Source organism: Hippocampus zosterae, chromosome 7 (assembly GCF_025434085.1).
Source record: "Hippocampus zosterae strain Florida chromosome 7, ASM2543408v3, whole genome shotgun sequence".
In the NCBI taxonomy this organism is placed as follows: Eukaryota; Metazoa; Chordata; class Actinopteri; order Syngnathiformes; family Syngnathidae; genus Hippocampus; species Hippocampus zosterae.
Window position 1 is genome coordinate 21233386 of NC_067457.1, and position 70901 is coordinate 21304286.

Here is a 70901-nt window from a genome sequence, read left to right on the forward strand (position 1 = left end):
CAAAGAGACATCTCATCAATCAGAGAAAAATGGGCGCGCGGCCGGCTGTCAAGATCCGCCTTCTCACGAGAGCACCTTCTACTGCAACTATTTATTCCAGGAAAGTCTTTGCTCGTCTAAAAAGCACAACAGGTGAGTTGTAATTCATTGCTAAATCTAATTACGCCATACTGTGTGTGTGTGTGTGTGTGTGTGTGTGTGTGTGTGTGTGTGTGTGTGTGTGTGTGTGTGGCTCTGGGATTTTCAAACTGAATAAAACGCGGGTATTTTATGCTCCTCCCTTTAATATACAGTACTCCCTTTTACTTGATGATGCAGAATTCCAAATAATGTGACACTTTAACCCTTTGAGGGACAGCGGTTAAACTGCAGTGGACAGCTTATTATGTTATTATCAGGTTACAGGTTATCATTATTGGCCCATGAAAGGGTTCAACTCCACAGGTCTCACACAACTATGCAGAATTAGAGAGTCCAGAGATACTCAACAGACACAAAGTTAGGTACACCGACGCAATTTAATGAGATGCAATCCAACATGATTGACATTATTTTAATATCTAATTCATCGATTAATCAAAATAATCACCAGATTAATCGATTATTATAATCAGTGTTCGGCGCGGCCCTACTTACAAGTGAAAATCATGTGTGTCGCTATAATTTTCCACAATATCTGCTGCTCCCAAAAAAATATGGTCCATCCATATATTTTCCGTATCGCTTACCCCAGCGGTGTTAAACAATTTTTTGTCGCGGGCCACATTGTAGTTACGGTTTCCCCCTGGAGGGCCGTTATGAATTTTGGGAAACCATACAAATGTTTAATTCCCTCCACATATTACATACACAGTGCACAATTAATTGATCAATAGCTATTTTTACAATCAGAAGTCAATAATAATGACTGTTATTGCAGATTACATATGATAATTTGAAATTTTGGTTCAGACTTCAGCAAGCATCATGGAACTTGACATGCTTCATTTGCTTTCACGGGCCACATAAAAGGGCGTGTCGGGCCAGATCTGGCCCCCGGGCCTTGACTTTGACACCAGTGGCTTACCCTGTTCGGGAGCTGGAGTCTCTCCCCGCTGAATAGGCAAAAGGCAGATGACACACAGACTTAAACGATAATTTGAATATTTGTTATTTTTGTTTTCAATCCACGTAGTGCCTCGCGTAAAACAGATCAATTCGGGTCTGGTACTCCGAGCAACATGATGTTGAAAATATGTGACATGCTACTTGAGATCAGGTGGCAGGTCCAGTTCGGAAGAACCTCCACAGAATCAATTATATAGCTGCATCATGCACCAAAACGTCAATAATACGAAACGGGATTCCAGCCGAAATGCTTCCTGTGTTCAAACAGAAGCTACAATAGTAAACCCGTATCCACCCCTTCATTTGAGTATCTTGGGAGTCCATAACAGCAGTTACCTGCATGAATGCAAATCAAGAGAGCACGGTGTTGTACTTGAGTTGAGGTAGAAGCGGACATAATACTGGGCGGGTGCGTTGCTGTATTTCTGTCGCAAACAATACGTTGTTTTGATGACTGAGGTTTTGGTTGATACACTTTGCAGTTCAATCTTATGATGCCCATTGCTGTGTGCCGACAATGGATACGCGCGTGGGAAAGGGATGGGAATGATTTTCGACCAGACAAGACAACCAACCAGACTAACGCTGTAAAACTTGTCACGAAGAATCATTTTAAAAGGGACACAATTTAGATCGATCCACACGGCACAACATCCAAACATCAACACATTGACAACAGACGTCTCACACACAAAAACACACACGCACACACGAGATCCCACTTCCTCCAACACGCACGGATCTTACCGGGGAGCCAACCGAGCTCTAGTTCGTCATTTTCCTTTTTACGCCACGTCCGAACATTTGACAACGAATTCAACAAACGAACGCGGGTCCTTTCGTCGCGATATGAATGGAGAAGATGAGCTTGAAATGATCCATTTTCCACATCCACTACGGTAGCCTTTGGAGACCCGCCCCCGGGCGTCCGTGATTGGTCCAGACGCTCCTCCGACGTCTTGACTGTACAGTCAAGAAGAAAAAAAACATTTGCATACACCGCGACCCGGTACTGTGGGTTCTCTGACCCAATTACGCACGAGAAGCGAAGTGTTAAAGAGGAGCCGGTTAATAAAGAATAATGCCTATTGCAGGGATGGACGATTTAAATTTTGGAATGGGCCACAATTCTGATCAAATTGCTATTTTAAAATGTACAATTAAAACAACATTTAGTGCAAGAACTCAGTTTGTACATGCCCCCCCAATCCCCACAAAAATCAATTTACTGTCCTCAGAATTTCATTGTTACCGTCTATCCTGCATATCATTGCATATCAATATTAGGCATATTCTCGCGCAGTAAAGCGCAGCGTAAGACCTAGTGCAAAGTTTTGTTGATGCTTGACGCGTCCGCGAGGTTCGGATGGATCCACCAGGAGAAAGAGCCACCAAGTTTAAGTGCAATTAAAACACATCGACTATCCCAGTGATGACTTGTGAGGGCAATTTCAATATCCAATGTGTAGAATTGTAGTGCCATTTAGCGGTGGACTCAGAGAATGCAACGACCTAAACCCGAAGGAGGCTGTTGTATGTAAAACAGTAGTGTACAGTTAAATATCGTCAACGTCCTAAATAATGGTTCGAGTTACCCCCCCCCCACCCCCACTCGCAAACACACACACAACACTGCGACCTAAGTACGTCGTAAGGTTCTACAAAGCTACACTTGAATCAAGATGCATGTTTCCCTTTTTTGTTGTTGTTGTTTTGTAACAATAAATGTTAAATGTCAAAATTCATGGCTAATCGCGCGTTTCCATTTACAGTCGACTTCAATCTTGAGAACGACCATCACTGAGGTGGGTTGGGTTGCTCAAGCTGTGTCGAAAGCCGAATTTCCAATATTTGTGAACTTCGCAGCAGGCTCCTCCCAAACCATATAGAAAAGCTGACATATATTTTTCTGGGGTCTTTCGTTACGTTGCTCTTAAGATTGCAGTACGACTACGAAGACCAACAGCCCAAAATCGGCGTAACACCGCAGGGTTCCTTTTTTTCTGAATCACACTTCCAACGACTCAGCGCTTGCGAAATAAATATTCTTGCGTACATACCGGGTAAGTGTATAATGCACGTGTTAATTTACAATAGAAATTCTCTACGATCTACGCTCCTTTTAGAAGGCCGGCTCTTTTGGATCGGCTCCCTAAAAAAGATCTGGCTCTTTCGGCTCCCAAATGGCTCCTCAGTTTTTTTTGTTGCTTAAATTAATTTAATACCAAAAATAACGTAATATTATGTGTAAAATGAAGTACTAATGCAAAAAATAGACATTATATCAAATATTTATTATTTATATTCTTCTGAACATACTCAACATGGAGTGCTACAAAAATAAAAACAAAGTACAAAGACCCATCTCAAAACAAGGTCGTCAAAAAGTTCCAATCTCTGAATGTGTATATTTATAAGCTTTTAACTATTTACAGTAAAATATAGGTAAGCTTTGGATACCACACAACAAATTATAAATTAAAATTTGTAAAACAAAAAGAAACAAAGCAGCATCCAGGTAAAGGTTTTAGCTTGTCTTTAGCGAAGATTGGCATGAAGAAAAACCAAGTGCCTCAGCTTTGAGGGGTTGATCCTGTTTCTCCTCTCTGTTAATATTTGCCCTGTTTTGGAGAAGATTCTCTCTGAGGGGACAGATGTTGCGACAACACACAGCCAACACAAAATGGCTGAAAATCCCTTGCAATCTTTACCCAGTTCCTTATCAACTGTGTTCTGTTTTGCTGGTTTTATAGCTTTTTGCATAAAGTGGCTCATAGAGCTCTGGGTTGTACATCTAGGCAGTTGTGACATTGCAGCAGCAGCAACAGTTGCAGACACACTAGCACCTTCATTAATAGCTGGTTCCCTTACTTGTCTTTTCTCTTCAAATTGTACTGATGGGTGGACATTTCTGATGTGCCTGTGCAGGTTATTTGTGGAGCCTGATCTATGGGATATTTTAACCTTGCACAGTCTACACGCTGCCTTTGAACTATCAATTAAATTGAAATGAGTCCATATTTCACTGCGTTTCCTATCCATTTTCTCACCTTTCCACTTTCCACGGTGTTATTTTATTTTTTTCACTAACTAGCTCTCTTGTCTCCTCTGTCTTGTTCGCGTGCTGCTCAGTGTGCTGCTGTGTGTGTCTCTTCTCTAACACCTCCCCCTTCTCTAAACTGCAGCGTGTGTGTGTGTGTGTGTAACCCTCCCCTTCCGGCTCCCAATGAGGAGCCGGCTCCCAATGAGGAGCCGGCTCCCAATGAGGTGGGAGCCGGCTCCCATCGTTCACTTCGAAAAGAGCCGGCTCGTTCGCGAACGACACATGACTAGAGTGTAAGGAGACTTGTTATCATCTGCTCTTTGTCACGCAGATAGAATCCAACATGAGCGACATGCTGAAAATTCAGGCTGATCAGGTCGTTGACCTCAAAGAATGGGAGCAACGCTGGGAGGAAAACCAAATTAGCTTTCATAAGCCACAAGTACACGAGTAAGACTACAAATTACCTATATAAAGTGTCCTTGGGTGTCTTGAAAGGCGCTTATAAATAAAATGTATTATTATTATCATTATTATATACTTCATCTCTGGAACGACTGTTTATAGGAATGAACCAGACAAACATTACTCTTTTTTTCTCCATCACTTAATTGGAATTGCTTAATGATTGGGTAAAATATACATACCGGTATATATTGTTTTGGTTCCTTCTTGCAGGATGCTGGAAAGTCATATTGACAAAGTTTTGGCTGGGCGAACAGGAGTTCGCTTCTTCTTTCCTCTGTGTGGGAAAGCTGTGGATATGAAGTGGTAAATAAAATTAATTTTGTCTTTGAAAAGCAAGTGTTCAGTCATGAGTTAACTAACCGCGGGTTGCGAGCGCTCTTGCTTTTTTTGTCTACTTTTTTTCAAGGAACTAAGCATTAACATGTGAAACTATTTGCAGAAGTACAATTTTGGACCAGCTCATAAATAACATTTCATCACCGTGATCTATAATATATTGTTTTTCTTTGTGTATCCCAGGCTAGCAGACATGGGGCATTCAGTGGTAGGAGTGGAAATCGCAGAAAAAGCCATTCAACAATTCTTTATGGAGAACAACATGACATACAGTGAGGAAGCTGTCCCTGCTATGCCTGGAGTAAAGGTTTTCAGGGTAAGTCAATTTTAGGTGTCTGAATGGAAATTAAATCACACAGCATTTTAATGTCCTGACTTATAGAAGCACTGGCCATTTTCTGAGCGTCCTTGGGGTGGGGGGCACTGTATACCACGTGATTAGATTTACACAGTTCCATAGTGGTGAGCACATCAGCATGAGAAGTCACGTCATCCTCATTCCAAATGCACCACGTGCACATAAAACACATCACCGGTAGGGTGTTACATGTGATAACTGTATAGTCCTTGTATTCTAATCACTCACATTTTTATGCCACAGAACTCCGAGAAAAACATCTCCGTGTATAACTGCGATCTGTACAGCGTGTCTAGGTAAGTACAGTGTTTACAAAATGTTGATTTGTATGTTTTGTTCATGCCCCTGTTTGTCACAGTTCAGTTGTAGGTCAGTTCGGGGCTATTTGGGACAGAGGATCTCTCGTGGCCATCAACCCAAGAGACAGAGAAAAGTAAGGTCTCAAACTCAGAATAAAGGATTGATTTCAAGGCTTTGTACGGGATGGCGATCAATGTATCGCTCATTTTACGCTTAGTGCAAAACTATTAATATTAGCTTATTATTAGCAACGCAACCAACATGTTCTCTCATAAGCTGTTCATCAGTACCAAAAAAAAAGTGCTTTTGACGTAAAGTCATGATGTTGAAGTCATTCTGTCACCATTCCACAGATATGCGTCTCTCATTATGTCTTTGATGGCCCAGGACTGCAAATACCTTTTGTCCACATTGATGTACAATCCTGAACTTTATAAAGGTAACATTTCATTATTAAAAGTTGAATTACTGCCATCCTTATTTTTAGTTCATAAAATAAAATTTAAAAAATTATCTATTATAGTGAAACAAAGATTTCACTTTCGTAAGAGTTTGTATTTGTAAAACTGAGTAAATATTCCCAACAAATTTTCAGGCCCTCCTTTTGTTGTACCTGGTGAGCAAGTACTTGGACTTTTCGGTGAGTATGAATCAACTTTTGATCATTGAATATATGTGTTCAGCATAAATATGTGTCCTGACCGTACTAAATGATTTTGTTTTTCTCTCCAGGAAAACAGTGCAATGTAGAGCTTCTCCTATCACAGAACGCCCTTGAAAACATACACGTGGCTTTGGGCTTGGACTACCGTCTTGAGCAACTTTATCTCATCACTCCAAAGATTAGTTAAAGATGGATGAATTAGCAATGATTAAAAAAAATCAATGAATGCATTGATTGATAAAATACTTGATCAGTATTGTATTATTTTTCATGGAAATCAAGTATCTTATTTCAGCATACAATATGGCATGTTAACACTGTACACATCAAGTTAAATACATTGATATGTGAATAAAGTCTATCTCATCTATATCTTGTGTATGTAACATGCTCATTTGCCACATGATAGACCCCCCACCCCCACTTCTCAACAAATGAGACCCAATACAAGCCTTATGATGTTAATAAAACTATCCTTTCATTCACCAGAAGTATCAAGGACCGAGCGTTAACATATAACAATGGAACAAAAATGTTAAATTGTCCTCGCATCAAAAAAGAACGCAAATTCTCTGATTGGTTGTTGCCTATTTACAGTGTTTATTTATACGAGTGAAGGCGATGTTTCAAAAAAAATCAACAATACATCGCATAAAGTCAATCGCTTGGACTGTTGAATTATTAAAGGTCAAGTCATAATTTCGGCATACGTACAGTAGTTTCCTGGTTTTGTTGATGCTTGACACGTCCGCGAGGTTCGGATGGATCCACCAGGAGAAAGAGCCACCAAGTTTAAGTGCAATTAAAACACATCGACTATCCCATTGATGACTTGTGAGGGCAATTTCAATATCCAATGTGTAGAATTTTAGTGCCATTTAGCGGTGGACTCAGAGAATGCAAGGACCTAAACCCGAAGGAGGCTGTTGTATGTAAAACAGTAGTGTACAGTTAAATATCGTCAACGTCCTAAATAATGGTTCGAGTTACCCCCCACCCCCCACCCCCCCTCGCAAACACACACACACAAATAACACTGCGACCTAAGTACGTCGTAAGGTTCTACAAAGCTACACTTGAATCAAGATGCATGTTTCCCTTTTTTGTTGTTGTTGTTTTGTAACAATAAATGTTAAATGTCAAAATTCATGGCTAATCGCGCGTTTCCATTTACAGTCGACTTCAATCTTGAGAACGACCATCACTGAGGTGGGTTGGGTTGCTCAAGCTGTGTCGAAAGCCGAATTTCCAATATTTGTGAACTTCGCAGCAGGCTCCTCCCAAACCATATAGAAAAGCTGACATATATTTTTCTGGGGTCTTTCGTTACGTTGCTCTTAAGATTGCAGTACGACTACGAAGACCAACAGCCCAAAATCGGCGTAACACCGCAGGGTTCCTTTTTTTCTGAATCACACTTCAGACGACTCAGCGCTTGCGAAATAAATATTCTTGCGTACATACCGGGTAAGTGTATAATGCACGTGTTAATTTACAATAGAAATTCTCTACGATCTACGCTCCTTTTAGAAGGCCGGCTCTTTTGGATCGGCTCCCTAAAAAAGATCTGGCTCTTTCGGCTCCCAAATGGCTCCTCAGTTTTTTTTTGTTGCTTAAATTAATTTAATACCAAAAATAACGTAATATTATGTGTAAAATGAAGTACTAATGCAAAAAATAGACATTATATCAAATATTTATTATTTATATTCTTCTGAACATACTCAACATGGAGTGCTACAAAAATAAAAACAAAGTACAAAGACCCATCTCAAAACAAGGTCGTCAAAAAGTTCCAATCTCTGAATGTGTATATTTATAAGCTTTTAACTATTTACAGTAAAATATAGGTAAGCTTTGGATACCACACAACAAATTATAAATTAAAATTTGTAAAACAAAAAGAAACAAAGCAGCATCCAGGTAAAGGTTTTAGCTTGTCTTTAGCGAAGATTGGCATGAAGAAAAACCAAGTGCCTCAGCTTTGAGGAGTTGATCCTGTTTCTCCTCTCTGTTAATATTTGCCCTGTTTTGGAGAAGATTCTCTCTGAGGGGACAGATGTTGCGACAACACACAGCCAACACAAAATGGCTGAAAATCCCTTGCAATCTTTACCCAGTTCCTTATCAATTGTGTTCTGTTTTGCTGGTTTTATAGCTTTTTGCATAAAGTGGCTCATAGAGCTCTGGGTTGTACATCTAGGCAGTTGTGACATTGCAGCAGCAGCAACAGTTGCAGACACACTAGCACCTTCATTAATAGCTGGTTCCCTTACTTGTCTTTTCTCTTCAAATTGTACTGATGGGTGGACATTTCTGATGTGCCTGTGCAGGTTATTTGTGGAGCCTGATCTATGGGATATTTTAACCTTGCACAGTCTACACGCTGCCTTTGAACTATCAATTAAATTGAAATGAGTCCATATTTCACTGCGTTTCCTATCCATTTTCTCACCTTTCCACTTTCCACCGTGTTATTTTTTTTTTTCACTAACTAGCTCTCTCGTCTCCTCTGTCTTGTTCGCGTGCTGCTCAGTGTGCTGCTGTGTGTGTCTCTTCTCTAACACCTCCCCCTTCTCTAAACTGCAGCGCGCGCGTGTGTGTGTGTGTGTAACCCTCCCCATCCGGCTCCCAATGAGGAGCCGGCTCCCAATGAGGTGGGAGCAGGCTCTCATCGTTAAACTTCAAAGGGCCGGCTCGTTCGCGAACGACACATGACTAGAGTGTAAGGAGACTTGTTATCATCTGCTCTTTGTCACGCAGATAGAATCCAACATGAGCGACATGCTGAAAATTCAGGCTGATCAGGTCGTTGACCTCAAAGAATGGGAGCAACGCTGGGAGGAAAACCAAATTAGCTTTCATAAGCCACAAGTACACGAGTAAGACTACAAATTACCTATATAAAGTGTCCTTGGGTGTCTTGAAAGGCGCTTATAAATAAAATGTATTATTATTATCATTATTATATACTTCATCTCTGGAACGACTGTTTATAGGAATGAACCAGACAAACATTACTCTTTTTTTCTCCATCACTTAATTGGAATTGCTTAATGATTGGGTAAAATATACATACTGGTATATATTGTTTTGGTTCCTTCTTGCAGGATGCTGGAAAGTCATATTGACAAAGTTTTGGCTGGGCGAACAGGAGTTCGCTTCTTCTTTCCTCTGTGTGGGAAAGCTGTGGATATGAAGTGGTAAATAAAATTAATTTTGTCTTTGAAAAGCAAGTGTTCAGTCATGAGTTAACTAACCGCGGGTTGCGAGCGCTCTTGCTTTTTTTGTGTACTTTTTTTCAAGGAACTAAGCATAAACATGTGAAACTATTTGCAGAAGTCCAATTTTGGACCAACTCATAAATAAAATTTCATCGCCGTGATCTACAATATATTGTTTTTCTTTGTGTATCCCAGGCTAGCAGACATGGGGCATTCAGTGGTAGGAGTGGAAATCGCAGAAAAAGCCATTCAACAATTCTTTATGGAGAACAACATGACATACAGTGAGGAAGCTGTCCCTGCTATGCCTGGAGTAAAGGTTTTCAGGGTAAGTCAATTTTAGGTGTCTGAATGGAAATTAAATCACACAGCATTTTAATGTCCTGACTTATAGAAGCACTGGCCATTTTCTGAGCGTCCTTGGGGTGGGGGGCACTGTATACCACGTGATTAGATTTACACAGTTCCATAGTGGTGAGCACATCAGCATGAGAAGTCACGTCATCCTCATTCCAAATGCACCACGTGCACATAAAACACATCACCGGTAGGGTGTTACATGTGATAACTGTATAGTCCTTGTATTCTAATCACTCACATTTTTATGCCACAGAACTCCGAGAAAAACATCTCCGTGTATAACTGCGATCTGTACAGCGTGTCTAGGTAAGTACAGTGTTTACAAAATGTTGATTTGTATGTTTTGTTCATGCCCCTGTTTGTCACAGTTCAGTTGTAGGTCAGTTCGGGGCTATTTGGGACAGAGGATCTCTCGTGGCCATCAACCCAAGAGACAGAGAAAAGTAAGGTCTCAAACTCAGAATAAAGGATTGATTTCAAGGCTTTGTACGGGATGGCGATCAATGTATCGCTCATTTTACGCTTAGTGCAAAACTATTAATATTAGCTTATTATTAGCAACGCAACCAACATGTTCTCTCATAAGCTGTTCATCAGTACCAAAAAAAAAGTGCTTTTGACATAAAGTCATGATGTTGAAGTCATTCTGTCACCATTCCACAGATATGCGTCTCTCATTATGTCTTTGATGGCCCAGGACTGCAAATACCTTTTGTCCACATTGATGTACAATCCTGAACTTTATAAAGGTAACATTTCATTATTAAAAGTTGAATTACTGCCATCCTTATTTTTAGTTCATAAAATAAAATTTAAAAAATTATCTATTATAGTGAAACAAAGATTTCACTTTCGTAAGAGTTTGTATTTGTAAAACTGAGTAAATATTCCCAACAAATTTTCAGGCCCTCCTTTTGTTGTACCTGGTGAGCAAGTACTTGGACTTTTCGGTAAGTATGAATCAACTTTTGATCATTGAATATATGTGTTCAGCATAAATATGTGTCCTGACCGTACTAAATGATTGTTTTTCTCTCCAGGAAAACAGTGCAATGTAGAGCTTCTCCTATCACAGAACGCCCTTGAAAACATACACGTGGCTTTGGGCTTGGACTACCGTCTTGAGCAACTTTATCTCATCACTCCAAAGATTAGTTAAAGATGGATGAATTAGCAATGATTAAAAAAAATCCATGAATGCATTGATTGATAAAATACTTGATCAGTATTGTATTATTTTTCATGGAAATCAAGTATCTTATTTCAGCATACAACATGGCATGTTAACACTGTACACATCAAGTTAAATACGTTGATATGTGAATAAAGTCTATCTCATCTATATCTTGTGTATGTAACATGCTCATTTGCCACATGATAGACCCCCCACCCCCACTTCTCAACAAATGAGACCCAATACAAGCCTTATGATGTTAATAAAACTATCCTTTCATTCACCAGAAGTATCAAGGACCGAGCGTTAACATATAACAATGGAACAAAAATGTTAAATTGTCCTCGCATCAAAAAAGAACGCAAATTCTCTGATTGGTTGTTGCCTATTTACAGTGTTTATTTATACGAGTGAAGGCGATGTTTCAAAAAAAATCAACAATACATCGCATAAAGTCAATCGCTTGGACTGTTGAATTATTAAAGGTCAAGTCATAATTTCGGCATACGTACAGTAGTTTCCTGGTTTTGTTGATGCTTGACACGTCCGCGAGGTTCGGATGGATCCACCAGGAGAAAGAGCCACCAAGTTTAAGTGCAATTAAAACACATCGACTATCCCATTGATGACTTGTGAGGGCAATTTCAATATCCAATGTGTAGAATTTTAGTGCCATTTAGCGGTGGACTCAGAGAATGCAAGGACCTAAACCCGAAGGAGGCTGTTGTATGTAAAACAGTATTGTACAGTTAAATATCGTCAACGTCCTAAATAATGGTTCGAGTTACCCCCCCTCGCAAACACACACACACAAATAACACTGCGACCTAAGTACGTCGTAAGGTTCTACAAAGCTACACTGGAATCAAGATGCATGTTTCCCTTTTTTGTTGTTGTTGTTTTGTAACAATAAATGTTAAATGTCAAAATTCATGGCTAATCGCGCGTTTCCATTTACAGTCGACTTCAATCTTGAGAACGACCATCACTGAGGTGGGTTGGGTTGCTCAAGCTGTGTCGAAAGCCGAATTTCCAATATTTGTGAACTTCGCAGCAGGCTCCTCCCAAACCAGAAGGAAAAGCTGAAATAATTTTTTTCTGGGGTCTTTCGTTACGTTGCTCTTATGATTACAGTACGACTACGAAAATGACCAACAGCCCAAAATCGGCGTAACACCGCAGGGTTCCTTTTTTTTCTGAATCACACTTCCAACGACTCAGCGCTTGCGAAATAAATATTCTTGCGTACTTACCGGGTAAGTGTATAATGCACGTGTTAATGTACAATAGAAATTCTCTACGATCAAGAAAACATCACACACACACATTGTTGGGCTCTGGTCTCCTTGAAATTCATCAATCACAAGCAAAGTTAACAATTGATAGTAACCGTGTCTGGTTTCAGTTTTCCCACCAACACGCACTAGCTGTACAAGGCAATGTTAATGTTTAATATTGCGTTGCAATGTATTTACTTGACTACTGTCTGCAGCCTCGGTTAAACTATCTGAATATGCAATCCAACAATTAAAAATAAAGTTGTCAACATTCTGCCAATAAAATCGATAATCCTCAGTTATGGACCACCTTTTTTTAATACAGTTCTTGTATTCTCTATCAGATAGTGCAGAGTAACTAACGTGGACCGTGAGTGTAAGGACACCTGTTATCTATCATCTGCTCTTTGTCACGCAGATAGAATCCAACATGAGCGACATGCTGAAAACTCAGGATGATCAAGTCGTTGACCTCAAAGAATGGGAGCAACGCTGGGAGGAAAACAGAATTGGCTTTCATAAGCCACAAGTACACGAGTAAGACTACAAATTACCTACAGTATATACTTCATCTGTGGAATGACTGTTTATAGGAATGAACCAGACAAACATTACTCCTTTTTTTACTCCATCACATAATTTGAATTGCTTAATGATTGTTTTATATTTATATATATATAGCTGAGTATGAATCATATATATATATATATATATATATATATATATATATATATATATATATATATATATATATATATATATATATAATATTATATATATATATATATATATATATATATATATATATACACACACACACTGTATTGTTTTGGTTCCTTCTTGCAGGATGCTGGAAAGTCATATTGACAAAGTTTTGGCTGGGCGAACAGGAGTTCGCTTCTTCTTTCCTCTGTGTGGGAAAGCTGTGGATATGAAGTGGTAAATAAAATTAATTTTGTCTTCTAAAAGCAAGTGTTCAGTCATGAGTTACCTAACCGCGGGTTGCGAGCGCTCTTGCTTTTTTTGTGTACTTTTTTCCAAGGAACTAAGCATTAACATGTGAAACTATTTGCAGAAGTACAATTTTGGACCAGCTCATAAATAACATTTCATCACCGTGATCTATAATATATTGTTTTTCTTTGTGTATCCCAGGCTAGCAGACATGGGGCATTCAGTGGTAGGAGTGGAAATCGCAGAAAAAGCCATTCAACAATTCTTTATGGAGAACAACATGACATACAGTGAGGAAGCTGTCCCTGCTATGCCTGGAGTAAAGGTTTTCAGGGTAAGTCAATTTTAGGTGTCTGAATGGAAATTAAATCACACAGCATTTTAATGTCCTGACTTATAGAAGCACTGGCCATTTTCTGAGCGTCCTTGGGGTGGGGGGCACTGTATACCACGTGATTAGATTTACACAGTTCCATAGTGGTGAGCATATCAGCGTGAGAAGTCACATATTCCTCATTCCAAATGCACCACGTGCACATAAAACACATCACCGGTAGGGTGTTACATGTGATAACTGTATAGTCCTTGTATTCTAATCACTCACATTTTTATTCCACAGAACTCAGAGAAAAACATCTCCGTGTATAACTGCGATCTGTACAGCGTGTCTAGGTAAGTACAGTGTTTACAAAATGTTGATTTGTATGTTTTGTTCATGCCCCTGTTTGTCACAGTTCAGTTGTAGGTCAGTTCGGGGCTATTTGGGACAGAGGATCTCTCGTGGCCATCAACCCAAGAGACAGAGAAAAGTAAGGTCTCAAACTCAGAATAAAGGATTGATTTCAAGGCTTTGTACGGGATGGCGATCAATGTATCGCTCATTTTACGCTTAGTGCAAAACTATTAATATTAGCTTATTATTAGCAACGCAACCAACGTGTTCTCTCATAAGCTGTTCATCAGGACCAAAAAAAAAAGTGCTTTTGACATAAAGTCATGATGTGGAAGTCATTCTGTCACCATTCCACAGATATGCGTCTCTCATTATGTCTTTGATGGCCCAGGACTGCAAATACCTTTTGTCCACATTGATGTACAATCCTGAACTTTATAAAGGTAACATTTCATTATTAAAAGTTGAATTACTGCCATCCTTATTTTTAGTTCATAAAATAAAATTTAAAAAATTATCTATTATAGTGAAACAAAGATTTCACTTTCGTAAGAGTTTGTATTTGTAAAACTGAGTAAATATTCCCAACAAATTTTCAGGCCCTCCTTTTGTTGTACCTGGTGAGCAAGTACCTGGACTTTTCGGTGAGTATGAATCAACTTTTGATCATTGAATATATGTGTTCAGCATGAATATGTGTCCTGACCGTACTAAATGATTTTGTTTTTCTTTCCAGGAAAACAGTGCAATGTAGAGCTTCTCCAATCACAGAACGTCATTGAAAACAGACACCTGGCTTTGGGCATGGACTACCTTCGTGAGCAACTTTATCTCATCACTCCAAAGATTGGATGAATTAGCAATGATTTTAAAAAAAAAATCCATGAATTCATTGATCGATAAAATACTTACTTAAAATACGCATAAAGTCAATCGCTTGGACTGTTGAATTATTAAAGGTCAAGTCATAATTTCGGCATACGTACAGTAGTTTCCTGGCAAATTGATCAAGTTCAGTTTTGGGTTACAGAGTTCCTTCTCGTGGCTGGGCTTGGAATGACGTCAAAAAGCGATATTGTATCATATCGCGTCATCCTTCAATAAATATAACTGAATTGCCGTGCCATGGAAGAGAAAGGATTATCATCTAGGATCAGAATGGTAGGCTCAAATGTACGGTAGTTATAAATCAGGCATGTCCAAAGTCCGGCCCGCGGGCCAAATCCGGCCTGCGGTCGAATTTCATCCGGCCCTCGGCCCCTGTCATAAAATCAGTGCCGTCTGGCCCGCAGGTTGGGCGCAATGGAACACGTGTTGCATTGACTAAGGTCTCGTAGACTGGTGAGTGATGTTTCATAGAGTACTGCTTCCCTCTAGTGGCTAAATGAGTAATAGCATTTAGACACTAGAGGGCATCACTCACGAGTTGACAAGACATCACTCCGTGTTTATATTGACTGATATGTCATATTTCAAATGATCCTTGCAGTTGTGGATATGTGTCTTGCTTGTTCATTTCCCTGTTGTTCGAGTCAAAGGTTTTGTGACTATTGAAAAGTCATGGTGATACAATTTATGTTTCAAATCAATCAATTTGCACTCAGGAGACTTCTGTTTAAGAAAAAGTCAAGTGAATAAGCACTTGCATGTGATGTACCTGTTTCAAATGAACCAAAAGAAATTCTTAAGATTGTTGAAATTAAAATAAAAATGGAAATGTGAAACAGACTTGCTTACTAAAATTTGTTGAACAATATTGTTGTTCAATGTAAAGAATGTCAGCCAAGGTCGGCCCCCCCGACATTTTACCACATAAAATCTGGCCCCCTTGGCAAAAAGTTTGGACACCCCTGTTATAAATTATATACAGGAAGTAATTAGATATTGAAACCGCAGAGGGCGTCAGAGCTCAGGGAAAAAAAAAGCCTGAGTCGCGTCCATTTGGATGCAGACATGTCCTCACCAGTGCTACGGAAACAAAGGCAATCACGTGACTGTTGATGACGTTTAACGTGAGTATTTTCGTCTTCCAAGTTAAAAATGCAAAAATTCAGATTCAATCCACCTCTTAACATAGAGTGGTGGTATGCGCCACAATTGTAGAAACCCTCCATACTGTATATTGTAGAGATAATGCACTGATAGTTCTGGTTGTCAACCTTGGCTTGCTCTGATCAACCAATCATAGAGCAGAAAAATGCTGATGTTACTTTGTCGGTCTACAAGATTGAGTCCACTACAGACTTGAACGCTATGACAACAAGGTCCAGATGGAGGAATTTAAAACAGCGGCTGGCCGCTGTCACGTGGGTCTATATACAGTACATACACAATGCAACCAAGCAAGTTGTTTAGCGCATCATTCATCAAAAGGCCACAACTTGTATGACGGTAACCAGCAAAACGTATGGTGCATGTTGTTGAAAAACGATTTTAGCAAACTCCCAAACTGCGACCCAGAGAATGCCGTCAGAAATATATGGTTCCACGATAGAAGTTCTGATAAATATAAAAATATATATATCTCCACCCATTTTCTAATCTGCTTATCCTCACGAGGGTGTGCGGGTGTGCTGGAGCCTTTCACGGGTGTCTTCGGGCAGTAGGCGGGGAACACCCTGAAAAGGTTGCAAGCCAATGGCAGGGCACACATAGATGAACAACCATTTGCGTTGACAATCACGACTTGGAGTGCGCTATTCACCTGCCGTGTATGTTTTCAGAATGTGGGAGGAAACCGGAGTACCCGCAGAAAACCCACACAGGCACGGGGAGAACATGAAAACTCCACACAGGAATGACAGAGCCGGAAATGCGGAATCGAACCCTGCACTTTTGCACTGTGAGGTGGAGGTGTTATTCAGTCCACAAACAGTATTTGTTTTTCCTGTCTTCTTTCGGAATTGGAATTCTAGACAAGCCTCTGACACAGTTCAAGCCTCAAACATTGTTCCGTAAAGTCCAAGATGCATCTAAATTCGAGAGCAGACCCTGCTGCCGTAGCGTCCTGCTAAAGAATGACTTGTGGAAGAAGCAGAAAATCCGATTTGCATGTACTTTCCTCACCAATGATTTGAAAAATAATACCTGATATTGTTTACATTGTTCACCTTATGTAAGCGCCTGTGCAAGCACGCATGCATATGACATACTACACACGCGCGCCACTCTCTGACCAGGCTCAATAGCAGAAGGAGCTTTGCCTTCGGCCTAATTGGCTGCATAATCTGGGACACCAGGAGTACTGTTAAGCCCTTTGAAAACGACAAGGACACAAAGCCCGGGCAGCCTTTACATGGGGGGGTGGGGGGGGGGGGGGTGCTGGGTGATTCGATGTTTTTAATTACATTGCAAAATTAAACTTACTCTTGATTAAAATTAACATTCTATCATTCTCCTCATTTGATGGTTTAGCCTGAATAGCTAATGTCACCTTTGGTTTTTAACTGCTTTTCGGGATGAGGATGAACTACTTCCTCTACTAAAAATTAGGTGTTGTTTTCCCTTTGTTTAAGAATTATTTAAAACTTTCACTTTCACTCGAGCACTTGACTTGAAGGTGACGTTAATCCACAGGTAGTTTTAAAAATGCCATTTGCTGAAGAAGCCTACAAGAATGTGTGCAAAATACATACAATATCTATTTCTTGGTTTAAAAGAAAAAACATGGTATTACATTTTGACCCGATCCTCCCCTTCTCAGTATGTGTACTGCATGCCAGGCAATGAAATAGGAGAAGCCAGTTTGTGTGCAGAATTATTTTTTCCCTCCCGCTGTGCCAAGTTATTCAACATATTGGACCTTTTACCCTCTCTTAGGTGTAGGGTTCGCATTCACCAGCAGGGGGAGGCATTGCACACAAATGTTTCGACCCAATTGGGCGCTGCTTGACAAACCGATCAAAAGTAACATTTCAAATAGAGAAACAAATGTACAAAAATGACTTTGGAGTAAGCAAACATTTGTTTGTACGTGTAACCATTCATTAGTCTTTAGTCCGAATGTACCCTCGTACTCTATCAGCCTCCCAAGCAACGAACCGTCATTCATTTCCAAACGGACGTGTAATACAAACAATTTGGACAGCTCCGTAACTCGACGAGTTTAATCGTAAACACGCTCGAGTGTTTCACTTTTGTGCGCTCCGAGGCGGGCTGGAAGGGTGGGGGGGGGGGGGGGGGGGGGATAGAGAGAGATACAGAGACAGAGACAGAGAGAGAGAGAGAGAGAGAGAGAGAGAGAGAGAGAGGGAGAGAGAGCGAGAAGCTCGACCGACGCGTCTCGCGTGGATTTTACCAACCAAGGCAGCGCGCGAAGGACTTTGCTCTTATACCCCGCTTTATTTTTGCATTTATTTGTCAAATGTACTAAAACTGGGCTTACGAAGCAAACTACACGAGAAGCAGCAGCCGGGGTGGAATAAAACAAACAAACGCAACACGTATCCGGTAGTGGTCCCAAGAGAGAAACGACAGGAGTTTGGAGCCAGACGTGGAAAGCAAAGCGAAGTAAGGGACGGGGAAAAGACGGCATTTCGCTTGCTGTGCAGCACTACCCTCTGCAACAACAAAAAAACGGAATAATGAGGAACGTTTGCTTCATTTTGACCCTCGGCTTGGCAGTCTACCTCTCCGGGGAAAGGGTAAGTTTGTGAAGAGCAACTCTAAAACGGGCATTGAGTGGAGCGTTGTGGGGGGAAGAAAGCAACTTACAGCTCAACTCCAGACCGACGTCGAGATTTTCAACATTATGATGCGAAATATCGCTTTTTTTTAGGTCGTCTGATCAATAATACACCGACGACGCGCTGATCCACTCAGCATCTCAAAATCGGCTGTTGAGCTAAAAAGCAACTCACGGTGTGCAGAATTTTAATTATCGATGAGCTTAAGTGAACTCACGTGTCAAGTTAAACACTGCTTGGATGCTTATTTAAAAAATAAATAAATAAATCAAGGCGTCACGTGCCATTGATAACGTGACGTCAGGAAATAAATGCTTAAATCCCATATTAAGCATGTCTTACAATTCGACTATGACTTTCAGTGGAATACAAATAAAGTAGCTGAAATCGCGGTTTACAACAAACTAAAGTGGCGACAGCATTACAAACACAGATTCTAATGAAATCGAGCCAATGCCAAAATATAACACACATCCTGCCGAAAAAGATGCTATTATTTTGATTCACACTGTCCTTTTTTCACCTTTACTTTGTTGATCTGAGTGCCAAACAATGGTTTAAGTGGATTAAAAATAAAATGTCGGTAATCCCCTTACTCGACTGTTCCCAGGAAAATTAGGCCGTGGGTAACAGCTGATCATTAAGTTAACCAACTAATAAATAAATAAAAAAATTGAAGAAATAAATTGTACACTAATTAATATGTTATTTGGTCATTTGACCAACAGTCTGGCCACTCTTGTTCTGTGCAATTATTGTTGACATGGCTCGCAACAAGTGAGTCAGAAACGCCAACGTTACAGTGAGCTGGCTGCTCTTCACAAGTACAATTAACGGGGTTTGTCATCACAAGATTTTTGGAAAATAACTTTTAAGTGCAAAGCAAGGCAAGATACCTTCTTATTTTATCAGAAAAGAATGGAAAAAGAACCGCGAATGACAAATAACTCAAGATGCAATTTTAGGAGCATAGTTTTTCTGTAAACGCGGAGAGTGAATTACAAACTAGCCTATGTTGACATCTTCGAAAAAGAATAAATGAAAGAAAACAAAGCCACAGTTGTCTGATTCCTTGCTGTTGCTAGCCGGGCACTCGTCGTTAGCAGCTAGCCGCTGTCCTCGAACAGCGGGTACTCGCACTGTATCGTACAATGACGGCATAATTAACTTCCGGTTTCTTAGTATCCTACATTAGCAATTGGATATCATTTCGGGGTGACGTGTTGCCGTTGGTTCCATCTACGCATGCAATAACAACTGTGATAAGGCATATCAAAATGTCAAAAACATAAGCTAGCCATCGCTCCGCCGTGTGAGCCAACTTCAAAATAAAAGCCTGCTAAGTCTATTGCACTGGCTTTTATTTTGAAGTTTGCCTTTGCGTTGGCGCCGTGTTACATTATGTGTATGTCTAAATGACGGCCCACTTCAAGCACTGCCTTCAAGTATCTGCATGCAGCCCTTTTCAAATTAGCCTGGTGGTTGCAGTGGCAGATTTTGCTGCCTGTCATTACTGCCTATTCCCCCCACTCCTGTTGTTTCCCTGTGGGTTGGGACTTGCCGCCTGGCCCACTGCCTGGTCTTGTGTCCGAACTGGTGGTCCAATTAGCCACATCAGACACTCCAGGACTTTGTTTTGATGTTTTGACGCGGTTACATTTGACTGTGCATACTCATTTTTGACCCTGGTGTTGCCATCGTGTGACTGTTAGCGTAAACAATCCCTGTTCAACGACACCATTGAGACAGTGCGCGTTTAAATATAGTATTGGTTATAGTATCGGATTTCATGCGAGCGTAAAAAAAAAAATGTAGCTCGTTTTTTCTCGAGCTTTACATACAATAGGACATCTTGCAAATAAATCACATACACTTTAACCTGATCAATTTCATTTTCCTCTTTATCAGCGTGCCCGAAGCCCCCCCCCCCCCGTCACTCGACACATAACACATTGATTGTCTTTTGGAGCAACGGTCGACTTGTGGTAGATAACCTGCTGTAGGCTAATTTGTTTGTGTTTTAATTAGCAAATATCATGAGCATTATTGGGTGGCTAATAGAGCACGTGGATAAAACGCCATCCCTCGGAGTTTATGTCACCATCATGAAAGCTACTGACAAAAATAAAAGCTTGGGCTTGAAAGTGTTTTGCTGCCTTCTACTCATTAAACGTAACGTGTAGATCATGGTTGTCAAACTCATTTCATATTGTGGGCCGCATACGGCCTCGGTTGTTGTCAGGTGGGCCAGACCATTAAAATTTTACCATAGTCTGCTATAAATAACCAAAATATCATGTCTTTCCTTTGTTTTGATATAGCGAAGCACAAAAACACGAGGAAAATGTTGAAATGTACCTACATTTCATATACCCATACCTGTCAACTTTTCGGAGCGCCAACCTGTATAAACTACCAAAAAAATCCTTATAAAGAGCAAAAAAATCCGTATAACATAACAAAGCATTTTATATGTCAAAATAACAGCAGAAAAAAACCCACGAAATTTTCAATGATATTTATTGTAGCTCTCCATAATACACGTGATTTACTGGAAAGTTACCGGAAATGAAAGCATTCAAGTAGACTAGCACCATTCTGGACAAAAGCAAACGGAACTACCTGTAAGGGGGGAAAAAAAACCCTGTAAATTTTCAGAATCCGTATGATTTGTGCGATACGGCCATTTACGTAAGATTCACCACAAAATCCGTATGAACTATGGCTAAACCGTATGAGTTGACAGGTATGTATACCTAACATTTCATAAAACACCTTAGATTTCCTTAGACACATGTTCAATTTACTTTTATCATTCACATATATGCATTGCAACTGATCCCACTGATTGTACAATGGCACAAGACTTAAACAAGTAATTAGTATTTAAAAATATAGTCATGCATTTTAAGAGTAAACGAGATTTCTAAAGAAAATATTTTTTTTAAACCATTTACATATGTGCATATGAAATCTAAATAACTAAGTAACCCCCGCTTACACTTTACAAACTAAAGAGAAAACAGTGTGCGTATAATACATGAATTGCATTTTATTAAAAATATTAATTCAGTGTCTTTTTATGCATTTTTAAATTTTTTAATTATCCCGCGGGCCTGATCGAACCCCACCGGGGGCCGGTTCTGGCCCGTGGGCTGCATGTTTGACAACTTGGTGTAGATGGAAAGGACCAAAGGGTTTTTTTTTTTACACATTTCAGTAGACCACTGAACCATTTTCCACTTGTTTGATCGCTCATGCATTTAAACGGAGATGTTGTGGTGCGAATAACTTCCAAGTTAAATCGTCAACATTCTGTAACATACTGCAAATGAATTATAATCTATCACATCTGTAGATTCTCAAAATATGTACATATAAAGTAGAATGCAAATCAACCTAAACCAAACAAATATTGGCAGTAATGGACCTGAAATGACGAGCGATGATTGTGCGGGGAATTTAAGACGGAGGCAGTCATGTGGTGAACACAATCTGAAGGTGAAAGTTCTCTCAGCCACTTTCTCAAAAGAGCCTATGAGGTCAGATTGCGTTGATAAACTACTTAACTACCTTCAAAATTGTCAAAAGGAAAAAAAAGGAGGAGCCTTTCGCAAAATGTTACTTCAAGGGTATTAAGTGGAACCCACATTTGAAAGACTTAAAAAAAAAAAACTGCTTTGTATTGCGATCATCTCAGGCCCCAAGGAGTTTTCGAGCTTAATTTTCCGCTTTGAATGATAGCTTTGCATCTGCTGATTTGGTGGCAATGAAATGAGCCCTTGTGGGCTGACCTTCCGCCCAACTTACACTGTGCGCAAAACATATTTTCACACGTCATTTACTTTCGGATGCACTTGGACACAATCTCCGTGTTTGTTGATGACACTCTTTTCCAGGCTGCGGAAGGAAGACACAGGGCTTTGTTGGGAAAGCGTGGACCTTTCAGCAGCTAAATTAGGTGTCGACATGCGCCTTTTTCCAGATTAATTAAACAAAAAATGAACATAAGATGAGCAAGCTAGAAAAAGTTTGCTACATCAGTGTTTTGATGGAGGCTTGAAATGAAGTCACACGCCGTCTCATTGAAAAAGAAGCCAGATGCTGTGCTGTAGCCTCTGCTGTTGTATATTTAATGATGAGCTTTTTATTTTGCATTAACCGAGAACTCATCAAATTGAAGATGCAGACCTTCCCCACCTTCCCTATTCCATGCTTGTGATTGTGTTGTATCGCACCGCTTTGGTTTCTTTTCGAAATAAATACGCCACCGTCAAACAGGATGCCTGTTGTTGCTACCCTTCAGGGAGCCACCTCAATTTTCTGACATTCAAACGCTTCAGGGGGCGTAATTCGCTTGGCCCCGGCTTGCCATACGTTACGCAATCTTTAAATGGACCTTAGACAAGAATTGGAAGCGGTGGCCCCGCTAGACCACTGAGAACGCAACCGTTTCAGTCACCCTGCTCCTTTTCTCACTCAAGCAGATGCTCACTGATCCACAAACAACAATGTTGAATCCCGTGTCTTGTTCCTGTCTGCCCCTTTTACACGGAAAGAAGACCTCATCGCATTGACGCGTCACAAATGAAGATTGATTGCTTGCTACCTAGCTAGCTAGCATGTAAGCAACCTAGCATGCTAGCTACCTAGCTAGCTAGTTTGAATTATCCAGGTATCAATTAAAAAAAACAAAACATCTGTATTTGCAATTAGTAGCCAGAATAATGTGTTTACGTCGATGTTTTGTTTCAGTTTGACTCACGGGGAAATCTGATTTTAAAAAATGTCTCAGATTGTGGCATGGTATGACAGGGCACATGGCTGCTGTCACCCCCCCCCCCCCCCCCCCCGCCCCCCCACTTTATTCAGTTCTTTCCATCTATTTGGGGTGGGATAGGTTATGACACCATTTGGCTACTTCATATCCACTGTAACAGCAGTTCTTGGTTTTACTGGAACACACAATTATCAACCAAAAAGAGAATGTGCATATACTGTATCAGATTAAATATTAACTTTGAAAAAAGGGAACTCTCTGATCTTTTTTCTGCTCTTACCCTTAATTCTCCTTTCCCCTCCATTTATTTAGTTCAGGAAATGGAAACTTGGCAATGTGCTAGGGGAGGGCGTTGTGACAAAAAGAAACGTGGAGGAAAACTCCTTGTGTCAGGACGTCTGTTTCCACCCCCCCACCCCACCCTTTTTCATTCTGATTTTATTGTCTACCTCCAGTTTGAGAAGGGGAGTCTGCGACCGAGGACAGAGAAGTCGTTAGTGTTGGGGGGGTGGGTGATAAGTGTGAAGCGTGTATCCCTTTTGCCGTGCAGGACTTTCCCAAAAGAGGATCTGACTGCCTCTTTGTTGTGCGAAGTGTGAAAAGGATGGAAGAAAAAGACGCGTAAAAGTTTATCATTCACACAAAGCTAATTCTTATCCCCCCCCCCCAAAAAAAAAAATCTTCAACTTTAACGATTCAATTGTGCTAGGTCGCGGAGCCTCTCGCTTTTAAAGTTCATGGAGCTTGACCGTTGCTTTTCATCTACCGTACGAAAGAAAAATACATGTAAATGTAAAGCAGGGCAAGTTTTCATCAAAATAAGAAACACATGGCTCGGTTGCCTCATCACGATGAGATGTCAAGGCGCATAAAAGCCGGGTCACTACAGTTCGAGCAATAATATATTTTTGGATCCATGCGAGTGCCGTTGCGCGTGTTAAAAATAAATACATTTTTAAAAAAGTCAAATGCTGCGTGTGCAACTGACTTTGTTCTATTTGATGGCTAATAGTCCTGTAGCCCGGTAATCCAGTGGTTAGCACGTCGGCTTCACAGTGCAGAGGTACCGGGTTCGATTCCAGCTCCGGCCTCCCTGTGTGGAGTTTGCATGTTCTCCCCGGGCCTGCGTGGGTTTTCTCCGGGTGCTCCGGTTTCCTCCCACATTCCAAAAACATGCGTGGCAGGCTGATTGAACACTCTAAATTGTCCCTAGGTGTGAGTGTGAGTGCGAATGGTTGTTCGTTTCTGTGTGCCCTGCGATTGGCTGGCAACCGATTCAGGGTGTCCCCCGCCTACTGCCCAAAGACAGCTGGGATAGGCTCCAGCACCCCCCGCGACCCTTGTGAGGATCAAGCGGTTCGGAAGATGAATGAATGAATAATATGCGAGCCACATGTGTTCCATCTAACTGTCCAAAAACTACTGTCTTTTTAAAGCCATGACATCAGTTAGATTTTTTTTTCCATTCCAAGATCGCTGTGGAACATGGCAAACTACCCATTTCACACATCTGTGCTTGCTCCAACGTACTTTTAAAAATCAAATATAATAAATAAATAATAAATGATTAATTAAATCATCTTTAAAACGGATTAAACCAAAAATCTGGACTGTACTCCAACGTGTGGCGTTTCTATTCCATCACCTCGTAGCGCATTTCAAAACAGCACACGAGTTGAGTAAATTAGGGCCTCGATGTGAGTTGTGCACCTTGGACGCAAATTACACTTAATGGAAGTGGCTTCATTTGGAAGCATTTGCATGAGAATAATTGGTTGTCTCAAAAAAAAAAAAAGCGCTGAGCCCACGTGAGATTTCACGATAAATTTCACAAAACGCCAACGCAGGGCGGTGTGTCAACATATCCCATGCAGTAAATATCATCAATATTCATTCGCCGCTCATTTTTGTTGCAGCTGAAATTTGAGTCGAAAATCGTAACGTTTCAACAAATACCCCAAACGGTTTATTCTTGACACAAAATGTTTCTGTGCCTTTTCAATCTCAAGCATATGGCCATTAAAAAAAAGAATGTATTGCAATTTATTTCAGTTCTGTATTTTAATGTGAAGGAGTCGCCCAACCGATTTATATCCAGATGTTCATTTGCACTGTTACGCTCTTAAATTAACAGTTAATAGTTGAGATCAAAAATATAAAAGGCGCTGCATTTTTTTCCCCATGATGCTATTATACGTTTGCTAGCGACAAGCAACTGCAGCGCTGACGACAGATTATCCATAATTGGCACATATTGTGTGTCAATGTTACTTTTCTACTGTAAAGATGCAGTTGTAATCTATGATGTTAAAAGACGAATACTCAGATAATTGTTGTTTTTTTTTTTTTTGCTCTGACTTGTAGCCGGCAAATTAATCTTGACTAATGCACACAGTTAACGGCCATCTGTGCCCTCGAATGCTGTCTGCGGTTAAACCCTTTCAGCAGAATAACCCGCCACACCAGTGCGCCATTATTCAGGCAGACTTGGTGTATCATTCGGCGCGCAGCCTTAGAAACCAAATCGCGCGCGCCGCATGGAACGTATTTTGATTTTCGAAAGAAAATAAGTACACGCTTCGTTAAAAAGTTCACGTTTTGGATTTAACTGCGCAGAGGGTTGTCTACATGGCATGTGCGTTGCAAAATGAACCCGGAATAGGTGAAATCCAGGAAGTACTCAGTGTACCTGCTCCTCAAGGTTTCCTTCCAAGCTTCGAAAGACTTGACGTGTCGACCGGTGTTCAACAGCCATCATTGTTCACACGTCCATCGCCGATAAACACAATTTTTGGGTGGAAAAACTATGACAAATAAATACAATTACACAATGTACAACATACAGTACTGACGTTCACACCACTTGCGCCACAACTTAGACAGGCATTTAGCTGGTCTAAAATCGAGCCGGCTTTTGGTCGTGACATAACTTCACGCTACAATTAGAGAGAGCTTTTCTGTAATTGACTCGAAACTGCCGTGCTTGAGAGCATCTGGTGAAGGCGAATCTCGCAACATCTGTTCATGGCAGATGAACATCGCTGCTGACAAATTCACCTGATTGCATATAGTTCTGCTTCCATTTAGTGGGTTTGCACTTAGCTCCATTTGATTCGGTGAGGCTTTTAGTCGAACTTTTTGTCAGACTTTAAGTGCACATGCTGCTGTAAACATCTGTCGCCTGGCGGGGTTTTGATAGTGGCTCTATCCCCAGCTTCCCCATTAGACTTGCGTCAATGATGTCACTTAAATTCTCCGTAATTTTATTTTCCACTGACTTGACGCCACCATCTTAGTTAAGAAAAAAAAAAAGTGGTAAAATAAACCTGGAGCCCTGGGTGGAGCGGTCTATGAGAACATTGTGTTGTTTTAGGACCTTTTAGGAAAACCAGCCTGAATTTTTTTTTTTTTTAAACCACACATTCTTGCTTAATAACAGCACGGGGAAAGAACTGGAAAAGTACCCAACTAGAAAATACGGCAGACATATTCCAAAACATGTTTAGGTGATGGAATTTAGTTCCTAATCTTTGTCCTGAACGCACGTGCGGAGGTTGAAATACACTCATGTGGAAAAAATGGTTTTGCTTTACTTGCTAGGAAACATATTACATCCCCCGAATACCATGCGACGAAATCAGTCGTATCTTTTGTTGATGATAGAAACTGAATTTCTAAGCTTGAAATCACGTAGACTGTCGATGCTGTTTTCAAATAATGCATTGAAAAACCTCACCGAATCCCAGAGGCCTGCCTGCATGGCGAACTCTTTGTCCACACGTCCTGCCTGAAGGCGGCCATCTTGCTTTTAACCTTTGACCCAATCAAGGAGCGCACACCTCTAAATGCAATAGACATACCTGGCCAGTGAGGGGCAGACTAAACAAAAACTGACAAAGGTCATGAAAGGTTATGGAAAAAAAGATTTTTGGGTTGTTTTTTTTTTACTCCACAAACAAAAAGAAGCAATTCAGAGATAGCGTCTCCAACGTGTCACATGTATGTATCTTAATTTGAGGTGAAGTGGTCCAATATTATTCTGTGCAATGTTCTTTTTTGTATGTATTTATCATTTTTTGCAATATAAGCCATTACTTGGTGCCACTTTGTCTTGGGGTTGGTTAAAGGAGGATTAGAGTGTGTTACAACAGATATTTTCCATCTCCAAGGCCTTAATATTTTTTCATCATCAGGCATTCGCAGCCCAGACTGGATTAGAGCGACACGATGGCGCCTCCTCACCGCATTGCAGATGAGCTGACGTATGACCGTGACATGTTTTGGTCATACGGTCAAAATGACACACCCTCTCATCATATAAGCACGTGGTGAATCTGCACATGACAAAAGGCCATTTTCCCCTTTGTTCAGTTTCATCGACGTAAACACACGCGTGCCGCCGTGCACGCGCCAGCGCGTTTGCCAGCAAACTTACAAACGTGCTCACCGCCGAGGCAGGATTAGCCCCGGATAATGGGATCAGAGAGCAGCACCTGTCGCACCTCTCCTGTCATGTCACACTCGCTATGTTCGTTTCCTTTCCTGATTCCTTTTTTTTTTGTTGACAGAATTGAGTTATCTATTGCCTTGCTCACATCCTTCTTCTCGTCAAATAGTGTTCACGTGACGCACAGCATATTGTCTGATCAAAAAAAAAACAATCTCTAGCGTTGTCAGTTTTTCTTTACTCAATCCTTCAATTTTTTTTTAAGTATGCGGATGTCTTTTTCATCGATGCCATCATGGGTCCAACCCCCCACACTGTAGTCCCCATGGCCTTCCAACTCCCCCCTCCGAGTGCAAATCCTCTTAAGCCAAGCCTTGGATGGATATTCAATTGCTGCAGCGGGGATTGCATCAGATCAGTCAACAAAGCGGCAAAATCATCCTCCTCCCCCCCACCTTGCATGCCATCGCTCCATCTGCTTCTCTTTCACTCTACCACCTTTTGGCTTTCGGCCATCATGGGGAATTTGACCAGAGCTACAAGTTAGACCGAGGAATCACGTCCCATTCAATCCTCAAGCACATTTACAGCAAGGTGTTAATGTCACAAAAAAAGGATGTTTGGGGGGGGGATTGGCTAGATTGGCAGAAAAAAAGGAAATAAGCAAGACTTTGGTACTAAAAGAATGCGTACCCAACACCTTGCCGTTATTTTTCCGCAACGCTAGTTCACACGCGAGCAAGAGTTGATGCTAAGCATGCACTTGCGGCGATAAAGTGACAGCGAAAAGCAGACCCGGAGGTGTGAGAGAAATAAAGTGTCCCTGGGACAACTGAGCACTTGAAAGGTGCAGCGGAGAAACTGCTTAACCCGAATAGAACGTTCTAACAGCCCCTCCCTTCACACCTTATAGAATCATTGCTGTAAATTGCAATGAAGTCATGACACATTTGGGGGGGGGGATTGACACCACGTGACCAAACTTTAACCCTTTAATGCACCCAAACCGAAACACTTGTGCGTCACACAGGTAATATTTCGCATTACTTGAACAAGAAACAATAAAGGGAGGGCACAAAAACTACAAAGGCTTTTTTTATACAACAAGCATTCGCATTCATAAAACCTAATTATCGTCAGATACATAAAACCAAACAAATTCCAGGCTGTGCTTTTATTCGTTAAAAAAAGAAAAGTGAATAGCATTGTGCCCAAATGAGCTGCAACAGTTGATCATCCAGTATGCTTGTCTCTTTTTGAACCTGTTAGTGTGTGAGTGTGGACGGCGTTTATCGGGTCACCGCGCAGGTTAAACCAACATCGTCCGGAGCATATGTGCTCACGCTCAATTGGGAGTTTGTGTCGCCGCACTTTCTGTGCGTGTCTTTATGTGTCCCGGGCAAAGGTGAAGCGTGGGCGGCAGAGGTTTATAGAACGGAATGATCGATCTCAGCTGGAACCCATCGCCGCCACGTCAAGTCCGAGCACTTAAGTCATCATTAGCGGCTTTATTGATCGCATTCGAGAGTGTCGATTGAATTAGGAATTAAAATTTTGCTGACTTGAATATTAATTTGGGTGTCACGCGGTGCTCTCTTTGCAATTAGGTTAGCAACCTCCGTAGTTGGAATGGCTATAAAAGTATCAAAAAGTCATTTTTGGGGGGGTAGAAATAAAATAATGATATGCTGCAAAAGTTTGAAGGCCCATAAGCAGCTCCAACTATTCATAAGCAGCGAGTAAAAAAAATAATAAATAGCCACTGGGAAAAAAAAATCTCCACAAATGACAAACAACCATGTGCGCTCACACTCACACCTAGCGACAATTTGGAGTGTTCAATCAGCCTGCCATGCATGTGTTTGGAAAGTGAGAGGAAACCGGAGTACCCGCAAAAAAACCCACACAGGCACGGGGAGAAAATGAAAACTCCACACAGGAAAGCCGCAGCCGGAATTGAACCCTGCACCTCTGCACTGCGTGCTAACCAGTCGACCAGCAGGCCAGCATGTCTAATAATCAAAATTGGAAATGGGAATGGGGTCAAAGGCCAACATTTCCCGGCAAATAATTGGGGATTTTGCATTTAACCATCCCTGAAACAGAGATGAAGAGAGACCTTGTTTCTTTCTTGCTCACCCGCTACATATCTTCCCTCCTTCTGTGAAGCGGAGATCTTGCTCAGCTTTCAAACCAGCCGTGATTCATTTTTGCCTAACCACACAGCAGACAAGACGGTTCTGGGGCCCTTGCTTCTCATGTACGCGGCATATGCCTCCATCAAGGGAGAACTGGAGCATCTTGGTGCCAAGAATAGTGCTACGGGTATATAGACGCATCCGTTCTGGTGTCCTGAACCAAGGGTCAAATAATTGCACGGAAACATGAGAAACCTTGAGTGGTATTGTGTTTGTAAGCACACCCAGTGTGAAATTTGCATCATTATTTGTCATTATTCAAAGCTCAGCACGCTTCACATGCAAAAAGGGTGTATAGGTATCAAATTGAAAAGGGAATTACATTTCTTTCCAGTAAGGTTTTGTTTTATTTTGAAGAATCTCTTGAGTCAAACTAAAAAAAAAAGAGAGCTTTGGAAAGTCATGATTCCAAATTGCCAGCTCTTCATTTTATTTTATAAAATAGAAACACTGAACCACGAAGGGCATTTGTCGATCCGAATCTTTTGCGAAGATGGATATTTTGAATCCTTGAGAATGTTTTTGTGCCATCATTTTAATCATAAAATAAATTCCCCAGCTTTCCCTATTTTATTTCTGGAGGGAAGAAAGATGGCAAATCTTTCCCTCCTCTGTGTTACATATGACAGGAAGTTGAAGCCATTTCCCAACGTCTAATGTTTCACATCTAACAAAGAATGAAGCCCTTTTTTTTTCATGTGTATCAGGAGTCGTTTAACCGGGCTGAGGAATTTCCCCAATTCCCAATCTGGGGGAGCAAAAGAAGGCAGGCATATAGGTGGGGAGGAGAACAGGGGGCGCATTTTGCAAAGGGAGCAGTGGAGCTGGCGGACTCTGGGAATTTGCTACTTCTTAGTGCAGAAAGGCAGTCACGCTCTGTGAGCGCTGGATACCACAGCACTGAGGTATTCTTGAAACGAGGCCATATGAACTCCACATTGTTGGGTTTTTTTTTCGGCTATGTGAGATCGGGCAGCAATGAGTGAGAAATGTTATCAGGTGGCTGTCATTTCTCGGCGCCAATCCCATCGTTGTCCCGAGAGAGGCAGCTGACAGCCTTTAATCAGTTTTGTTGAAATGCTTGAGTAATTAAAGCAAAATGAAATCAACCCGTAATGCGTCGCGGAAGGTTGGCTTTTCATACACACGGTGAAAGGATTGCGGGATGATTCCATGCTATTTCCTTTTCTTTCTTTATTTGAGCATGTCTGTTTTTCGAGGAAACCTGGAAATGGACTTTCTTCCTGTTCGGAAGCAATAGTGCAAGGGAGGAAATAATCGAGGCTGTATTGTGTTTTTCTATGTCTGAAGGGAAGGAAAAGCCAGTGAGGCATGTCACATATGATACTGACTCAAAAGCGTTATGGTTGAGTTATGGTTGACCGGTCATGTATATGTTAAGGGAGGACGACAAATTGTGTCAGCCCGTTTGCTGGAAAACAACAAAGGAACAACCAGGCACCCATTTACTGTACTTTAAATGCTTGAACATGACTTCATGGAACGACTTTAATCTATTAACCTACCACTCGATTCCTACCTCAGGATCAAGTTATACGAACAGCGAAAAGCAGACTGGACGATTATGAAACGCGTGCAAAGTATTGTAGGCGTCCGGACCCGTTTTACATTGTTGGATGAGGTGGCCATTTTGTGCTAGCGGTTACCACAGTGAACGCTAGCAAAGCTGTGTAGTCATGCGAGTGAAAGACGGGCAAGGATAAGTCAGGGAAGGGGATTTTACAGGGAAATATTAAACCACAAATTTTCAAGCGGTAAAGTTCACTCTTACTTTTCACGAAAGGCTCACTTCTACTTTGCCGTAAAGTGGCTGAAGGTGGAACACTAAGTTCTCTCGACGCGGTGAACACTCACAGCGGGACTCCTCACGTCCACTGCTCGGTTTAAGATTTCTTTTTTTAACATGTCTTTATTATTAGGACTAAAAACGTAAAGTTAGTAGATTTAGCCAAATCAAACTATCTCACCATTCTCTTTTTTCTCTATAATTTCCTTTTAAAAAAAACTGTCATAACGTTAGCTTTACTAGAAACATTATCGTGAGCAGTTTTCCTTTATTTGGAGGCATACTGAGGGCTAAGTTAGAGGGGGAAAAAAAGAGATTCCTTCAATATGTAACGCACGGTGTCAACGATCTGTACACGGTGCGAGAAGAAAAGTGCAAGTGAGCCTTCGAGAGCCATCATAAGACGGCTCATGAAAAATGGTGCGTGAACACTCCAATCCGAATTTCCTCACATTCAACCAAGTCCCGTTCCGTATGTGTATCGTAGTCGTCTTTGGCATCAGATGCGACAGATTGATCCACTGTGCCGACGCAGTGAGCACTCGGAGAAAGCACGCACGTGCGGTTTTACATCGTGTACTAGATCTTCAGAGGGACGTAAAATTGCGCCTAATGCGTCTTTAAAAACTGTGCCTTATCCTCTGAATAATAGGTTGATGGAGAATGAAAAAAATAAAAGTTTTCTCACACTCGTGGCAATTTTCCTTTGGAGCTGAATGTCAAACATCTGTTTCCTGGCACACACGGTTGCACTTCAGAAGATTTTATATTTCAGGTCTGTGATGAAGGCATTCTCAGTCTAGTAAAAATGAATTTTTTGGGTGAGACATCTGTTACTGTTATGAAGCTCAGAATGCTAACTGCTCAAAGACACGACATTGGGGATAAAACACAGCCGAGCATTCGTCGAAGACACTAAACTGTATAAAAACACAACATATATACGGTAAAGTTAACGGGAACGTTGCGGTGTTCATGAGCGCGTATGCTTTGCTCTTATTTCCAATACAGGGAAACTCCTCTACAACGAAACCTACATGGGCAAAAATAACATCTAGTGTGAAAAAAAGCTTTCAACTACAGAGGCAATGTGATCTAACACCAGGAGCCGGGAGAGTCGCGAGTAAGGGGTTTGTGAGTTTGTGTAACAATAGTAAAGAGACGTAAAGCAAAAAATGTCAAGTCGAGGCGGGCATGTGCCGTATATTTCCGTTGCGCTCTCCGTAGCTCTCTCACACGCACTCAAAACAGCGCCGGAGGAGCTCCAGACCCGACGGGCTCAAAGCGAGTTTGATTTGTGTCGACTTCCGACAGGAACTCCAGCTCTCCTGGGCCTGGCAGCATCAATTAGTTCCTTATTATGATCCCCGGGAGAGCTATAAAAGTTTGAGTGGGTTCAAAGAGCGCAACGGCAGACACACTTAACCCATATTCGCACACGTTTGTACCTCTGTATGTACTTTATTCAGCGTAACGTCATTCACCACGCACACTCGCCCATCTGTAACTTCAAGCATGTGTGACGGCGGCAATCGAAAATCATCCCAAGACAGTGCTGCAGATTTTCAATGAATACATGAGTAGGTTGGAAGTTTTTGTAAATTGGCGGGCCAAACATTTTTCTGGGAGGCGCAGGGTTCGTGTAAGTTTCCAGTTTCTTAACTACGGTTCGTTACTTTGTGTTTCAAAACAGAGATTCTAAGTCAGGGGTCTCCAACGTGGTGCCCGCGAGCACCAGGTAGCCCGTGAGGACCACACCAGTAGCCCGCCAGTGCTAGGATTGTGATTTGCTCGTAGAAATTATGATTTAAAAATGCAAACATGGGCCGTATTATAGATTCTATAGCTACCTATTTAGCTATCGAACTAGCTAGCTACAGTATATATCTAGCTAGCTAATGTTCTAATATTATTAAATGTAATTTGTACAAATGTTATTTCAGACGCGTATCAATTTGGTAGCCCTTCACACAATCAGGACACATGAAGTAGCTCTCACTCTCAAAAAGTTTGGTGACCCCTGTTCTAAGTCATGAGGTAGACTCCAAGACAGAGTTGAAACATCAAGAGTGCGGCAGACGGCTGGAGGAGGATCTCTGTCTGGCAGGCCTCTCGCACTTGACCCCTCCCCATCCCCAGGCCCTCTGAAGTCCCAGTTTTGACATGTACGTGTATTCATCTCAGGCCTTTGAGAGCCAGATGAGGGTGTGTGAATTTTGACAATCACCATTCCCTTTGACCTGACCCAAGTTCATATTTGTGCCGTTGGGGAGAGCAGTTCATCAAAATTCCAGCCCTGTAGGCGCTTGATGATGACATTAAATGACTTACAGTACGTCCCATCAAAGAGCCTCCAATCAGATTTCGACTCTTTGTTGTTACCTTTTTTTCCATGAAAACTATCAAGAATCCAGTTGGGACTTCAAGATCCAGGACTTTCATGCCCGAGACCTAGCACATTGGTTTCCAAAAGATAATTTTGCTCAACAGTTGTCATGTTTTTTGGTACGTGGAGAACATATGTCTTGGGTAAGCGGTGCATTTCTATGGCCGTTTTTGTGAAGGAGAGAGCCTTGACTTAAAGCTTTGAAAATGTGCGCCTTTGTGCGCCCGCTCGACTGCACAATGAGCCTTCAGCCAAGAGCATGTTTGCCTCCTCCTTCCTTTTGAGCTCTCTTCTCTCTAAATGGTGGTCATTTATAGCTTAAGGTGTGCTCCAAGAGCGACTCTTGACGGAGGACTGAAAGCGCTCTCTTCAGTGTTGTGGACGATGGATTTATTTATTTATTTATTTATTAGACTCAACCAGAACCCAGCTGTCCACTGTAGTAGCCACCGTCCCCAAAAGGGTTTTAAACAGTCTTCAGTGATGACTTGACAAACGAAAAGCTCTTCACTCTATTGTATTCAAACTGGAAAAAAAAATGTGACCGAGTGAAATGAGTGGTCAATGGCTGCCGTGGCATAGCTCAGGCTTCTGGTGCCCGCTCGACATTAGTTAGTCGCCAGACTGCCACCTTCGTCCGGCGATAAGAGCGGAATGGAGTCACTACCTGCTAATGTCAACAGAGAGCTCGGTTTATTGAAAATGTCTGCGCCTTAACATCACGTGATGGAGAAAGTTGTCTGTTTCCTCGTTTTATGACGTTTATTTTTCTCAAAATCTTTTTTATTTATTTATTTTAAACTTGAGTCAAAGGACTTCATGGGTGATTCAGTCGCATTAATTTAAAAGGTTGCTTTTAAGCTTCAGGTCTTCTTATTACGAACAAAGTACCTCTCACGCAGTGGTACTGCAAAATTAGCACTTCAAATCCATCACGGACGATCTGGAATTTCTCCGACTGTACGTTTCAGACAAGAACAATTGAAGCGGGCTAATGTGACGTCTGTGTGAACTTGCCGCATGGTGAGGTAAGCACCGGCATCCGTGTGTGATATCTATAATTCTTACGGTGATAATTGCTTTCGACGCCACAGAACGGGAGAAGTGAGTGTCAGCTGTTAAACTTCACACCTTTGTTCCAGGTTCGTGGAAAATCACCGGCGTTCCTGCCTGTGCTATTGATTTGATATAGAAACATTTTTTCTGCACTTTTTGCCTTTTGGTTTGTGTTTATTCCACCACCGAAATTCCGCATGACCCGTCGTTCTGGAAAACAGCGTTCGCCGCTTCGTTTAACCATCGGCAGTATCTTTTGGATTTGGAAGAATAGCGAATAACTTGTGGCGAAAAGAAACAATTGATTGGAACCTCTTGATGCTCCACTCAGTATATTGTTCTTATGATATATATTATATACAGTATATATTTAAGAAAAAAAAAAAACGGCACGCATAAGTAGACTTGAATGACGACGCGGCGTCAAATTAAAACGCTCGCTTGCTGTCCCACACTTACGGATCAACGAACGAACGGAAATACTTTCATTTGTTTCTCGTTGTGCGCGTGTGTGGCCCTCGATCTCATTAGCATCTTTTGTCGCCATGTGAACGGGGCCCCCTTGTCTCGTTTTGCCCCATTGTGCTCATATTATTAGCGATGCATTTTGACCTGTGGAGCACACAGAACACTGAATGGCTCTGCGAGGTCGGCCGCATTGACGGGGCTGATGGGGGAGGGGTCGAAAGGAATAAAAGGCAAGTAAGGTTGAGATAAAGTTGCTTTGAACAAATTCTTTCTTTGATCAGGCGGCTGAGCAATGAAGAGCCTTTCTTTCGCAAGTCACTTGACTGAGGCATTGTTCTGTTTCAATCTTCGCCTCCTCGTCTCTTTCACTTTTCGCTCCTTCAGCGCTGTGGACCAACGTTTTTGTCATGGAGAATCGCCGGCGCCTCTCTTTCATCATGTTTTGACAAAAACGCAATTTGCACAATTACTTAAAAGCACCACAGTTTAGACGCACGTGAATTTTTGTCAACAAAAGGCGCCTTTTTTTATGTCTGTTTTGAATAAATGCGAATGTGTAGCAGTCCAGGATTTTTATCTCGGTAATTATTTTTGAAAAGCTGACAGTGTCGTAATTTTTTTTTTTTTTTGCCCATCTGCACATTATGTCTGCCCAAACATAGCTGGTCTTAAATAGACAATTAGTGTGGTCTAATTTCTCCTTACCCAATTCCTTGGCTTTCTCGCAGCATGTCTATTCTTTGCGTCCAACAAAAGAAAGCCCCCTCATTGGTTTATCTGTCAGGCCAATTGACAGTTCCCTCGTATCCGACGTCTTTCAGCCTCAAGTTTATCAGGGCAACTTCCTTCGAGCTGACCTGGGAACTGTAGCAAACGGATCCACATGGGGATGGCATTTTGTTGTGTGTGCTCTTTATTTTTTTTTCCTTCCATTCTGAGTCGGACTATTAGTATTGAGAAGCTCCAATACAGCCAACTGCAGATTAGTCAATCAGATCTGAATGGATGTTGCCGTGGATGCCGTTATAACCATTCCAGTCACATACGCTCAACACAACACATACATTGCACGCACGCGTATTTAAAAAAAAAAAAATCTATCTGGTGCACATCATGCATACAAGACTTGATCTTTTTTTTTTTTTCCCGAAGAGTGCAGTTGGTTCATTTTTTGTATTCAATTTGAACCCTTTCAATGACAGCGGTTACTACAGCGGACAGTTTATCATGTTATCAGATTACAGGTGCATGAAAGGGTTAATTGACTTTTCTTTTTTTTTTTAAACCATCGCGCTATGTTGATTTGTAGCCTTTTCAAGACCATTCGCCGATTAAGCCAACGATACAAACATTCCGACCAATCGGTCCAGTTTTCAAGACAGTTAGTGGCGGGAGGTGACCAGTTTTAATACATCAGCAGTCCATCGGGGTGCTGTCATGTCACAATTCTTGATAGCTTCCGATTTCTTTGTTTTGCAGATAGCAGAGGCAGCCAAGACTTCCTCCCAGGCTGACGACTTATACCTGGATGACACCGGCTCGGGAGGTTACTACCCCGAAGACGACGATGACTTTAACTCGGGGTCTGGCTCAGGTCAGAAATATTCACTTAAGGTGTATTAGGTGTAATCAAAGCAACATTGCACAAGTACAAGTCGATGTTTCACTCACAGTGTGGGAGTTGAACATTTGCAGAAAATAACGTCATGCGAGTTAAGAGATGAATAGTTTGAGTGCAACAGCTTAATATCAATGTCTATCTCACCCTCTCCCAGGTGCGGGTAAAGAGGTGGCCGAAGAAGTAGTGACCGTCAGTATGGTGTATATCGCACCCAAAGCAATAGATCCCACCAAGGACTCCACCAAAGATTTCAGCACCAAGGTGGAGGCGGCTACAGTCAGAGAAAAGGCCGGCGACGGCGCATCTAAGAAGCCATTCAGAACAGAGGTCAGTTGAACACACACAACGGGGGCCATTGCCTTTCGTATTTACAAGTCTCTAAATCAAGGAAATCCTTGGATGACACAATAGTGGGAACAGGTTGTTGGGTTGATTTGTTGCCAGGCTCCTGAAAACCAGACTAAGCTTTAAGGTGGTGCTTCAAATGAATAATTGACTGGAGGAGCGAACTACAACAAAAGTTGCAGTCATGCGGAGTCTTATGATTTCATGACATCCATGTGAACCAAAAAGGTCGGCAGTGATTGATGAATGATTGTGCATGTGAGTACCGGAGATCATATTCAAATGCAATCACAAAACAAATTTTGCTGATGCGCCTCGGCGAGCAGCACAGTTCTCATGGTAACGTCACAACGTTCAAACGCGCGCACACAAAGCAGCTTTTTAGAATTTAACTCGTTTGTGGGCAGCCCAACTCTTCTTTACAAAATACATAAAGACATACCTGGGATTGAATGACTGGATTCATCCATCCATTTTCCAATCCGCTTCATCCTCACGAGGGTCGCAGGGGGTGCTTGAGCCTATCCCAGCTGTCTTCGGGCAGTAGGCGGGGGACACCCTGAACCGGTTGCCAGCCAATCGCAGGGCGTGCCTGGATTCTTAAAAAAAATTAAAATATTAAATTTTAAAAAATGTTCTTGGCATTGAATGAGATTTATTCATCATTGCTGTCAATCACTGCATTTCAAAATAAATTACGATGAGGGTGGGGGAGAGAACTTGTCACAACTTATATGTCGTTTGCTCATTATAAAAAACAAAAGAAAACACTGAACTCATCTCAAATGTTCATCAAAATGATGTGCCACAGCAACCTTTTTGGGCTAGCTACTCTCTCCCTCTCTCTCTTTGAGCTCGCTACTCTCTCTCTCATACATACATATAATATTATAAAATATATTATTATTATATATATATTTTTAAAACGACACATTATCAGGTGACTCTCATGAAAAAGCTTAACGTTGGTGCTAATGACGCAGGATAAGCGTACTCTGGCCATGCTACATCTCACTTGTGTGCCATGCTCTTAATACACTAGAGAGGATCCTACATCTGTTTGAGATTAGTTGCCAAGGCTTCACTAAAGTGTGGCCTACCTGCTGTCTCACTGACACAAAAATCACGGGGATAACCCGTGATTCCATCCTGGAATCATCCCAGATGCAACCATTCCTCACGCAGACGTCGCTAGGCTATGCTAATCAATGCAGGCAACTTGGATACAGTCCAGTGAAATTTTTAGCTACATGATGTAGGCCTGCTTTGGGTTGACAACCGAGTTAACTCTTTACGACCAGTAAGCAAATCGATGAAGTCCTCAGTGATTGTATCAGAGAATTTGTCCTCCTCCTTCGGTCATTTGTCAGACTCGCAAGCTACCTAAGCTTGACCTAATTTACCCCCTGTACCTTTTGTTTTCTCCTCCTTTCCTTTTCTCTCACATATCCATTTTAAATCCAGGCCCCACCAGTGCCGGTTACAGAGGACATGCAGAGGAACCAGATAACCAGTACAACCAGCGCCCCAGGCTCGGCTCAAGAGCCTATCGAGGTCCGCACCGAGAACCTCTTCCAAAGGACGGAAGTGCTGGCAGGTATGTTACAGCTTAGAGAAATTGAAAAGGTTTTCGAAGTGCTGCTCAAATGTCAGGTCTTCCATTGTCAAGAAAGTTAATTCTTCACTCCCAAAGACGTTTGTTTTCAGGCTTGGTCTAGAACTGGCTGCTACTGACTGAGTTAAAATATTGAGTTACAAAAATAGATTTGAGAAACAAGTGTGACAACTCCATTCTGAACAAATAAGACAAATTAGGGTGGGAGGGGGGACTCCTTCTAACTAGAAGTTCCTGAATGTTGGCGTTTCCCTTTTTTAATGAAGAATTCAGTCATTGCGCTTGTAGTTCATTTCTCCATTTCTTGTCATTTGTGGTATGTCGGGATATTATCGGCATGGAATCTCAATCGTCTTTTCCTTTAAGTCTCCCACTTGATCCACTTCTGAAAATAAATGCCTTTAATAAACTCTCTCCGTCTTTCTCCATGGGACCTTGTAGAGTTCATACCGGTGTGGGCGTTTCAAGCGCCTTCTGCCTGGGTTTCGAGAACACGGATACCGTACTCCGTCTGATCCCATCTGTCTTCTCCCTTGCATGTCTGGAGTTAAAACATTTGATTGGCACCTCCCGTCCGCTTTGTTGTTATATCAACCCCTGAGCTGATCGGCTCAGCCGCCCGCTGACAGCTTGCCTCGCGTCTCACTTCTTTTGATAGGCACATTTTTATCTAGTTTGTGCCGTTTTGGAAGGCTGATTGTTAACCGAGATGAAATTATTCGTGGTCATCTGCGCTCTTGTCCATCTTTGCTTTTTGGTTCTCTTTACAATTAGCACTCATGCATGACGTTTACAGAGAATAGACCATTATTTTATTCCATTTATATTCAATCCACACGTGTGTTACCATATTTTCCGCACCGTGAGGCGCTTTGGAGCCTAAGGCGCACCTTCAATGAATGGCCTATTTTAAAACAGTTTTTCTGTATAGGGCGCACCGCCTGATAAGGCGCATAGAATAGAAGCTACAATAGTGGCCGCGGTTGTGTTAGCATTCCACTAGATGGAGCTACGCTAAAGGGAATAGAATACAATCCAGCTTAATTTACAGAACATTTCAAATACTATGTCCAAGAAATCAGAATATTGATCCATATATAAGGCACATCCGGATTATAAGGCCAAGGAAATTAAAATTAAATGCTTTTAGTTGCACCATATAGTGCAGGAAGTACGGTATTTCCCCCCCACACACAAGTTTCGCAACTGGCCACTGGTGAAGTTATTTACCCAGAGGGCCGAGCGGCCGGTCAACATGTGGAAGCCAAAGGGACCAGAGAGTAGATTGAGGCCCCACTGAGCAGGACGATAAAAAGGCCCATGTGGGAGAGCCGAAATAAGCTAATTGTGGTCGTTTCGTATCATTCGTGGGCAGAGCTGCAGTCAGAGCGAACGAGGTGAATTCATGGACATTTTCTCATCGAAATAACCTCCTCTTTGTGTGCTTGTCAGCTGTTATTGCTGGCGGGGTGATTGGATTCCTGTTCGCCATCTTCCTCATCCTACTCCTGGTTTACCGCATGAGGAAGAAGGACGAGGGCAGCTATGACCTGGGTGAGAGGAAACCTTCCGGCGGAGCCTATCAGAAGGCCCCGACCAAGGAGTTTTATGCATAAAAGGCCCGCCCCACCAGTCATGGGATCAACAAATCACAAGAGGCTGCCCGAGCTGCAGCGCCCGGCAGCAGCGAACATGAGAAACAACAATACGTTACAATGTTGATTCATGGAAAAATAGCGTTAACGGAAAGCTTTTGCATCGCATATTGTTCTTGATTTTTTTTCCTGCCCCCCCTCCCCCTTTTTATTTTCCCAAACAAGCTTTCCTCATTTTATGGCAACTGTCAGTGTATTGTATAAAAAAACAAACAAACAAGATTTTAAAAAAGATATCACAAACAGGATCTGTAAAGGTGAGAAAATCAACTGCATCAGTCTTCTGTCAAAGGAGCTTGTGTTTAGTCACTGACTACTTTTAACTGTAGCAGTATGTGTAAAGAAAAAAAAAAGTCAAAAGTGGAAATAATTGAAAATAATTATACTGTATCAATCCCGCTTTTATGTTTTTTTCCCTTTTTTTTAATTTTGTCTTGGCATGTCTGATGTTGATCTCTAAAGTTGTATGACATTAATTTATCTTTTCTCTGATGTTGAAAAATGCCTTTGTAGTTTTGATGAAGCGCTTTGGTCTTCATATTAACGCTGTTATAAGTCAATGTAAATTTCCTCCCTTCAGGTTGCGATGTTCAATTTTTTTCTGCTCTTGCGCCCATTTTTTTTTTTAAACAAAGGTGAGCATGACATCAAGTCTCGTTTATTTGTTTTATCCACCGCAGTTTGTGTGTGTGTGTGTTTTTTTGGGGGGGGAGGCAGCATTTTGTTTTCAAACCCAGGAATTGGTCAAAGATGGAGGAAGAGTTGTCAGTGTGCTAAAAAAAGAAGACGATAAAAAAAGTCTTGCCCTTTAGATTGCACACTATTGTTTTTTTGGTGGGGGGGGGGGGCTGAAGTCTCATCTACCCCCAATGTGTTAACGGACCGCGTCCTCGCCAAACTAGTGTCCTTCTACCCTTCCTCGGCCTCTTTCTCCCTCTGTTTACCATCCCGCCCACCTTCTTTTTTAGTCCGACTGGAGCATGGCCAGTTAAGCTGTCAATGGCCTGCCCCACTTCCTGCTTTGTGCCCATGTTGACGCTTCGGGCCCAAAGACCTGCTAAGTGAAAGGCCTCATTGGACGCGAACACCAGGCCACTTGCGGAGCACATACCACTGAAACAAACAGCACAGATACAATAAGACACAGGTGGAAGGTTCGGCACAAGTATGACTATTTTTTTTCTTTTTCTCTCAAACCCAAAGACTGACAGTATTCCAACTTCCAAGCCTACTATCCCCCCCCCCCCCCCGCCCCTCATGGCCACTTCACTTCTTTTCCACTTTGCTTTTTTTTTTTTTGTTCTTTCTTAATTAAAGAGGCCTAACCTTCCAATAGCTTAATAGTATATGAAAATATATATAAATACAGTATATATAATGTATATTCACAAATGTTTTAAACCTTCAAAGTGCCTACCATTTAGATAAAATCATGCTCACAGTGAGCGTGAGGCGGGGGTCGAAACAGCTTGACTGGCATTCAGTGTGCATGGATGACTGTAATGGTAACATTATTTTTTTTTTCTAGTCTTACAAAAAGCTGACAGTATTGTACCTATAAGTTGAAACAACACTACTGAATAAACATTGTGGCCTAATAACTAATTGCTCTTGTGAACTTTGTTTTAGACGACCGACATGTGAACGGAAAAGACTTGGATTTTCCGTTTTACGGCATAGTGGGTGTCGGAGGAGTGAACCAACCGGCAAAGCAGAATAATTACATTTCCAAACCTGGCCGCTGCGCTGAGAGCAGAGGACATGTTTGTTTGCCCTGTCAAAGTGCAACCAGAATTCAAATGTTGACCGGCACAAGGTTATACAATAGTTCTGTCAGGAAGCAATGGTGTCAACCGAACGTATACGTTTCAAATTGAGATTTTTTTTTTTAAAATTACCCTTTCGTTCAATTTCTTTTATTTTCCATTTTCATCTTTTGTCCCAACCCTGCTTTGTTCTGTTCTCTATGGAGCTGCAGTTAATTTAATAAGGCTGCCGGTTATAAACTGGTAGTCAGCATCAAACCGTGCAGAAATGTCAAAGAAACGCCATCCAAGACAAACAGGCTGTCAGGCTTCATAAAAGCCCATGGCTGGAGCCTTTAAGCCAGATTCCGACTCGGCCGGACATGCATCACCTCGCTGACCCGTGCAGGCGAGAGAAGCAGTCTAAAGTCCAGAAACAACTTCACATTTCCCTCGACTGATGTGCCAAGCCGATCCTTACACCACGTCATCACTCTTTACGTTGCTTTACAACAATTCCCAACAATTTTCCCCCCCCAAAAATAACCACACCCTTTGACAGCCTCCAGAATCTTTTTTTTCAGCCATGTTCTTAAAACTCCTGTATGAGATGACCCACTTTTCAGTCCAGCTGTTGTCTTATGTTGCTTAACGGCCAGTCTAGAAACGATTCAATCTGTGTTGCTTACATCTGGAATGCTTCCCAGAACATTCCACCCCAATTGCAAGTTCCTCCCCGATAGGGTTGACCGTACATACTTTTCAATGAGGATAACCCTTCGAACACAAGATGCATCCCTTCAGCTGGATGTCAAAACACTAAAGCGGTCATTTAGATTGGAGTTACCGCTACTTAACCCTTTCGCGTACCCTCTAACCCAGGGGTCTGCAACCCAAAATGTTGAAAGAGCCATATTGGACCCCCCCCCCCAAAAAAAATAAATAAATATGTCTGGACGCAAAAAATTAAAAGCCTTATCATGAAGGAAAAAGCTCCAGGGAGCCACAAGGGCGGCGCTAAAAAGCTCTTGAGCCGCGGGTTGCCAACCCCCGATCTAACCTGATACAGTAACTTGATAAGATGTCCACTGCAGTAACCGCTCGCTGTCCCTGAAAGAGTTAAAAAAAAAGTTCACATGAAGCCAGTCTTAACATTTTAAGTTTTCCATGTACCAACATGCATGTTTTGGGACTCTCAACTGCGAGGCAGCCGTGCTAACCACGATTTCACCGCGCTGGCCTAATAAGAATACGTCACGGTAATACTTCGTCCTCGAGCTGTCTTTAAGCCCTCCCGTTTCTGTCTCCCGGATCTGACTGTATTGTTGAGCAATCGGTCACTTCTCATGCATTCTTTATAGCTGTGCCACTCACTGTGGAAATGTGCCTCTGCGTGTACCAGCCACTTGACACTTTACAACTTTGAAGCAAAATTAAAAGCCCTGCTGGCAAGGATGACAAATGTTAGCGCTATGCCGCATGTGGTGGGATTAGCACAATTTTCAACGAGCAAATAAACCGCATAGCACACACAAACACTAAATTAGAGGAATGAAACGACGCTCTGTTCGCACTTAATCACCGAGTTATGACTGGTAATGCTCGCCAGTTTGCCAACATGCCACCCCTTGAAAATAGTCACTCACACCACTCCGCACAAGTTCTCTCGAGTTTATTGATGTTGGATTTAAATGTAGGCTATTTGCTGAGGGCAACAAAAGCTCTCTTTTTGATTAAAGCAGTGAAAATGTTCAATTCTCTGTGAAAAAGATCAGAGGAATGGAATATGAGGACTGTCTTTGTGGAAAATGTAAGTGTACCCGCACCATCTAATGAGATGCGTTAAACAAGCTGCATCTAACATCCCGCTGTTTTGATTTAGGGTTGATTGTTGTTGATGCCCTTAGCTCGGTGGCTGAATCTCTGCCGCAGTGGAGTCCAGGTGTAGAAACGAACTAAAGTAGTAAAGTAGATGTGAAAAAAACAGGCCAACACAAAGGTAATAAAAAAAAAAAATGGCAAAATGAAATTCGATTCGATGGGATCAGTCTGAAGCAGGAAGACGGAAACAGAAGCCACCCAACGCGGAAGACAGCTCTGATGTTTGTTAGCATAACTATTGAATAACTTCTGTTAAAGACCGTTGATCACAAAAGTATTGAGTAATTCTTTCAATCTCTCATTGGGACACGGTAACAAATGGCTCACAGGCCATAGTAGTAAGCCAAAGTTTTAGACGAGCCATTTATGCACCCATTGAGCTTGAGCAACAACAAAAGCCATGCAATCCTATTAAAGGGTTATCACTCATCTGAGGTGTTTGATCTGTCTCCCTTTTGTGCTCCATCTCTTCCTCACACTGCCCTTCTCTCACTTATTTTGTTCACAGGCTGTTTTCTTAATGGCTGAGTGGAGGCCGGTGATGAGCAGAGTGAGCGAGACAGCTCCATAGACAGTGAAGAAAAGGGGGATGAGCAGCGAGAGGGGTATGGGGTGGGATTGGGGAGGGGGGTTCTCTTCTCCAGGCAGCGCTTTAATGACGGGCCTTTGAAGTGAGTTAGGAGAGAACAGCACCAGTGTCATCTTAAAAAAAAAACAAAGACCACCATCTCCCCCATATCACCATTTTGCTCCCCTGTGGTACTTGGTTCTTCCCTTTTTGACTGCGGGTGACATATTTGTGAAACCTTCCACTTCTTTCTCCACTTGGTTGCCCCTTCACCTCTGATCAGCAAACAGATCATGTCTCTGTCTAACGAACTGTGGTGGTCCATCCCAGCACTTTGAAGTTCAGGGCTGAATTTTTATTTATTGTGCATGTGTGTTCTGAGTAGCGGCAGGTTGAGTCGCATGCATTCAGAAACACAATAACATGCACACACTCTTTTGGAATGCTCAGGGAATTGCCGAAAGAGATGGCGATTCCCTCCATCATGCCCTCCCAGAACTGATAGGGCTCTCAACATCTCAACAAGGTGTCTCCCTGGGCGGTTTAACCACAGCCTACCCATCAAGTCGACCCTCCCACGCTCTTCCTCCAGGTCACCCTCATCTCTTGCACCCTCTTTTGTAGTAGCACTCCATCCTTCCCTTCCCCATGCCAATCGAGCTCAAAAGCAATGAGCCATTTTCAAATGCAATACTGTACTGTATATACCGAGACCAGTGGTTCTTAATTCGATCAAACCCTAGGGCAGGGGTCGGCAACCCAAAATGTTGAAAGAGCCATATTGGACCAAAATAAACAAAAAAACAAATATGTCTGAGGCCGCAAAAAATAAAACGCATTTTAATGAAGGCAACACATGCTCTTTGTATCAATATTAGCCGACTATCAACATGACTAAGTTGGCTACAAGTACACAAGCGTTCATGATGAAATGTCCCCCCCCCCTCCTATGACGCAAATATTTGTTGACATTTAATATTAATTTGACACATTTTTCCAGCATCAGAAAACAATATTTACAAACAATAATGTTTGTCCTCTGACAGAAACCAGATTGAAACAAAAAAATATATTTTCCTCCAATCTTTTTCCATTTTCAAAAAGTTGCCGACCCCCGCCCTCGGGTTTCGGTAAATCGGTCTCATGGGTTTGACAGAGCCTCTGCCATGGAAGTTAAGACACACCCGACTCAACATGTCAATTAGTTATGATACGCCAGCTTGGCCATCACTGGCTGCAGAGGATCACATTACATTGCTTGTCCAATCAGTGCTGAAGGAAATTTGGTTCGCTCAGTCGTCAAAGTGTGACTGTCGCGATTGTACGTCATGCACAGTTCGTTTTGTGCACAATTAAATACAACTTATAATTATATCTTTTTAAATTTTATGTACTTTCCCCCCCACCCCCTAGTTTTTAATAAATGCGTTTTTTTACATGTTGAATTTATTTTTTTTAATTCAATTTTTATTTTGCACTAATGAGGGGTTCAATGAATGTACATATGAGCTGGTTGGGTTCAGTACCTCAAACGAGGTTAAGAACCACTGACAGTGTTGAAATTCAGACTTATATGATATTTCCGTATGTGCTGCTGCTCCAAGTAGCAATTGTTTGATGCTTTATAGTGCATGGCATACCATCATGCTAATTTCTATGATAGATAGATAAGAGATAGATAGATATAGATAGATAGTTGGGGGTCATTGCGGAATGTGGCGATCTGCAGCTCCAAGTCGCTGTTGCTTCAAGAAAATGACACTGAGGTGGATTATGTGGCTTTTCTTTTATTGTTTCAACATAGTACGGCAGAAGCATTGGTGAAGCCAGTCCTGTACATTACAATGCGACTTCCTTATAGATAAGGAATACTAAATACACAACGCGGGTGATCGTATTGTAACTATATACAGCAGAAGAAGAAAAAAGAACACACTCATGGTTATTTCCGAGATGTCCTTAAACACATCACACGCAGCCGAAACTGTTGCGTAACAAACAAAAATGGCAGCCGCGACGAAGTGTAGGCTCACACCATGAACAAATGAGAAAATAAACAACGAAACACAAACAACTATATACAGCAAAACTGAAAAGAAACAAACATTACCTGCAACACAGTCTGGCGGAAGCGTTGGTGAAGCCGCATACAGTCCTGTCCATTGCTGCACGACAAACAAGCACTTGCTATCAACTCAATGTGTCAAAACTTTCACTTGTCAAAACGTAAATTAAATAAAAACACACAAATGCGGGCTTGTAACAAATCAGAGTACTCCTTGAACACACCACACAGTAGAAAAAGGAAAACAAGGTGAAATATACTTCAAAAATTGATAATTAGTGCGGACCACCAATGTAACTCACCAAGGCGACTTCCTGGTAGGTCTGCCTGAAGCTACGGCGGGATGCAGGTGCCATACTGTGCACTGTTGCGTCACTTCCTGTATTCTATTTATTTATTTACTTACTTACTTACTTACTTACTTACTTACTTACTTACTTACTTACTTACTTACTTACTTACTTACTTTTTTTGCTTTTTGCTTTAAAAAAAGCAGGTGGGTGCACCACTATCGGGGTGTTCATAGTCGACTTCAATCATGGCCAATCAGAGCGGCTGTTTTTAGTGTGTCACCAAAATTTCATTTTGCCAGGCACATCTTTTGCTTGCCCCACTTGGCAGGTTTCCCAATCACGCACAGCGAACCATGCCCCAATATGGAAATCAGGCTCTGGCTCTATCGATAGTTAGCATGGTTAAACCCAATAATGCTAACCTACAAAATAAATTGATACCAAAATTGTGCAAACGATTCAGCCAATTTAAGAGAAAATTATCAGTAACACAACATGGGCTACTTTATGTGTTATTGTCCCTTGAAGGTGCTATAAAAAGCAGTTTTCTACACAGTGATTTTTTTTACAGCTTGTCCATGACCTTCGTGAGGATAAGCAGTATAGAAAACGAATGGGTGGATGGAAGGTTTTTGCTCTTCCTATTGCCATACTGACTTTGTTTTCATACTTTCTGCATGGAGTCATGAGCTGCTGTGTTAGATGCGGTCAAGGCTGACACGCCTGAATGCAGCTCTGGATGTCATGGAGTGGACGCTGGGCCAGCGATGGTCAGTTATCTACTGGCCAGCGGAGTCTGTGTGATTGCAGGCCCCTTCTCCGGCAGACCATCTTTTTTTTTTTTTTGATGCAGCTGCAGAGAGATTAATGGGTAGAAAGAAAACATCAACACACTCTGCCTATTTAAACATGTCATGCTACCAGAGAGACATGGTGAATTTTTTATGCAGCTGACAGACGGCGTTGCGATGAGATGCTGTAATGTATTCACAAGTGTTTTATTCTTCAATTCATTCTTCACTGTAATGAAATCTATAAGAGGAGTGGGGAAAGTATGGCCTGGCTGGCTATTCTCTGTATCATTATTATTTTGATATCCGTTTGAAAATAATTTCCTTCATTAAATAATTGTTTTAACAGGATACAGTGTAATAAAATAAGCATGTCCATTTTACAAATCAGATGTGATCCTTTAGCACAAATGTGAGCCAACCCCCATCTGTTGTATATCTCAGCATTCAAATGGAATTTAATGCTGAGATTTACCACCTTCCAACGCTCCCCCCGCCCTCAGCGTCATGACATCATTGTGATTTTTGTTCATCGATAAAAACAAAGACATCCAAGCACTCCTCTCTGTCTACCAATGTCTCAGGGAGCCAGTCCTATACAGTATGTGCTGCCTCATGCCTGGAAAACAGCTTTGATTGTTAATCCATAAATGATGAACTGCGTCATATTTTTAGCTGTGAGTGAGAGAGGCTTTTTGAATGATGTATTTTATCAAGCGAGCCATTCAGTGTCTCCATATTCAAGTTGAAGGGGGAAACGTCTCCCCCGGAGAGATTTTAACTTGCTTTGAAATATTAATTCCTACTGCCATAGATGTAAATCCCCAAGGCGTTATAAGAGGAAGAGGCTTTTAAATACGGGAGGTGAAAAAGATAAAATATTCAGTACATAGTATTTATCCGGCGGTGTTTTGTAAGGACCGCATGAGTCGTACCGCAAGCCATGTTGGGGCTGAATTTAAGAAGAAAAATCAAGTCTGTAGTTGACACCGGTTGAATAAACCGGTGGATTGAGTCGGTGTGTAAAAGAGCCAAATGCCGGATCAATTATGAATTCAAGAATTCAAATCGGGATTGTGCGTAGCAGTCATAATGACGGTTGGCTCGCGACTTTGCACCAACCCTGTGACCGCTTTTGCTGTGTGAAAACATAAAGCCGGCTCCCTCATTGCTGTGCAAATAATTGAAGGACAGGCCCCACTCCCAGATGAGTATACCTGTGGCTGAAGGAAATGGCAGGAATGAATTGAGATATTACACACACGCACACGCACACGCACGCGCATATACACACACGACGAGCTGCAGCAGAACATGATGAAAATTCATCGAAAGAAGACAAATGGGCACAAAGTGTCATGCCATTAGTTTTTTTTAAATATGATTAAGTTCACGTGGTACCTCATAGTGTATCCATACACGGTACTGTGCTCTCGGTTTTTTTTTTCCTTTTATGGTAATGCATTTGTGAGCTCTCTGGCTCTCTTATTACCTAAAGCTCGTGGTAATGACCGAATGCAAATCACATTTGTGGCATGAAAACGAGTGGGTGGTGGAATACGAAGAATCTTTTATTTCTCTAGCGTGCACATTTGAGTTGATTATTTGCTTTCATTATACAGTAACATCCACAATCGTCTAATGGTAAGCGTCCATTGAAAAACATTCTGCGAAAAGAATGGTCATAATTCATGGCGGCGGATGTCACTTTTGTTGGTTGCACGTTTGGTGGCAGTGTTGTTGTCTGCAGCACTGGAAGCAGCAGCACCTGCATTGAAAAAGACCGATCGGATCCGTAAAAATGAGAAAATGTAGCAATTGTCATTGTGTCGGAGTCCAACCAAAATGTCCTGAATGTGGCAAAGAGTAGGAGAATATAGATAGTGAACTATTTTATGTGTCTTTAAAGTGTACAATTGAACAATAATGCAATTTCCTTCTCTGTTTTTGTTCAAAATGGTAAAGTGTTTTTTTTGGGGGGGGGGGGGGGGGGTTGTGGGACCAGATAACAACCCTAATGCCTGCTTAGGGACCAAATCCCCATCCTCACTACCCCACCATCTCCCCACCTCACTCCACTATGTAAGTATATCCCGCTTAGGGAGCATTATGTTGTGTTTTTTTTTCTTCTTTTTTTTACAGAAGGCCCTTTGCACAAAAACATTCTTGTTAAAGTCCTTGCAGGTTCATTGTAGCCACTTAGTATAAAAGGAAAAAAAAACAACAGTAATAACAATACTAAACAATAATCCCAACTTTGAATTTTACACATGACAAGAAATGACCTTGAATCCATTTAACTCAACACAATGACAGTTAGTACGAGTGACATGCCGTCAAATTCACATCTTGACCTGCTAAATCCATCAGCTGGATGGTTGAGCACGGCAAAGGTAAAATGTTCACTGGCACAGATTTCGACAAAAGCTGCGAAAAATAGGCCTTTTATGTCTCGCAAAAACAAAAAAACAAAAAAAAACAAGCAAATCCTGGACTAATAACGAGTCTCACGTCTCAAACAAACATTAAGATAAGATATCCTTTATTCGTTCCACAATGGGGAAATTTACAGCCTCCAGCAGCAAGAATGTATGTAGAAAGAAGAAAGGAGAAAGAAAAAAAAAAAACAACAAACATCTTTCAATTAAATATTCATTCATTCATTCATCTTCCGTACCGCTTGATCCTCACTAGGTTCGCGGGGGGTGCTGGAGCCCACCCAGCCGTCTCGGGCAGTAGGCGGGGGACACCCTGAATCGGTTGCCAACCAATCGCAGGGCACACAGAGACGAACAACCATCCGCGCTCACACTCACACCTAGGGACAATTTAGAGTGTTCAATCAGCCTGCCATGCATATTTTTGGAATGTGGGAGGAAACCGGAGCACCCGGAGAAAACCCACGCAGGCCCGGGGAGAACATGCAAACTCCACACAGGGAGGCCGGAGCTGGAATCGAACCCGGTACCTCTGCACTGTGAAGCCGACGCGCTAACCACTGGACTACCGGGCCGCCCTCAATTAAATATAATAATAATAATTAATTAATTAATAATTAAACCTGCTTTGCTATCATTGCGATAACTCTTTCATCCGCCATCATTCCAAGATTCATCACCGAGGGATGAATGCCATTTAACAGATTCCTTTTTTTTTTCGGACCGAGCTAAGACAATGTTTTGTTTAGACGCACAAACAAGAAAGACGGCATGTTCTATTGCCGAAGCGAGTAATATATTCAGGAGGGGGAAAAAAAAGCTGCTCTGTTTGTCTCCTCGGTGGGTCTGTTCCTTCATCATCACTTCAACCACTCCTCGTCTACGCTGCACACCGACGCTCCATCAAAGCTCTCCGGTTTTGTATTACATCGAATCAACCTAGCAAAAGCGTGTGCTTCAAACTAGCATGTGTGGAGTCGAGGTCTTGGATTTGACGTTACATCGGAGCGATTCAATTTTAAATTAGACTAAAGAATTTATTCCCTACGTGGGCTGGATCGACTGTTTGGACACCCCTGATTCAGACAATCACTGTTAAATAAAACGATTTGCCAGTTTTAAGCACACATCAAAGCTACAGGTGGTGCAATAAGATAATTCGCAAAACAAATGCATCTAAATTTAAAGAGACGGTTCACCCAGGTGTGGGTAGTTGGCATACTGCACATTTGCTGAGAATTTCTTTCAAATCACTTCAAGGTGGAGACTTCACGTTCAAGCATTCATTGCCATTTGGCATTAAAAAGAAATAAATACATCACAAAAGTTGCTGTAGTGACCTCTGGAAAAGTATCAGTCCTCCAGTAAGTGCATCGCTGAAGAACCAAAGAAGTCTTTTGGATTTCGAATGAAAAGAAAAAGAAAAAGAAGGCCACGTGATGGCATGAAAATCGGTGGATTGAAACAACAAGGTTGTAAGACGTGTCTCAAATACCACATCGAAATACCTTGAATGCAATACGCTCAGAAAAATGTCAACATTTAAATTTCCCAATGCTGCATGCAACCTCTCATAATGCCCCGCCTGCCGCCGATTTGCCCCCTACCCACACACACACACACACACACACACACACACACACACACACACACAACAGAATCGTACAACAGCAGCCGTGATACAAGCAGGATGCATGAAGCTGAGGTTAGCCAGCAGTGAATGTGGCATATCATTCTCTCGCCCCGATAAATGAAAACTAAATGAAAGTCTCCCAATGGTCAAAGTGTTGCGCAAGTGGGGCACCAAGCGAGGTCCTGGGATAAGCCGATTATGTGGCAAACCCATATTCATTTCCACATGCCTTTAAGAGTGACATGGTTAAGCCTGCCCGGTTCCTCCTCGCTGTTGGTACACCCAGTTTGCCCTTCTTCTCATTTTCGTGTGCTGCATAACCGGCTTCATAGCCAACATCGTCTTATACATTCTTGTGCTTATTTATAAATTGTAATTCTAAAGCCGTGCAATTTTTTTAGGACAAATTCAACAATTCGTACCTCCGAAATTATATTTACTGTATTTTGCTGTCTGCTGTTGTATGAATGCAAAAATGGCTGTCACCTTTTAGTATTTAATATCACAGACCCATCTGGTGTATTGCAACAACCTCGAGTCACACACGAGTCCGAGTTAAAATGATAAATTCTAAACATTAAATATAATGATAAATCAGAACTACGTTGATAAATAGAGAAAGGTATTGAAATATCCATTATGAATACAAGAGAAAATTGACACAAGAGTGTGGATGTATATAATCCCGATACAAATCAAAAGTTGTAAAAATATCACGGTTAAAGGTCAAGTATGAGCTTTAATGGAGACTTCTTTCTTCTTACTTTTTTTCTTTTCTGATTGATATAAAAATGATTTATTAGATATAAACACATAACGGGGTAGGACTAGATACGTTTTTTACTTCTTCCTACTCCCTTGAACATAATGACTGTGTTGAATGAAGACTGATTTCTTTCTTTTTACTATTTTATCTACCTTATTTTCTGACAATTTATTACCTTTATATGTTTTATGTTCAATAAACAACAACAACACCAGTGGGACTGAATGTAAACAGTTTGAGAAACAAAGAAGAATGTTAAGCAAGAGCTTTGAAAAATATATATACCTGTCACGTCCCGGGGTTGCCAGCAGGGGGCGGGCTTTCTGCCCGCCGTTTACACACCTGTCACCCATTGCGGAGTAATTGCTCAGCCTTTATTTGGACGCTCTGGCAGTCTACTCACTGCCGGAGAATTCCACGCCGTGCCAAAATTTCTCTCGCCCAATTCCTACTCGTATTGATTCATTGCCTCTTAGCCTTGTGGCTGTTATTGCGCGTCGTTGTTCCACTTGCGAGTGAAATTTATATTCATTATCTAATCTGACTCTCCTTGCTATCTTTTTCCGCAAGCGTTTTCTGTTGTCCTTTTTATGTTATCCCTGGTCCCTATTTTGACCAGCGCTTTTTGTTATTCTCCCTGTCGGGTTATTTTGTGTTCGTATTAAAGACTCCTTTTGTTATTTGACAAACCTCTTTCTGTGTCTGCTATTTCGGGGATCCACTTCCTTATTCTGTTGTGCACGGAGCGATCATTCTATCGCTTCGGGCACAACGTGACAATACCGGTATATATTCAAAACCTAAATCCTCCAGCACACATAAAAGTCAAGACATGGCATTGTAAAGGTGAAAAATAGCACTTTCGAATAGTTTTCATGCAGCACACGCATATGCCTGCACATGCCTACACACGTGCTTGTTCATGCATATTCTTGCACTCTAACAAAAAATAGCTACAACACATCGCATGGCTTCTCCCAGGACATTGGTTGCACATGGCGTGGCAGCTGAGAAGGTGAAAGCAGAATGACAGCTGGGCGAATGCTATTCAATTGTCAGCGTGTGTCTTCTGCGTCACTGCATGCACGTTTATGTCATTTGGTTTACAGTAGCTGGAGCCTTTATAGAGGTCACAGGTTGATATCACAGGCCTGGTGTGAGCATTTAAAGAATCTGGCATCGCTCGAGGTGAGTTGGTAATAGTTTATTTGTTTCCATTTAAAACGGAAGGAAGAGGAAGCCAGCAACAAAGACGGATTTGCCCAGTGGGGGATGATAGGAAGCTTGGACTGAAATTGATGCTTAACAGGTTATAGGAAATGGCGATTTGTGTGCGTGTGCCTGTGTGTGTGTTTGTGTTTGTATGTCTCGTGGAGGGTGTTATAGCAAGACTAATTCTCTGCTGAGACCGCAGTGTATAAATGCAACAACTATGCTTACCATGTCACAGGACCAAGGGAACTCATGGACCCCGGCACCAAGTGCATCAGAATCTGCTAGGCCGTCAAAAAATCATTGGCCTTCTGGTACTCCTCCCCTGCCGAGGTGTTTGCCTCACTGACCACCAAAGCTCCATTCCATTTGGCTTGGTCATTCATTTTTCTATCAATGACAGCAATGTGTCCAGACCCTGAAGTAGCAAAGCAGTCGTAAAGCATGATAGCCCCTTCAATGAAATTTGGTTGTTGGTGCGCTGTGCCTTCTATTGTTGTGACCGAAATGGAAACCATATCACATTTTATTTCTAATTATTGCAGAATGTGTAATTCCCAAGGGTTCGTATAAAGTCCATTTTATTGCAAGTTTATGTGTCTATAAATTCTTGGAGTGTTTGAATCTGCAACCTGAATCCCAGGTGTTACTGCCAGGTTTTCCGTATTGTATTGTTGGGAGTAGTGTGACAGAAACTGCTCATTAGTTCTTCTTACTAGCTTTGCCCCTAGTAAGAGGCAAAGTTCTCTGGTCTTGTTCTCTGGTATCTGTGCCCACAGAAACTGGACAAATAAGTTGCTTATTATAGTACAGTGGTCCAGTTGACAGATATTTTTACACTTTTGCCACAATGCTACTCCAAACAGGTCAACGGCACAATTAGGTTCCCGAGTGATGTGCCGTGGTTAAAAATCTATTTTTTAAATGAAAAATCATTTGACATAATCATGCGTTTTACCTAGAATTAGGACTGCAATGCCCCATTACTGCCAATTTGCTATATTTGTGTAAATGTTTGCCCACATGTCCAAACAGAAAATGACAAATGCTAGACTGAAAGCAAGAAAATGAATCAAATGAAGGACAAATGTGTTTGGATTTCTGGTTAGCAATGTGAAATAAATGTGATTAATTAGATGCTACCTTGCGTACACAATACATCTTTTTTTAAATAGCAGTGTTTGTTTGGGTCGAATCAATTCAGTCAATGAGTACTTTTAAGTGGCTCCACCAATAAAGGACAAGAAGGGTGAAGGTGAAGCGAGCGATAAAAAAGCAGTACAGATTGTCTGACTCCTCCGGTCTGTCGAGACTGACTGGTACCAAAACAATGACGGACATTCAGGATTCAGATAAACGCTCTCTTCTCCCACCAGCTGTTATCTGAACACACCCGCAGACCCGCACGATGCATTTCTCTCTCATCACCAACACTTCACTATTAACCTACTCCCTTATTCCTTGATAAACTTCTTTCTCACTACCTGAATCTCAGCCTGCCGTCCTGATGGCTAGCATGTCGTGCCGCTTACAGACGTTAGCTTTCTAGCTAGTATCCATGAAAAGTTTATGTCTACTTTTGCCGCTTTCGTACCTGTACAACCCAGCCTAGCCAGAACATAGCTGACTTGTACGAGTAAAAACATCTGCTATTGAGATGGCTCATTAAATTGTCAACGAAATAGGAGCAATACAATTGCTGCATTAGCGCAATTAGCGGTCCAACAAAAACCTTGCACGTGTGGGTGTATGAAACTTTCTCGTGAACAGTTGTTTTCACAATATCCCATTATTATGCCGCCTCGCTGCAACCCTTAAACATGACTGCTTGTACAAATTTACTAAAACATTAGCATTACATATTATGAAGTCTACTCCAAAGGTTTGTGGAGAACTGAGGCTCTTTCCGTTTTATCCCCATGTTAAGCCCGGTAGTTTAACAGTTTTCCTTTCATACTTATCCGTTTGTGGTGCTTTGTTTATAAGAAAACCTTTGTTAGTCTCGCAATGGAGAAATTCCCAATTTACAGCAGCAAAGTTATGAAAGGAAGAAGTAGAACAACAAAATATAGGAGCTTCTGGAAAGGCAGCCACTCTCGCGGCGCCATTTTGAAGTCAAAATAACAAAAATAACACAACACAACACATAGGACAGAGACAGTCGTGCAATCTTTACCAATTTTCTGGCATGGCTCATGAGAGCACTTGCTGACGGCTGCCTACTCGGGCGCCATCTTGACTTTAAAAAAAAAAATCAGCGTAGCGGGTGCTTTTTCATTGTAAAGGGGTTGTCTGTAATGTCAGGATCTCGGGTTCTCAGTGAAAAAAAAAAACCCAACATTGCTCTTCTCTTGCTCTCTAGGTGTGAACAATGATCACCATCCGGTGATCATCATGTCGTGGTGTTGCCTGCATCCCATTGTAACCGGTGGCGTCCGACTTCGGTGTGTTTAAAAATATTGCTCTCACTCACAAAGGCTGAGGAAAACAGCAGAAAACAATGTCCTGCGAAGAGTGTAGACTTTGCAAAATAAACATTTTCAATCGGGCAGGGTCCATAAATAAGCAGTTGTTTTATTTTCAGATGGCGAGTATTATTTTATATGAGCGACTGACAGGTTGCGAAAAATCTTTGCAAAGTTTAAAGCCTGCTGACACCACAGCGTAGACACACACAAAGCTGCGGCTTGACTAGTGCCAGGGTGGCTGTCTCCACACTGACATATGAAATATGATCTTCAAACCGAGACGCAGTTGGGAGCCAGCAAGACGAGCGTGGCCAAGAGAGAAACGCTATGGAGAGTGAAAGCGACAAGGCTAAGGAGCAAGTCATCAAAAAAAAAAGAAAAACGTGTCTTGCAAACAAAATAAGAGATGCATAAAATAATTTCCTGTTCGCCAAGGCCGCAGTCGCCTTGGCTGCTCATTTCGTGTCTGTGTGGTTGAATTGTCTCTAGCATGTCATGTCTAGGCTCCTTTTGAGTTGATTGTATGTATGTATTTATTTAAAGACCCGCGAGCGTGCACATACTCATAAAAACATGCCGAGCAGCGCACCCGCAGGTGGGGACGTAAACTACCGGTTTCAAATACTAGGCAGCATATTTTGGGCGTGAGCAAAAGGCTAGCAAGTGAAATTTAGGACACCGTTTAAAAAAGCTGAATGGTTAATAAGCAGGGACCATCCTGGAGCACTCGGTTTGTTTTATGGTAAACAGTTTTGGTGCAACTTTTTCGATTTAACTGAGTGCCAGATTGACTGACCTATCAAAGCACTTATCCTGCTTAACTCAAGTATCTCAAACCGTATCATAATTAATGCAGACTTCCATTTCTCCGTTTTTTTTTTTCTATCCTGCGAGACCCCTGGCTGCCAAGGCGCTGATGTCAGCCATGGCGTGGCAGCCGGCCAGGCCGCTGTTTAAATCAGTCCGCTCACTTCCTGAAGTTGTCCTCTGGATGTGCCCGCGGGCAGATGGAACAGGAGGTAACAGGGAAGAAGTGTGCAGTTAGGCGTGCAGTCCACTTCGGGGCAGGTGTGTGACAAATGACGCAGTCATAAATTGCTCTTGCACACAGCCGGTATTATTCGCAGACTACTGATGATTTGAAAATCCATCTAGTTGAAATTGCATCTTGAAGCTTTTGCAGCTGAACAATTTCTCCCGTTTTATTTCTTTTTGGTTTTACAAAAGTTACATTTGCTCTCTTTGCTCATGCGACCGTTAACTTTGCAGAATTTACCCCAATTGAGTCTTGAATCTGAATCCAAACTAAAGCACGCACACGGAAGTGATTAAGACTTCCACTAAAAATCCCGAAAGATACTCCAAAACTTTGCAAACAATGAAAGTTTTTTTTTTAAAGCTCAGATATACAATAGAAAGCACAATTATGCGAGAGGATAGGTTTTGAAACCGCAATGGCAACAAAGAATTAACTTATAACTTTCCAGCCACAAATTCGTTTTTTTTCTTCTTTTTCCCCCCAAGGGAGCATTGCATTTTTTTTTTCTGGCATACACGGAAAACCTTAACCGATCTATAAATTAGCTCGCAGGCTATGCGGTCAACTGAGCAAGCAACCAGCTCTGCCAACAAGTCTGGGATGTGACAGCCCCACTGCCGAGTACCCACGTCCATGTATTTTCACCACTTTGCTTTTCTCATTTCCTTGCGTCGCCCTCCCCCGCCCCTCCCCACATCATCTTATTTTTCTGTCCCGGCGCATTTAATATAGTGGCTATTATATCAGTGCTACTATGTTGGTTTAGAGATGGCCTTTGTTGATATTTGTCAGCCTGTGGTCGCTTTGTTTCTGGCTGTTTTAGTCTCTCTCCACGTTGCCTTTCTATAAGGACAGCCCCTTGAAATCTGATGCTTATCTTCCGCCCGCATAGCCGAATACTAAACGTATGGAAGAATTGTAGACAGGTCACTCTGGCTGTGACCCGTTTTCCGTACCGCATCGTGACCCCTGGGTGACTTTCAGCAAAGTTCTAAACATAACATAATGTACAGTGGTGCCTTGGGAGACAGACAAAAGTTCCCAGTGGATCTTCTTCAGACATTTAAATGTTTGAAGTCTGGGATATTTTTAGAAAATAATAATCCTGAATAATTTTCAAATCATTGCAACGCAGCCTCTGCTCTGACTATGAAAAGTGTTTTGAGGCACGTTCTAGGGGGGAGGAAAAAAAAACACTCTTTGAAAGAACAGTTTTCCTCAGCATAACAGAGGAATGATGTCATCGCCTTTTTTTAGTTTTCTTCCTCCATTAGATTCACCAGGAGGGGGAAAAATGTTTAAAGACTGATTTAATGACTCCCAAATGTTTATCGAGCTCTTCCTTGGCTATGACTAATGACAACCCGGGCACTGATTGCCTCTGTGGCCACGGCAAAGATGAACTTTGACCTCAATGAGGTCACGGTTGAGGCATTGTAAGGCATCAGCTGTTAGACAGTACAATTGAATTACTAAGTACTATCCTGTATCGCTATTGCAAGTTCAATACGTTGTGAAATTCTGTTGGGTGGACGGTGCCAAGAGCTCCTGCCATGTTTAACACGGGTTCAACAATCACTCCATCATTTGTGATCTTTTTTTGTTTGTTTGTTTGTTTGTTTCCCGGTATGCTACAGAAATATCTTCCGTCCATCATGTTTTCAACTCTAAAAGCGCTTCAATTGTCTTTTTAGAGAAAAATTAGCTCCTCACCAAGTCTTGCGGTCATCCATCCATCCATTTTCCGATCTATTGTTTCCTCAAAAGGATCGCGGGGCATGCTGGATCCTTTCCCAGGTGTCTTCGGGCAGTAGGCAGGGGGACACCCTGAACCTGTTGCCAGCCAATCGCAGAGCACACAGAGACGAACAACAATCCGCGCTCATATTCACATCTCGGGACAATTTAGAGTGTTCAATCAGCCTGCCATGCATGTTTTTGGAATGTGGGAGGAAACCGGAGTACCCGGAGAAAACCCACACCCCCTCTTGCGATCAGAATTTCTCATTATCCAGTTTTATAAGACCCTCAATTTCATTTGGGTTTATTCAGCAATTCGTCGACCTCACTCTTTTGGTTTGTATTATCAATCCTGTGATTCTTGCACTGTGATAAACCTTCCATCGCTCAGATGTCACGTGACTTTGGGCAAAAGCGGGGTTGGTGGGCTGGTTTTTGAGATGGATATGTTCAATGTGTGCTGTTAATACAACCCTCTGGCAGGCGTCTGTGAAAATGTCACGGCGGCCCGGAGGAGCGCTTTGTGTTCTGAGATCGGCGCTTGCAGGTGGTGCCGGTCCCTATAAAGAGTCATTCGAAAATGGATTTCATTTCAACAGCGTTTAACAAGTTCATTTTTACACCTCCGTTAAAATCAATTGCAGCTTTGTACCTGTTTGATAACATATTGCCTCATCACAAATGTGATTTGGGGCATCGATGGCCTCTCACGAAAAAATCTGCGAAGACTAACTCGAGTCCTTGATCATTAAATATGTATGTGTCCTTTGCAAACGGCGAGACATCTTTCTGCAGCCCGCAGAGGATACAGGTATGACAACCGCGAATCGATCCGCCGCTTTTCCTGTTGACTTGCGCAGCGAAGTAAATGCCGAAAAGAGATTCAGATGACTTGTCTCGGAATGGAATTGTCTCATCACGTTGCCCTTGCGATGGCTTTAACCCTTTCATGCACAAATAATAATAACCTATACCAGGATAATTTTTTTCTCCTGTTTTTATTAATCTTTCGGCATAAAACAATGATAATGGCAGTGAATGGCAATCCACACAAGGGTCCTTTGTAGATGCACAACTTTAAACATGACGTGAATAGCTGTCCACTCTCGTGTTCCTGAAAGGGTTAACCTTTCTTTTGAACAATCTCAGAGAAATGGGGATTCAATTTGGTGAAGAACCAATATTTTGAGAAAGCTGGGTTTCAACCACACCATCTAAATGTGTCTCATTAATAACAGCAGACTGTTTTATCTGAGAGCTGTCAAGCTGGCTTCACTTGGCCTGCCAGTTCCTGAAAACAGAACAGAACAGAAACTTGCTGTGAATCTCAATATCACAGGCAGAACGTCCATCCTTCGTAAATAGCGGTTTCTAATTTGAAAGTATCATTTCGACGGAATTCTGTTTGGATGAGACTCACTCTCGTACGGACATACTGTAAGTGTGTGCATGCAAGCATGTGTAACATGCATATCGGTATGTCTACGAAGCTCAGGGCAGAGGATTGAATTTCACCCGCTGAAGTATAAGATGTTCTGATGACTAAAGTAATTCCCCATAAAGGGGGCAGGTGTCAGGAAGTGGACAGCGCTGACAAAAAAACTCTTAAAACTTGCGTTACTCTTCTCGCGAATGTCATGTCGCAGTGTCTTTTTGGAGAAAAATAAATCAATCATTCAACCCTGGTGTCAATAACTCACCTATGACTGAGCATGCTTTTAAATGAACCACACCAATGACTCACTGCTGAACAACTATGAATTTTTTTTTAATTTATTCTCGTGCTGTAATTTTGATAAAAGTGTTGGTGACTTACTGAGAAAAAAAAAAAGAGGAGATACGGAATCTATGAATTTTGATTCAGGCATCTCCCATCTGATCTGTGTGTGGCAACCTCAAGGCGCAGCAGGATGTGTGCTTCTTGCAGTGGAAGGTGCCGCCTCACAGATTCACGACACGGATGTATCAGCTTCAACTCAGATAATTGGCTTTTTTTTTTCTCTGCAAGGGGTCGCTATGGAATCAGGAACCGTGCATGGATATTGATGCCCGGTGAGTTTCTCAACTGGGCAAAAGCCCAATTCATTTTCCGAAGGTAACTAAATCGACTAAAACAATGCCTAAAACATGTGTGCACAATATCCCAAAATCCCCCTCAACCATCTGCGTTTCCCTGTGACCTCAAGTGTGACCTCAGTAATATTTCATATTCTTTTTTAAATTAAATTCGATCAGCTTTCCAACATATGGAGATAAATGGATAATACCGGTATTGCCTTCTGCCTCTCTCGACATCCTTTTCTCCCTCTGATACCACACACACACACAAAAAGGGAAAAACGAGATGTTTAAGATATGTGAGTGAGTCAGCCTCCCTATTCACTCGCTCCTCATGCGTGACATCAATAAAATGACCTGACAACACTCAAACACACCTTTCTGTCTGTTCCAATTTCGTTCCTGCTACGGATCTATTGCTGAAAAAGGTGCCGCAGTGCACAAAAGCCGCATATGGTACAAAGACACTGGGAGATAGTGTGCTTGCTAGGGTTCCATATGCAATCATTGCACCGCTAGTGAGGCATGGACAATCAATTTCTGTTACAATACACACCGAAAACGCAAAGATTCTGACAACGAGCCTGAGGAGCAATTGTTTCAACACGAGTGATGGTGTTCCATTCTGTTCAGCGTTTATTGTGCTGGCCCCAAGTGCAGGGATGCAGACGTAGACAGACAGATAATGTCCGCAAAGAACACACGTGACAGCAAAAATAACACACAATGTGCACGATGACCAGACAGAGGGAACTAAATACACATACCCAAAAAAGCCGGACTTTGAACTATATGACTGATCGAGACGGAACTGGACAATCACGAACAAACAGCCAGCGACTGACTTTTGCACACGTGACACAATGCAACAAACAATTGCCATGTAACTGACTGGTGACCAGTACAGGGTCTAGTCCACCTAGATCACTGATGTCAAACACAAGGCCCGGGGGCCACATCTGGCCCGCCAGGTCATTTTACATGGCCCGTGAAGGCAAATTACATGTGTCAATTTACTAAAATCTGTACCGAAATGTCAAATTGTCACGTGGAATAAATAGCGTTGAGATTTTGCAATAATTTTGTTACCCTGTTTAACTTCACTTGATCAATAATTGAACAAACTATTTTAATCGACTTGACTGATTTCAAAAGTAGTAATCTATTAATTTGTTGTGTAAAATGAAATAATTTTGTGGTTTCGGCCCTCTGAGGGAAAATGTAACTCCAAATTGGCCCGCGACTAAAATGAGTTTGACACCCCTGACCTAGATGGACATGGATGGATGAATATTTGCATTTGACATTAAACAACTGTAATGGAATGGGGAAAAAAAACAAAAACAAAGAAAAAACCACCACAGTATTTTGTTGTCTCATTTCAGCGCCAGCAAAGTGAAGTAATTACATTTGATTGCAAGCATACTTTGCAACACGGATGAAACTCGTGAATGCATTTTTACGAGAAACCAAATCAGTGACCTAGATCTAAAGCAGGCAGTTTTGCGCGTCAGTCATTCTGACATTCAGATTCTCACTTTTCGTACAAAATCACATTTACCATCACTATGCAATCTCCTGGATGCTGCTTAATTACATTTGAATTCAGTTTTCGGTGGATTCACCAAAGACGCTGGCAAACAGCGAAATAACGCTACAACCTCCCCGATAATTCATCGAAAATGAATCCCTGCGCATTAGCGGGAGGACAATCTCAGAGATGCTGTCTTGACAGCCCATCAAAGCTCAAACGCGGTCTGGAGACCGATTCTTTCAGCTTCATTTTGAATGTCATTCGTTTTTTGATTTTAATCTCTTATATGAAAGTAAGTCCCCGCTGGTGCCTTACCCGCGTGAGTCAGCGTCTTTCATTTAAAACAACACACACACACACAAACAGTCATAAGCCCACAGCTGCACACTCTTTTGTCTTCCTCTTTCTCTGAAAGCATTATCCAAAAGGAATGTTTACCCTTGCATCCATTTGAACCCTTTCATGCACCCTGTAACCTGAATACACGGTCAGCTGTCCGCTGTAGTAACCAGTGTCCCTCAAAGGGTTAATTCTATCTTCACGTCATGTCGCAGGATGAGGCAAAATAATCCTTTGGAGATGCTGTAAGCTTTCTGACTGTTGTGAGACGGATGACAGAGAAGCAGATTGAATCCACTGAGGATTCATTAGCAACGCGACACAAATTTGTGGTTTGGACAAGGAAAGATCTTTTTGTCTTTTTACTTCCATCTACCTGTTCCAGTCTTCCTCCCACCTACTCCCAAGCTGCTTTCGTTTTAGCCTGGTTTGTGTGTGTGTGGCCCAAAATAGCTTTCCTTTTTCATTGCTCCATCACTTCAAGATAAAATGTGCACAAGGTCCAGCGCACACATTGAATCACGGCACATTTGCCTGTGTTTCTCTTCTCTCCGCCAGAGTTTGAAGTGGCTCTCGTCCTCGGCCATGCTTGCATCTTCTCGGTGGTGACCAATGTCGATGAATCATTTATCAGTCCTCCGTCTGTCCTGGCCCATCTGTGTGGGCTCATCCGCAACTTAAAAATGTGATTATAAGATTTCACACATACACTTGATCCCCATTTCATATCCTTCGACATTCTTCACTCCCATTCTATACAATTCCATATCATACAATCTCTCTCCCAGATTCCACACTGTGCAACGTCATTCCAAGATTGATTCTATTTCATGATCGCAAATCATTTCATGCCATCCAAAGTCCAGCAACTGACCTTTTGACTGAAATGCGAACCGCCTTCATTTGAGTTAACAGGAGCCTTCTAACCAAGTACATCGAGTCCAAGGCGTTACTCAATTACCCAAACTTTAACACACTTATTTCAAGGACATTGAAAAGTGCCAGCGGAAAGTTACAGACAACTTCTGACCTCACTGAGGTGCACGCTTGTACATGTTTTGGTGTGTGTGGGGTGGGTGGGAGGAAGGGGTATAGGGGGGGGGGGCATCATAAGCTTTGTAAATGACTTTTTCTTTTTTTTTTTAAGTGAGTGGTTCATCATGAGGTCACTACTAAAAGAGACACCAGGTGATTTATGGTTTCTGCAGGAGGGAAGGAGAAGGGAGTGGTGAGGGTGGGAAAAGGTGGGGGTGGGACTTAACACCCCATACACGATGTTGAATGTTTTGGCAGCCTGCATGGTGGCGCCCTCGCCATGGCAATTTCTCTTGGCGCAGCGGATAGAAAATAGGCCAAGGTACTCGCAGGAATATGTAGAAAAATATGAAAATGCTTTTTTTTTTTTTACAGCTACAGCATGCTCCCTGCACAACTTCCACATTTAGTTGACATAAAATAGAGTGTATATTCTTGAGTCCAGTAATTAGCTGTACAATGTGTGGTACCTTCGCACCTTGAGGGAGAGACAAGAACTTGCATGTACACACTCAGGCCTTTCTGGCATAATTCAAACATGCATCCATTTTGGACTCTGGAATTGAATGGAATTATCTGTAGAAAAATCAGTATTTTTAGCAGTAAATATTGAGATGAATTTGTGTTTAGACCATTGGTCACGTTTCTTTTGTACTGCAATTTATTAATTTTTTTTGTAGAATCAGTTTTGCGCTTCCACTGTGTGCGTCATGTTTTGAAACAAAACATATGTTTTGAATGCAAGTCCACTCGCAAATTAACTTTAGAAGAATAGTTACTTTGGAGAGGACTTTGGCCTGGATGGCTATTATTATAGTCCATTAAAACCAGTAAATCCTTGGCTGACAAAAAATATACACTGTATCCCGTCCAACGCAACACACACACACACAAAAAGAGTACTGACGTGATTAGTGGTTACTTTGGTTTGTGTGTGTGTTTTTTTTCCCCCGTCAGCGAGATTCAACATCATTGCTAAAAAACTTTCTTTGCCTTCATTGGGAAACTCTTGCTCAAAGTCTGCTTTGTACCCAGTGTTGCATAAGTCCATGTTTGCCACTTCTGCAGTCAGAGAGGGCCTGTTGTTTGTCTAAGCTCCAAAAACTGCATCCGCATGCAACGTGAACTGTGCTCCACTTTTATGCCCGCTAGCTTGAAATGCATCTTTGTGTGTGTGATTCTGACATGCTATTCTGTGTTGGTGAGAAAAATATGTTTGTTTCTCTTATCGCGCGCGTTAAAAACGGAAATGAAACACGTTCCATATAACAATAAACTCACTGTAGAGAACCGCAACCCTAGAGAGGAATCTAGTTAGCCTAGCTTTTAAAACAATTCCATGTGTACTCATCTCTTCAGAGATTGTCTTTGGGAAATCTCATCCCTGAGATCATATTGTGATTAATGTTCTAAAGGCCCTGAAATACGGTAGTCCAGTGGTTAGCACGTCGGCTTCACAGTGCAGAGGTTCAGGGTTCGATTCCAGCTCCGGCCTCCCTGTGTGGAGTTTGCATGTTCTCCCCGGGCCTGCGTGGGTTTTCTCCGGGTGCTCCGGTTTCCTCCCACATTCCAAAAATATGCATGGCAGGCTGATTGAACACTCTAAATTGTCCCTAGGTGTGAGTGTGAGCGTGGATGGTTGTTCGTCTATGTGTGCCCTGCGATTGGCTGGCAACCAATTCAGGGTGTCCCCCGCCTACTGCCCGGAGACGGCTGGGATGGGCTCCAGCACCCCCCGCGACCCTAGTGAGGATCAAGCGGTACGGAAGATGAAAGGCCCTGAAATACTCACGCTCTTCACTCATCTGTAAAGGAAGATGAGCAGGCAAGCTCAAATGGAGACAGGTGTGATGAACTGAAAATGCATGCCCCATGCTCATGTGACAGGTTACAATCGACTATTCATTTCACTGAAACACTTCTATTTTTGTTGTTATGACGTAATGTAGATTTTCTGTTTTTGTTGTTCCTGGTTCTATGTCAGCGTTAATGACGTGTCTGTTGTGCGTCGTGCGGAGACTGATTGCGTGGTGACGTCACGATGCGTGAAACCCGGCCACTTTCAAACACAATGTGGCCAAGGTAAGATATATATTTACTGTTATATTTATATTACCATACCTTTTTTTCTCCAGTAACCGCCCCAACTGGAGTAATAAAACGGGAGATGGTCCCTCTATGTTTACGAAATGTTGTTGGAAGATAGTTTGGGTGATTTGGGGAAAAGGTTGTCGGGTCGCCGGGTGACGTTTGGAGGCGCTCTCCTTCGAAGGATTAAGCTAATATTGCTAACGTCGATTAGCGCGTAACCCATTTATATTGTGTCTGATCCACAGGAGAGACAGCGAGATCGTCCGAGTAAAACACCAGTCTCACGTCATCTTATGCACACAGGTATGTTTTTGTTGTTGTTGTTGAAATGGTACATTTTGTTTTTGTTTTCTGGACTCTCAGTCAGGATGTGGTCGAGTAGTTACCGAGACCGTCCGAGTAAAACACTTCTCATCCAAAATTGTCACCACGTAAACAGTTACTATTAACGTGTTGATCGTCTTGGATTACGATCATAATGTTAGAAGCAAAAATATCAAGAAAAAATCAAGGACAAATTTCGCAGACACAATTTTGAAAATGGACACAAAATTTAGTGGTTTGAATTATTTCACACTTAATGGGAGAAAATAATGTGTGTGTGTGTGTGTGTGTGTGTGTCTGTATGAATGATGGTGACCCAAGGATGCTAAATATATGACAAATACCTTAAATATACTGTGCAGTGACCTTCTGATCAAGATGCATAGAAAAATAGTGGTTGCCTTTCTATTACTGCGAAGCAAAAGTCGAATTCAATGACTTTGAGTGCTACATTTAAATTAGCAGGGTATGAAATATCTTTATCTTAATTATCGTCCCAATACCCTGTGGCAGGTTTTTGACGCCAAATCAATAGACGGTATTGACCTGCTGCATGGACAGTGCTTGGCAAAAGGACAAAATCGATGTGCTTGCTCCAGCAAACAAACACGCGTGGTGCTGGTAAGCGAAACCTGCTATTCTATTTCCCCAGAATAGGTATGCGTATACATACATTTAGATTCTGTATTGCTCTAGACGACTGAGAGAAAATATAAAGTAAAAGCCTAAATGCCCAAAATAAAAATGCATTAAAATAGCGGCTAACAATACAGTACAGCATCAACAACCTTAATTGTGTGCCAAACTACATATTTGAGTTGTCATTATGTTGACTGCTCAAGTTTGGTTTGGTATGTCAACCTCTGTAGTCACTTTCAAAACCATCATGTCCTATTTGAGACATTTTATGATGGTGTGTTTATTGTTGGTTTTGATTTTCTGAGGCCCACTGATTTCCCTGAAATGTTTGTTTACTCTGAAAATGTGGCCGGGTCATTAGTCACCAGATCAACAAGGCCACAGGTACGTGCCGTTCCCGCGGGATTACTTTCAATTAAATACATACAACGGAGTACTGTAAACACCTTTGCCAACACTTTGAAGAATGCGTGCAAACCTTGAATGAATTCACATCCTTTTGAGTAGTACAGGGAGAAGTATTCCCAAGCACACAAGCTTGCCCACAGAGGTGTGATCTGCCCGGCAAGGCTGCGAAAACACCTCAGAAAGCAAACACGGCCTCACAAGGCGAGTACTTGTTCCGAGGCCAGGGGTTTGGGTACCTATCCTTACATCTCTGTGAGAGGTGAAAAAGGCTATGGGTGAGGGATGAAAGCAGGCGATCCGCTGACGTCAGGAAAAAAAAAAATCACTAATGACAGAAGAGTGCAGGCCCCCTACAATGCCCAAGTATCCTAAAAACGTCTATCAGTCTCATGATTGAAAAAATCATGATGTCCCGGGAGACAGCTCCAATCCAATCCGGCAAGACAGTTACTGGGCCTCAGAAAGTAGGTGCCAACTGTCATGCGTGCAGTTTGGTGCCTTGATGCAAGCAGACTGACAAATGAGAGCCTACGCGGCCCGCTTGATAAATATTTTGAAAAGAAACCTTCTAATAGCTATTCGTGGCTGTAGAGTATGAAGGACCATATTGTAGAATAAAAACATAGATATAAATAATATAGATTTCATTGGATTTTATTACATTTAATGAATTTCCTGCGTGGCTTTTCTCCAGCTACTCCGGTTTCCTCTCACATTCCAAAAACATGCATGGTAGGTTAACTGAACGCGCACGGTGGCTCATCCATCCATCCATCCATCCAGTTGACACACACAAATCCCTTTTTTTGATGGAACGAATACGAGTGTAACACGATGACGTGGCAAAGGTGACAAGCAAAAAGCATCCATTCCTCCTGCGTCCAAATATCTTGAGAATGATAATCTGCAGCAGGTGTGACGCCAAGAGACTCTGCCCACCAACGCTCTCCATGGAGACTGCAAATAGATGGAGAGGGGGAAAAAAGTCTTATAGCAGGCCAGCAACAAAAATAGAATTGTCACATTTTGTTTTTTCTTTCTTTTTTTTTTAAACTCCAGAATCAAACTGGCATTTTCAGTACTTTGCTAATGTGTTCTTTACCTCCTGAATGTTTTATATAGTTCAGTTCATCATCAGAAATAACCATCAAACATGGTCTGTCGGAACGGGTTACTTGGTCAAAATAAAAACTTGAGAGTAATGCACTTGAACAACAACATCAAAAATATCATAAAAGTAAAACCACACACGAGACAAACATTGGCATTGTAAAACAGCACCCTGTACTACCCCTCTGCTCTCCCCAAAAAACCTTCAATATTTTACTTGGTTTCACTCTGGCATTCGATTCCGGTATGTGGCATTTGTTTTTGTAGCTGACGCAAGAACGCAAGAGAACGTCCAATTTATTTGCCTCACATTCTGTCGGCGCGACGACGAGCGCTGGAGTCTGTGATCTAGCGTATTAATTTCCTTCCCTTGACTTTCTCAGTTGAAACAGTGGCACGTCTGTTTTCAGAAATGTGAGCTTGTTATGCTTTATGATCTGCAATCTGCCTTCTTCGTGATACGTTGCCTCGCTGACCACGAGAGAATCCTTCGATAACATTCGAGTCCAGTGAGGCCTCCCATTTCAAAGGCAAACATTTATATCTTCTCGGTCCTTTTTCAAGAACTACAAAAAGACTTTTGTGCATATGGCTGGAATCATTTCCACATCCAGTAATGAGTGTGTTGAAGAGACATATTGTCTGGTTATTTTAGAACAAATGATTACTTATCTTTTTCCAAAATAGGAAACTTGACTGTAATGGATGCCAACGTTATGTTTGGCATTAAAAAAAAAAAAGATGTGCAGCAGTAATCAAATGCACTGGCCTACTAATTTGTTACCATCAAAGTAAAACGACATTTTGATATTGTTAATGTTGTCTTATCCAAAAATCCCTCCTTCCCGTTTGTCAGAACTGGAATCTGCAGGCACGATCCTTAGCGATATGTGTGTAGCGTGTGCTGACCGTGCATTGAACGGCCAGTTGCTTTAAATTTTGCGCCTTTGGTTGGGTTTCTTTTTCACTCAGTAAGCATCTGTTCCCCATCACCAGTTTCATCGGCGACTAGCTGCAATGAAAAAAGGCAAAACTGTCGATACTGTAAACGGAATGGACGACCATACAACCCTGCATTTCCTTCTTGACTCTACTAAATGGCCTGACAGCAAAAGTCATTCAAACGTACAGTACGGCGAATTTGCGGTATACAAATTAGTTGTGACCAACTCCAAATTCCATCACCTGAAAGGTTTGCATACCTGTGAGTCCATGCAGCTTTAGGAAGAATTTCTGTTTCTCATAATTTGCACGCGCGCGATGTCTGAAATCCCAGAGGCCCGAACGCCTGAACCCATCAGCTTCTGCAAGGAGCCCTTTTCAACGGAGATCCACAAAGAAAGATTATCTCTAGCATTCCACATCTGGAAGCAATTGAAAGCAGGGTTGCTGTCTTTCTTTCTTTTTTTTCCCCAGAAATACCTAAATATGTAGGACAAAGTGCACATGAAAGGAAGAAAACTGACTCTTACTGTATACCATGATGTAAATGATGACATTTAAGTTTAGGCTTTGTTAGATTTGTTTCCGCTTTATTTTCTTAATGAAAAGAAATACAGCCAGTACTCTACGAAGCATTTGGTATCAATAAGAAACCCTTAAAAAAATCTTCAAAATAACAATATACGTTGGTCAGAACCAAGGTTATAATAGTTTGAGATTTTTTATTTCTTTACTTATTATTTATTACAAATCATTTAGTTTCCCCCTGCCCCCAAAATGC

At 41.8% G+C, this 70901-nt stretch overlaps 4 protein-coding genes and 1 long non-coding RNA gene across 7 annotated transcripts in view; all 5 read left to right on the forward strand.

Moving 5' to 3' along the window:
* Positions 1 to 4462: 4462 nt before the first annotated feature.
* Positions 4463 to 11202, forward strand: LOC127604518 (probable thiopurine S-methyltransferase). 2 transcript variants are annotated; one of them, XM_052071641.1, is made up of 9 exons: positions 4463 to 4600; positions 4829 to 4921; positions 5138 to 5270; positions 5556 to 5608; positions 5671 to 5745; positions 5966 to 6051; positions 6208 to 6252; positions 6345 to 6492; positions 11043 to 11202. In XM_052071641.1, exons 1-8 carry the CDS (start codon positions 4494 to 4496, stop codon positions 6461 to 6463), a joined length of 711 nt encoding a protein of 236 aa, XP_051927601.1. In that variant the 5' UTR covers positions 4463 to 4493; the 3' UTR covers positions 6464 to 6492; positions 11043 to 11202. The 2 variants fall into 2 exon arrangements, with proteins under 2 accessions (XP_051927601.1, XP_051927600.1); XM_052071640.1 differs by lacking the exon at positions 11043 to 11202 and having other exon boundaries at positions 6345 to 6646.
* On the forward strand, positions 9046 to 11202 carry LOC127604521 (probable thiopurine S-methyltransferase). Its single transcript, XM_052071643.1, has 8 exons — positions 9046 to 9158; positions 9387 to 9479; positions 9696 to 9828; positions 10114 to 10166; positions 10229 to 10303; positions 10524 to 10609; positions 10766 to 10810; positions 10901 to 11202. Exons 1-8 carry the CDS (start codon positions 9052 to 9054, stop codon positions 11017 to 11019), a joined length of 711 nt encoding a protein of 236 aa, XP_051927603.1. The 5' UTR covers positions 9046 to 9051; the 3' UTR covers positions 11020 to 11202.
* Positions 11203 to 12093: 891 nt separating this feature from the next.
* LOC127604519 (probable thiopurine S-methyltransferase) lies at positions 12094 to 15058 on the forward strand. Its single transcript, XM_052071642.1, has 9 exons — positions 12094 to 12296; positions 12730 to 12848; positions 13158 to 13250; positions 13467 to 13599; positions 13885 to 13937; positions 14000 to 14074; positions 14296 to 14381; positions 14538 to 14582; positions 14675 to 15058. The coding sequence occupies exons 2-9, from the start codon at positions 12742 to 12744 to the stop codon at positions 14791 to 14793; spliced, it is 711 nt and encodes a 236-aa protein (XP_051927602.1). The 5' UTR covers positions 12094 to 12296; positions 12730 to 12741; the 3' UTR covers positions 14794 to 15058.
* A 3106-nt stretch (positions 15059 to 18164) lies between these two features.
* Positions 18165 to 41361, forward strand: sdc2 (syndecan 2). The gene is made up of 5 exons (XM_052071649.1): positions 18165 to 18581; positions 37245 to 37359; positions 37541 to 37713; positions 39196 to 39328; positions 40799 to 41361. The coding sequence occupies exons 1-5, from the start codon at positions 18522 to 18524 to the stop codon at positions 40960 to 40962; spliced, it is 645 nt and encodes a 214-aa protein (XP_051927609.1). The 5' UTR covers positions 18165 to 18521; the 3' UTR covers positions 40963 to 41361.
* A 25230-nt stretch (positions 41362 to 66591) lies between these two features.
* Positions 66592 to 70901, forward strand: part of LOC127603732 (uncharacterized) — an 11169-nt gene continuing 6859 nt past the window's right edge. The window contains exons 1-3 of one of the 2 annotated variants that reach the window (XR_007963121.1): positions 66592 to 66688; positions 66943 to 67000; positions 68982 to 70234. This is a non-coding gene — a long non-coding RNA (uncharacterized LOC127603732). Of the gene's footprint in view, positions 66689 to 66942; positions 67001 to 68981; positions 70235 to 70901 lie in introns of those variants that run through there. The other variant, XR_007963120.1, reaches the window with a different exon arrangement.

What these genes read in the sequence shown, in the direction of transcription:
- LOC127604519 (XM_052071642.1), top strand. Translation starts at nt 12,742, where the DNA reads ATGAGCGACATGCTGAAAACTCAGGATGATCAAGTCGTTGACCTCAAA. An exon ending in AAAGCTGTGGATATGAAGTG is followed by an intron (nt 13,251 to 13,466) that starts GTAAATAAAATT and finishes TGTGTATCCCAG; the next exon opens with GCTAGCAGACATGGGGCATT. An exon ending in GCAAGTACCTGGACTTTTCG is followed by an intron (nt 14,583 to 14,674) that starts GTGAGTATGAAT and finishes TTTTCTTTCCAG; the next exon opens with GAAAACAGTGCAATGTAGAG.
- LOC127604521 (XM_052071643.1), top strand. Translation starts at nt 9,052, where the DNA reads ATGAGCGACATGCTGAAAATTCAGGCTGATCAGGTCGTTGACCTCAAA. An exon ending in CATAAGCCACAAGTACACGA is followed by an intron (nt 9,159 to 9,386) that starts GTAAGACTACAA and finishes TCCTTCTTGCAG; the next exon opens with GATGCTGGAAAGTCATATTG. An exon ending in CAATCCTGAACTTTATAAAG is followed by an intron (nt 10,610 to 10,765) that starts GTAACATTTCAT and finishes ACAAATTTTCAG; the next exon opens with GCCCTCCTTTTGTTGTACCT.
- LOC127604518 (XM_052071641.1), top strand. Translation starts at nt 4,494, where the DNA reads ATGAGCGACATGCTGAAAATTCAGGCTGATCAGGTCGTTGACCTCAAA. An exon ending in CATAAGCCACAAGTACACGA is followed by an intron (nt 4,601 to 4,828) that starts GTAAGACTACAA and finishes TCCTTCTTGCAG; the next exon opens with GATGCTGGAAAGTCATATTG. An exon ending in AACCCAAGAGACAGAGAAAA is followed by an intron (nt 5,746 to 5,965) that starts GTAAGGTCTCAA and finishes ACCATTCCACAG; the next exon opens with ATATGCGTCTCTCATTATGT.
- sdc2 (XM_052071649.1), top strand. Translation starts at nt 18,522, where the DNA reads ATGAGGAACGTTTGCTTCATTTTGACCCTCGGCTTGGCAGTCTACCTC. An exon ending in TAACTCGGGGTCTGGCTCAG is followed by an intron (nt 37,360 to 37,540) that starts GTCAGAAATATT and finishes ACCCTCTCCCAG; the next exon opens with GTGCGGGTAAAGAGGTGGCC. An exon ending in AGAAGCCATTCAGAACAGAG is followed by an intron (nt 37,714 to 39,195) that starts GTCAGTTGAACA and finishes TTTTAAATCCAG; the next exon opens with GCCCCACCAGTGCCGGTTAC.